The sequence below is a fragment of the Anopheles ziemanni genome, chromosome X (genome assembly GCF_943734765.1).
Source record: "Anopheles ziemanni chromosome X, idAnoZiCoDA_A2_x.2, whole genome shotgun sequence".
In the NCBI taxonomy this organism is placed as follows: Eukaryota; Metazoa; Arthropoda; class Insecta; order Diptera; family Culicidae; genus Anopheles; species Anopheles ziemanni.
This window is the reverse complement of record NC_080707.1, coordinates 10,709,165-10,781,253: the sequence shown is the minus strand read 5'-3', so window position 1 is coordinate 10,781,253 and position 72,089 is coordinate 10,709,165. Positions and strand designations below refer to the sequence as shown.

The 72,089-nt window shown below is 41.8% G+C and overlaps 3 protein-coding genes and 1 pseudogene across 3 annotated transcripts in view; 2 read left to right on the top strand and 2 right to left on the bottom strand.

Moving 5' to 3' along the window:
* Nucleotides 1-3,026: 3,026 nt before the first annotated feature.
* LOC131290924 (protein tailless) lies at nt 3,027-4,769 on the bottom strand. The gene is made up of 2 exons (XM_058320111.1): nt 4,649-4,769; nt 3,027-4,345 (listed from the first exon to the last, which is right to left on the bottom strand). The coding sequence occupies exons 1-2, from the start codon at nt 4,767-4,769 to the stop codon at nt 3,027-3,029; spliced, it is 1,440 nt and encodes a 479-aa protein (XP_058176094.1).
* A 26,657-nt stretch (nt 4,770-31,426) lies between these two features.
* Nucleotides 31,427-34,231, top strand: LOC131291040 (probable cytochrome P450 9f2). The gene is made up of 2 exons (XM_058320230.1): nt 31,427-32,366; nt 33,467-34,231. The coding sequence occupies exons 1-2, from the start codon at nt 31,427-31,429 to the stop codon at nt 34,123-34,125; spliced, it is 1,599 nt and encodes a 532-aa protein (XP_058176213.1). The 3' UTR covers nt 34,126-34,231.
* A 35,387-nt stretch (nt 34,232-69,618) lies between these two features.
* LOC131291039 (5'-AMP-activated protein kinase subunit beta-1-like) lies at nt 69,619-70,460 on the top strand (annotated as a pseudogene).
* Nucleotides 70,461-71,720: 1,260 nt separating this feature from the next.
* The window catches only part of LOC131291038 (basic proline-rich protein-like), a 3,331-nt gene continuing 2,962 nt past the window's right edge, over nt 71,721-72,089 (bottom strand). Inside the window, exon 4 of the mRNA XM_058320229.1 lies at nt 71,721-72,089. This exon is cut by the window's right edge and continues 2,508 nt beyond it. Within this exon, the coding sequence (XP_058176212.1) occupies nt 71,721-72,089 (369 nt within the window).

Here is a 72,089-nt window from a genome sequence, read left to right as displayed (position 1 = left end):
TTAACGTAGTACGTCTAGTGTACAAGAAAACAATAGCTTTGTTTTATATTCAGACTTTTACCCGTTGAAAAAAACTGCAAATAATTTGCGAGAAAGTATGAAACGGTACTGAAAAATACCGTTGTGTTTCCTATTGGAAACAGCCATCTTTATGCTTACATAGTTTTGAAGAAGCTGAAAGATTGATTGGAGTAAGGTAAATCTGCACACGACCACAAAAACAATAATAATTGTTGCTAAAAAAAGGACATCTTGGTAATTCAAAACACATTAAGAACATGTGCCAAATGTGTGGCACTTGTTTTACGAACCTAACGTGGGTTAAAAATGAAAAACAAATCTTTCAACAGACATAAAATATCTTTGCTTTGCTGGACATATTTGTTAAACACATGGAAAACAATCCGGAAGCAATCACTCGTTTTGCTTTGCATCCAACATAGCAACATTCATGGAATAAAACGTTGATGCGGAATGAAATAATGCTCGAAGTATACAAAACTTCACAAAGGATGGTGGTTTTAATCATTGAGAGTAAAAATAAGATACATTAAAAAAAAATAAGGAGGAGATAAATTTCAAGTATAATCAATTAAATTAATTAACAGTACAAGAAAACGAAATTTATTTGATGGAAAAGATCAAAATTTGACAAAAATAAGTAAGACAATGGTTGAAACAGTTAAAATTGATGATACTCCATTGAAAAGGAGTTTGTACTAATTTGGAAACATTTGAATAATCATTTAAGTGAAACAACTAAGAAAATCCGACTTAGTGTTACGAAATAACTGATGTTTGAATGTGTATTAGGATAAATTGGGCACCGTGCACAGTTGGGTTTGGTAAAATTATAGTGATTGCCCGTCTTTCCTACCCTACCGTGTTCTGCAAGCTCTTTGCATATCTCCGCCGTAGCTCAATGTCATAAACAAAAAAAAAAAAAACAACCAGTACTTAGGTACGGCTGTGTGTGAGCAATTATCCTTCCATTCTGCCCGACGCGAAAGCATTGTCTGGCAAAGGGGAATGGCCACCGTTGCTCCGTTGACTAGCTGATTTTGCGCCTGCACAGGATCTGCAGAGGATCTCCCTGGCCGTGACTTTGCCTGCGACTTCGTCGCATCCGCCGACTTCTTGTCGACATCTTCCCCCGGAATAGTGGGGGGAGGAGGGGGGGGGGGGGGGGGGTAGCTAGAGCGGTGCGAATGGGTGTAGCGGTGTAATACGAGCTGCGCGTCCTGCCGAAAACCGTGCGAACAATGGCCAACCGGATGCCTCAACAGCGATCGTCGAAGGAGATCGGAGGAAGCGCTCGCAAACGGATCCTTTTTCTCGCTTCATTGTGCGTCGGGCTGCCCCTCCACACCGAGCCAAAACAACAAAACACACACCCGAAATGAGGACAAGGGGCGGGGTGGGGAGGGGGAGGCTACTCACTTTACGTAAATCCGTTTCCATTCAAGCTATTCAGTGTCGGGAGCTGACGCTGCACGCTGCAAGGATCGGTTTTTATCCTTGCTTGGCGTACGGGTTTCCCGTGTCTTTTCGATGCTGTGTGTGTGTGTTTCCCACCACCTTCCAGATATAGAGAGCGAGACCCCGGGTGATCGGCAGCAGAAGATACGCGGGAGATGTTTGCCGATCGGATGCCAGGGGGTGGAACCAGAACCGAGGCAACCTGAGCCTCGGCTCACACAAAAAAGCCAACGCACAATACCCCGACGCTGGGAAACATCACTCTCCCTGTGTGTGCGTGTGTGTGTGTAAAGGTTGACTTGCGTTATAAGCATTCGCAGCGAAATGCGAGCAACTTGGCGATGGTGTGTAATAATACAAATAATAATCCACTTCTTTCATCCGACGACGCTCCGCTGGAAGCGTCTCCGATGGGCTGGCAGCGATATCCTTTTGCTTCTTTTCTTCTGAGCACACCGGCACAGAATCGACGGTGAAGTAAGGTACACATCCCTCCCGAACAGCCGTGGGAGCGGATCTGACGGAGTTCGCGGGCTCGGAACCGCTCCTCCCAGGGAGGGGGCAATACGAGCTCGCTGACTTCCAAAACGTTTGTTCAAAGTCTCGGAAGGCACCGCGGGAACGCAACAGCGATGGTTCCCATTGTCATACGAGCGGGTTTTCTGCGCTTCAGCGTCATCGTTTCCATAAGTACTCCCCCCTCTCCCCGGGAAAAAAGGACGGAAGAGGCGTGGCGGGCGCATCCTCAACGACTTCGCGACGATCGAGCCGCCAATAAAGCCAAGATCGTGCTCGGGGTTAGCGTCTCGTTAGAATACCTGCGCAAGAACCCAACGAATGAAAAGGCCAACGGTAAACGGTTTCCGTTTTTCCCCGAAGCAGAGAACTAAAAAAAAAAAAACAAAAAAGAAGAAGCCAACTCCGATCTGCTTGCGGGAAAGTGTGTCCCTTCCGGAACTCATACTTCCCAGAAATGCCAACCAACGGCCCCGAACGGTCTGGACCCTGGACCGGAGCGCACCGAGGGCATGGACGGACAAATCCGCGATGAGAGGATTACTCCCCACAAACACACGCACACGCACACACCAGGGTCGGAAAACCGTTGCGACGGAACCGGCTCGGAATGGAAAAGCTAGAAAAGCCTGAGTGGGCAATTACCGGTTCATTTGACGGCTTAGCTTGCTGATTCTGGTGCTGAATGGTTGTTTTGTTGGTCGCTCGGCCTATGTGTGTGTGTGTGTGTTCCTTTTGTATCCTGTTGTAAGCTTTTCTTTCACAACGCTCCCTGTCCCCGGTTTCCCACAGAAATAACCTTCGGGATGGTTTCTTTTACAACATTTGGCGTATTTATTAGACGTATTTAGTTAGAGGCAGGGATTCTGTACAGAGAGGGAGAGCTTTTTAGAGCAACTAGTTACAGGCTAGAGACGATCCGCGTAGGCTTAAGCGTAGGGTGAGAGGCGGTAGTTTAGGTCGGTAGTCCTATGTACAATCACAGATGGTTGGCGTGGTCGCCGGGCTGGCCGCGGAGTTGGAGGCTCGTTCTATTTCTGGCGATAGAAGTCGAGCAGCAGCTTGAGCAGCGGGGCCGGTCCGATGTTGCGCCGGAAGAACAGCTCCTCGATGGTGTAGCTGGAGACGCTGCGGAGGAGCGGCAGGAGCTGGAGCAGCGCCCGGTAGCGGTTGGAGGGCCCGGGGCGGCAGGTGCTGATGTAGGCGGCCAGTGCCTCCTTGGCGCTCTCCTCGAGCGCCCGCACCGTCGCCACCTCGCCGAGCGACTTGCCGGACGAGCCGGAGCCGGCGGTGGAGGAGGCGGTGGTGAGGTCGGAGCCGTCGGAGCTGACGCTCGAGATGCTGGTCTCGCCGAGCTCGAACTCGCTCTTGTACAGCACGATCGCGCGCAGATACACGTACTCGTTGGCGTCGACGCGCAGCGCCGCCAGCTGCGCCAGGATCTCCTGGAAGATGTCGACCTCCTTCAGCAGGCAGTCGGCGGCGAGCGGGACGGTGGCCGGATCGCCGCGGTGCAGGTACTCGTAGGCGAGCAGCAGCTGGCCAAAGTTCACCGGCGCCAGGTACTGCGCGACGGCGAGGATGAAGAACTCGCGCCACGACTCCTCGAACAGCACCAGCTGGTCGGCCATCGGGAGCTGCACGAACGGCGTCAGGTTCTTCAGGAAGTTCACGTTCATGAACAGCAGCTGGGCGGCCGACTCCCGGATCGCGTCGACCGCGACCAGCGGATGGGTGGCCGCTGCCGCCGCCGCCGCGAACAGCGACGGCACCGCGACCGGCGGCAGGTGATGGGCGAAGGGTGCGCCGCTCGAGCCGCTCGGGCCGGTCGACGGGGGCGGCGTCAGGAACGGATTGCGCCCGGGAACCGACAGGTCCAGACCGTGGCCGTGCGTCAGATGCTGGTGCTGCTGCTGGAGCTGATGGTGATGGTGCTGCTGCTGCGCCTGCTGCAGGTGATGGTGATGCTGGTGGTGATGGTGATGGTGGTGCGGCGGCAGCGGCAACCCGGGCGTCAGCATCATGTCGTGGCGCAGCGGCGAGTCCTTCGAGATGAACAGCGCCATCTGCTTGCGGAGCGTCGAGTTGCGCGGGCCGCGCTCGTGCTGCACCGCGTCCTTGTTCATGCCGACCTCGAAGCACTTCTTCAGCCGGCACGCCCGGCACTGGTTCCGGTGCGTCTTGTCCACCACGCACGGCCCGTCCGACTTCGACTTGCACACGTACTGGCGGCTGCGGCGGATCGACCGCTTGAAGAACCCGGCGCACCCGTCACACGCGTAGATACCGTAGTGCTTGCCCGAGCTGTGATCCCGGCATACCTTGCACGGCACGTCGTACAGTATGCGACCTGCGGGAGAGTCAGAGAGGGAGAAAACGGTGGTTACTAACCGGCATTCACATCAACTCCATTGTGGAGTAGCAAAGCACAGTCCACATCAGCCGCCGGCAAACACACACAATGGAACCGGCACACAATGGAACCGAGAGTTCAGGGGACGAACTAACGGGAGTTTGCTCATTTTGGTGCCGACGTCTAAAAACAGTACCGCTCGGTTGGTCTTTTTCTGTAATACTACACCGACCAAGCCTCCCGCAAACTTTGGCATTCTCCCCCCTTCAAAATTTCAGCAAATTACATTTTGACACTTACTTGAGGCGGCCGGAATCCGCATGTGGTTGTAGCGGGGATCGATGAGCTCCGGTGAGCTCACTGGCGACTGCATCTCCTGGCTGCGTTCCTGCGGCACCTGCGGCAGGCTGCTGAACATCATCTGGCCGGCAACAGAACGGGTGACGCCACTGGTTGACTGACGATTGGTTTGGCTTTTTGATGTGTTTGATGGACGCACTATCCTCGCTTGGAGCGAACACCCGCTATCCCAGCTCACTGGTACTTGGAAACTGAGGTTTGCCACTAAACACTCCACCACATACACCCAGGCACACAATCTTTGCTTCTCTGAACTCTGAACTCTGAACGCTCTGTTCAGTCACTGAAAATGCGACTCTTGGGCGAAGGATCACTGCACGCTCTCTAGGAAACGACTGCTGTTGTTCGCTCGGACGTTCGCCAACGATTGATGTCCTTTCGGCGCGGTGCGTACGGTTTTAAATGGTCGGCATTTGGGGTAGGGAAGCCGACACCGGCGCACCAACACAGGCGCACCGAGCAAGGGGGAAACAAAACAGGACCTCGCCGATCGCCCGAATCCTACCCGAGCGCCGAGCTGCCACGATTGTTCGAACCACACACACGGCCCGATTGGCCAGCCGAGCGCGACACACATACACAAACGGGGCGGTACCTGCGCAAGGATTCATTCGCGTTTTGGTTCTGCTCCGAACTCAATAGGGCTGCAACATGGCGAGCGAGACGTCTATAGGGGTTGAGCCCCCGGAGGGTACACCGGAGGTAGACGGCAGGCAGGTCCTTTCAATGAAAGTGCCATTAACTAACGCTGCAAGGTGGTGAGGCGCAAACGGTGCTGAACGGATGGGGTGGCGGGGCGCGGTTGCCCTCTTGCCATCAACAACAACAATGTACCCGAAGGATACACAACACTGAAGGCGAGCGCCTGAAGAGCCGGTTGCGGCTATATTGTCGGGCAGGGAGGCGGTAAGTTTTCCTCCAGCTCTCTATCTTGTTCTCTCTCTCTCACACACACACACACACAGACACACACGTGAAGTGTGTGGCAGAGGGGAATATAAGACGATATCAAACGCTCAAGGAGGGGGTACATCGATTGCAATAAGTTGGGTGCCCAGATACGGGTCTGCCAGATCACGGTTGAGTTTTATGGGCATCGTTTGGAAACTGACGGCACATGCACACACACACACAATCACCATCACTTTCAATCAATGGAACGGAAAGAAATCACCTGTTGCAATAAGAAATCATATCAAACGGAAAATGTTCCACAATCAGATCCAAGAGGAAACAGTAAGAACGACAGATACAAAGCCCATCGAACAGCTCAAACCAACATCCATCTCTGAACTCCTCTGGCTAAATGTCTCCAGAGCGTGCAGATGCAGCAACAACACTGTCGAACGACGCGAATTATGTATCAAATATTCGATGAAATGTTCAATACTTATAGAAGCCAATGGTTCACTGTAAGTAAAAAACATTCCACCAAACATCTAACCATACTTGTTTTCTTTGCTTTCGGTTTGCTTGCAGCTTCACTTTGTTATAAATTGTTCACTACCATCTCCTTTTCACTGAAATTGTGATTATGTAGGATCCGCAGAAATAACGCAGGTATTCTACAAACATTCTGCGTCATTTCGACGTTTCCAAAATAATCACACCGTCAATCAGAGCAACTAACTCCTTTCCTCTACCGGATATATCTTGATGATCACTGTATGCGCACACTTGCAACAAATTCGAAATATGAAGTAAACGTTCGGTTAAGTGATGGCAATCGATAGAAGCAAATGAATCACTATCGATAACCAACATTCAACCAAACATTTCCTCCATCCTGCTTCCCTCCACGAGTGGTTTGCGTTTTAATACAACTTGAAATAATATTGCACTTCTACAGCTGCTCTTTTAGCACTGCTGGATTCAGCTTATGGATCACTTTATACACATCACTAACATTAAAAGCGAAAAATAAATAAAATATTCGGTAGAACAGTGTGCTCAAACAAAAGTCAATGATTCACTGTATGAACACACCATTCCACCAAACATCTAATTATATTGTTTTCCTCTGCAAACCAAGTGCCTTGTGATACAACTAACTTTCAATATTTCAATAAAAAGTAGATTTAAACGAAGGTATGAAAACAAACATGAGAACTTTTAAAACATTGCTTGTAAGCATAACTGAACACGGTTTATCTTACCTTCCATCAGTTCGTTATCAGATTGCGCATTACACTTAGTATTACTGAGTTGATTCAATGGTAATCAAATGTACACATAATGAACAAACGTCTTAAACATTAATTGTAGCGTGGTCATTTCCTCCCAACTACCAATAACTGTAACCTTATCCCGGGCTAAGTCGGCTAATGAGTCTACATTGTGATCACTTTACACTAAGCACGAGCAAACATTGCGAAACATGAATGAAATGTTCCGAAAGCTGTACACACCAAAGAATCTCATTTTATCTTTGATTCGTTACAGTTCTCGAAACATATCTCCATTTTCATTTCGTATTTGGTTTCTTGCAAATACAACACGTATCTAAATATGCACTGCTTTGTTCGTTGAGTTGAAAGAGAGATAATTACTGGCACGATGCAAAGACGTAGCTATTTTTAAAAGTTCTAAGTCTTTTCAACGTGTCATAAATTGTCAATCCTTTTATCAAGTTGCAAACTCCTTTCATTTTATACTGCACCTTACAGATCACTTTATACACAGCACTGGTTCATCACGCGAAATCGGAATCTACAGAGAAACAACATTCTACCAAACATCTGATCATCTGTTATTTTTCTTTAAATTGAGTTGTTTGTCGGATGAAACTTTATTAAAAGTTTAAGTAATTAATTTTGTTCTGCTTTGTGCGTTGAATGGAAAGTAAAATAATTAACCTTACGATGAAACGACAAAGGTATTTTAAAAAGCACTCTGTCAAATCAACGTAAAATAAATTGTCATACTTTATAATGAAAAATATAAAACTAAATCCTTTACAATTACCAAACACATTTAAATTTAATATTCAGTTAACAAGAGTGTCGTTATAGTATACAATAAATCAGCATAAAGCTACAATACTAATACTGTGGTACTGGCACAGTTATCTTCACTTCTATTTTTATTCTTCATTATTTTTTTTGTTTTCATATAAATTCTGTAAGTATTTGTGCACTGCCATGTTCGTCGAATGGAAAGTGAGATACTTTACTGAACGATGGAAAGACAGAGGTATTTCTAAATCCAATCAGTCAATTCAACGTACAGCAATTATCCTACTTTTTACCTAACAACTTAATGTTTAACAGTTTTCAGATACGGTTATAATTTAATACTGCACTTCCCAAGATGGAGTTTTGAACGAGTTCATGAACTGAAAAACGACATAGGCATATAAACGAAAGCTCGAAGTCACTTGTACGTTCCACGACAATCATATTATCAACTCTTTTAGCAATGTTGGAAGTAGTTTATTGACCACGTTGTACACTATACTTGCATTGAAAGTGGAATTTGAATCAAATATTCGGAGAAATGTTGCTTACCTATAGAAGCCAATGGTTAACTACATGTAAGCTACATTCCACCAAACATTTGACTACACTATTTTTCTACACAATTGTTTTACTTTCTGGTCCAACTATTATTTGATTTTTATTACTGCACTCTTACAATTGTAGATTCGAATGAACTGATGAAATAGAAAATAACATAAATGTTTCACAGAGCTCTAAGTCATTGCCACATAATCATTATACCTTCTTCCTTTTTTCTAACTATTTAAAGGCTGGATACTGCTTACTTATCACTCTACACATAGCACAAGCATTGATAGCGAAATATGACTCAAATATTCGATGAAATGTTCAGATATTACAAAAGCCAATGGTTCACTATAATAACCAAACATTCCACCAAACATCTGACAATAGTTGCGTTCTTTGCAATGGATGTGATTTCAGATACAACAACAATTTTATACCGCACTCCAAAAGACGTTTTTTCGGGAACATTCCACAAATTATCAATTAAAAAACTCTTGTAGAACTGCTTGCTGCATCTTGTTGATCACGTTATACACAACACAATGGTTCATCACGTGAATAATATATCAAATGTTTGGTAGAATAATTGGCAACTATAGAATCTAATACTTCATTACACTTGCACAACATTCCACCAAACATCTAACTATACCATACCAAAATATGAAGTAAACATTCGGTTAAGTGTTAGCAATCGATAGAAGCAAATGAATCACTATCAATAACCAACATTCAACCAAACATTTCCTCCATCCTGCTTCCCTCCACGAGTGGTTTGCGTTTTAATACAACTTGAAATAATATTGCACTTCTACAGCTGTATCATGATGATCACACATTGTTTTGAATTTCTAACTCTTTTAGCACTGCTGGATGTAGCTTATGGATCTCTTTATACACATCACTAACATTAAAAGCGAAAAATAAATAAAATATTCGGTAGAACACTGTGCTCAAACAAAAGTCAATGATTCACTGTATGAACACACCATTCCACCAAACATCTAATTATATTGTTTTCCTCTGCAAACCAAGTGCCTTATGATACAACTAACTTTCAATATTTCAATAAAAAGTAGATTTAAGCGAAGTGATGAGATCAAGGCATGAAAACAAACATGCAAACTTTTAAAACATTACTTGTAAGCATAACTGAACACGGTTTATCTTACCTACCCTCGATTCGTTATCAGATTGCGAATTACACTATATTACTGAGTTGATTCAATGGTAATCAAATGTACACATAATTAACAAACGTCTTAAACATTAATTGTAGCGTGGGCATTTCCTCCCAACTACCAATAGCTGTAACCTTATCCCGGGCTAAGTCGGCTAATGAATCTACATTGTTGATCACTTTATACCAAGCACGAGCGAACATTGCGAAATATGAAGAAAATGTTCCGAAAATTGTACAAACCAAAGAATTTCACTTTATCTTTGATTCGTTACAGTTCTCGAAACATATCTCCATTTTCATTTCGTATTTGGTTTCTTGCAAATATCACACGTATCTAAATATGCACTGCTTTGTCCGTTGAGTTGAAAGAGAGATAATTACGGGCACGATGCAAAGACGTAGCTATTTTTAAAAGTTCTAAGTCGTTACAACGTGTCATAAATTGTCAATCCTTTCATCAAGTTGCAAACTCCTTTACATTTTATTCTGCTTCTTATTGATCACTTTATACACAGCACTGGTTCATCACGCGAAATCGGAATCTACAGAGACACAACATTCTACCAAACATCTAATCATCTTTAGTTTTTCTTTAAATTGGGTTGTTTGTCAGATGAAACTTTATTAAAAGCTTAAGTAATTAATTTTGTACTGCTTTGTGCGTTGAATGGAAAGTAAACTAATTAACCTTACGATGAAACGACAAAGGTATTTTAAAAAGCACTCTGTCAATTCAACGTAAGACAAATTGTCATACTTTATAATGAAAAATATAAAACTAAATCCTTTGCAACTACCAAACACATTTGAATTTAATATTCAGTTAACAAGAGTCTCGTTATAGTATACAATAAATCAGCATAAAGCTACAATACTAATACTGTGGTACTGGCACAGTTATCTTCACTTCTATTTTTATTCCTCGTTATTTTTTTTGTTTTCATATAAATTCTGTTAGTATTTGTGCACTGCCATGTTCGTCGAATGGAAAGTAAGATACTTTACTGAACGATGGAAAGACAGAGATATTTCTAAATGCAATCTGTCAATTCCACGTACTGTACATTAGCTAATAACGTAATGTTTCACAGTTTTCAGATACGGTTATAATTTAATACTGCTCTTCCCAACATGGGGTTTTGAACGAGTTCATGAACTGAAAAACGACATAGATATATTAAAGAATGTTCTAGGTCACTTCTACCTTCCACGGCAATCATAATATTAACTCTTTTACCAACGTTGGAAGTAGTTTATTGACCATTTTGTACACTATACTTGTATTGAAAGTGGAATTTGAATCAAATATTCGTTAAAACGCAGCCTACATATAGAAGCCAATGGTTCACTACATGTAAGCTGCATTCCACCAAACATTTGACTACAATATTTTTCCACGCAATTGTTTTACTTTCTGGTTAAACTTTTATTTGATTTTTATTACTGCACTCTTACAACTGTAGATTCGAATGAACTGATGAAATAGAAAATAACATAAATCTTTCACAGAGCTCTAAGTCATTGCCACATGATCATTACACCTTCTTAATTCTTTCTAACTATTTAAAGGCCTGATGGATTCAGCTTACTTATCACTCTATAATAGCACAAGCATTGATAGCGAAATATGAATCAAATATTCGATGAAATGTTCGGAGTTTATTGAAGCCAATGGTTCACTATAATAACTAAACATTTCACCTAATATCTGATTACGCTTTAAATCACTGACACATGATCATCATACCTGCTTTCTTATTGTTATCAATATTGGGCCTGCTGGATTCAGCTTATTTATCACTTTATACACATCACTAACATTAAAAGCGAAATATAAATAAAATATTTGGTAGAACGGTGTGCTCAAACAAAAGTCAATGATTCACTGTAAGAACATACTATTCCACCAAACATCTAATTATATTGTTTTCCTCTGCAAACCAAGTGCCTTGTGATACAACTAGGTTTTAACATTTCAATAGAAAGTAGATTTAAACGAAGTGACGAAATCAAGGTGTGAAAACAAACATGCAAACTTTTAAAACATTACTTGTAAGCATAACTGAACACGGTTTATCTTACCTACCCTCGATTCGTTATCAGATTGCGAATTACACTATATTACTGAGTTGATTCAATGGTAATCAAATGTACACATAATTAACAAACGTCTTAAACATTAATTGTAGCGTGGGCATTTCCTCCCAACTACCAATAGCTGTAACCTTATCCCGTGCTAAGTCGGCTAATGAGTCTACATTGTGATCACTTTACACTAAGCACGAGCAAACATTGCGAAATATGAAGAAAATGTTCCGAAAATTGTACAAACCAAAGAATCTCATTTTATCTTTGATTCGTAACAGTTCTCGAAACATATCTCCATTTTCATTTCGTATTTGGTTTCTTGCAAATACCACACGTATCTAAATATGCACTGCTTTGTCCGTTGAGTTGAAAGCGAGATAATTACTAGCACGATGCAAAGACGTAGCTATTTTTAAAAGATCTAAGTCGTTACAACGTGTCATAAATTGTCAATCCTTTTATCATATAACAAACTCCTTTACATTTTATACTGCTTCTTATTGATCACTGTATACACAGCACTGGTTCATCACGCGAAATCGGAATCTACAGAGACACAACATTCTACCAAACATCTAATCATCTTTAGTTTTTCTTTAAATTGGGCTGTTTGTTAGATGAAACTTTATTAAAAGCTTAAGTAATTAATTTTGTACTGCTTTGTGCGTTGAATGGAAAGTAAAATAATTAACCTTACGATGAAACGACAAAGGTATTTTTAAAAGCACTCTGTCAAATCAACGTAAAATAAATTGTCATACTTTATAATGAAAAATATAAAACTAAATCCTTTGCAACTACCAAACACATTTTAATTTAATATTCAGTGAACAAGAGTGTCGTTATAGTATACAATAAATCAGCATAAAGCTACAATACTGCCACAGTTATCTTCACTTCTATTTTTATTCTTCGTTATTTTTTTGTTTCAGATAAATTCTGTTAGTATTTGTGCACTGCCATGCTCGTCGAATGGAAAGTGAGATACTTTACTGAACGATCGAAAGACAGAGGTATTTCTAAATCCAATCAGTCAATTCAACAGCAATTATCCTACCTTTTACCTAACAACTTAATGTTTTACAGTTTTCAGATACGGTTACAATTTAATTCTGCACTTCCCAAGACGGACATGAACTGAAAAACGACACAGATATATAAACGAAAGCTCGAAGTCAATTGTACGTTCCACGATAAGCGTATTATTAACTTTTTTAGCAATGTTGGATGTTGTTAATTGACCATTTTGTATACTATACTTGCATTGAAAGTGGAATTTGAATCAAATATTCGCTGAAATGCAACATTCATATAGAAGCCAATGGTGAACTGATGAAATAGAAAATAACATAAATGTTTCACAGAGCTCTAAGTCACTGCCACATGATCATCATACCTTCTTCCATTGTTCTATCTATTTAGGGCCTGCTGGATACAGCTTACTTATCACTCTACACATAGCACAAGCATTGATAGCGAAATATGAATCAAATATTCGATGAAATGTTCAGGTATCATAAAAGCCAATGGTTCACTATAATAACCAAACATTCCACCAAACATCTGACAATAGTTACGTTCTTTGCAATGGATGTGATTTCAGATACAACAACAATTTTATACCGCACTCCAAAAGACGTTTTTTCGGGAACATTCCACAAATTATCAATTAAAAAACTCTTGTAGAACTGCTTGCTGCATCTTGTTGATCATTTCATACACAACACAATGGTTCATCACGTGAATAATGAATCAAATGTTTGGTAGAATAATTGGCAACTATAGAATCGAATACTTCATTACTACTTGCACAACATATAACCATACCATATCAAAATATGAAGTAAACATTCGGTTAAGTGATGGCAATCGATAGAAGCAAATGAATCACTATCGATAACCAACATTCAACCAAACATTTCCTCCATCCTGCTTCCCTCCACGAGTGGTTTGCGTTTTAATACAACTTGAAATAATATTGCACTTCTACAGCTGTATCATGATGATCACACATTGTTTTGAATTTCTAACTCTTTTAGCACTGCTGGATGTAGCTTATGGATCACTTTATACACATCACTAACATTAAAAGCGAAAAATAAATAAAATATTCGGTAGAACGGTGTGCTCAAACAAAAGTCAATGATTCACTGTATGAACACACCATTCCACCAAACATCTAATTATATTGTTTTCCTCTGCAAACCAAGTGCCTTGTGATACAACTAACTTTCAATATTTCAATAAAAAGTAGATTTAAGCGAAGTGATGAGATCAAGGCATGAAAACAAACATGCAAACTTTTAAAACATTACTTGTAAGCATAACTGAACACGGTTTATATTACCTTCCCTCGATTCGTTATCAGATTGCGAATTACACTATATTACTGAGTTGATTCAATGGTAATCAAATGTACACATAATTAACAAACGTCTTAAACATTAATTGTAGTGTGGGCATTTCCTCCCAACTACCAATAGCTGTAACCTTATCCCGGGCTAAGTCGGCTAATGAATCTACATTGTGAGCACTTTACACTAAGCACGAGCGAACATTGCGAAATATGAAGAAAATGTTCCGAAAATTGTACAAACCAAAGAATCTCATTTTACCTTTGATTCGTTACAGTTCTCGAAACATATCTCCATTTTCATTTCGTATTTGGTTTCTTGCAAATACAACACGTATCTTAATATGCACTGCTTTGCCGGTTGAGTTGAAAGAGAGATAATTACTGGCACGATGCAAAGACGTAGCTATTTTTAAAAGTTCTAAGTCTTTTCAACGTGTCATAAATTGTCAATCTTTTTATTATATAACGAACTCCTTTCATTTTTTGCTGCTTCTTATTGATCACTTTATACACAGCACTGGTTCATCACGCGAAATCGGAATCTACAGATACACAACATTCTACCAAACATCTAATCATCTTTAGTTTTTCTTTAAATTGGGTTGTTTGTTAGATGAAACTTTATTAAAAGCTTAAGTAATTAATTTTGTACTGCTTTGTGCGTTGAATGGAAAGTAAAATAATTAACCTTACGATGAAACGACAAAGGTATTTTAAAAAGCACTCTGTCAATTCAACGAAAGATAAATTGTAATACTTCATACTGTGAAAAATAAAACTAAATCCTTTACAACTACCAAACACATTTGAATTTAATATTCAGTTAACAAGAGTGTCGTTATAGTATACAATAAATCAGCATAAAGCTACAATACTAAAACTGTGGTACTGGCACAGTTATCTTCACTTCTAGTTTTATTCCTCGTATTTTTTTTGTTTTCAAATAACTTCTGTTAGTATTTGTGCATTGCCATGTTCGTCGAATGGAAAGTAAGATACTTTACTGAACGATGGAAAGACAGAGATATTTCTAAATGCAATCAGTCAATTCAACGTACAGCAATTATCCTACTTTTTACCTAATAACTTAATGTTTTGCAGTTTTCAGATACGGTTATAATTTAATAATGCACTTCCCAAGATGGAGTTTTGAACGAGTTCATGAACTGAAAAACGACGTAGGCATATAAACGAAAGCTCGAAGTCACTTGTACGTTCCACGATAATCATATTATCAACTCTTTTAGCAATGTTGGAAGTAGTTTATTGACCACGTTGTACACTATACTTGCATTGAAAGTGGAATTTGAATCAAATATTCGTTAAAACGCAGCCTATATATAGAAGCCAATGGTTCACTACATGTAAGCTGCATTCCACCAAACATTTGACTACACTATTTTTCCACGCAATTGTTTTACTTTCTGGTTAAACTTTTATTTGATTTTTATTACTGCACTCTTACAACTGTAGATTCGAATGAACTGATGAAATAGAAAATAACATAAATGTTTCACAGAGCTCTAAGTCATTGCCACATGATCATTACACCTTCTTAATTCTTTCTAACTATTTAAAGGCCTGATGGATACAGCTTACTTATCAGTCTATAATAGCACAAGCATTGATAGCGAAATATGAATCAAATATTCGATGAAATGTTCGGAGTTTATAGAAGCCAATGGTTCACTATAATAACTAAACATTTCACCTAATATCTGATTACGCTTTAAATCACTGACACATGATCATCATACCTGCTTTCTTATTGTTATCAATATTGGGCCTGCTGGATTCAGCTTATCTACCACTTTCTACAGTCAAAGCGAAATATGAATAAAATATTCGGTAGAACAGTGGGATCCTACAAAAGTCAATGATCACTGTAAGAACACACCATTCCACCAAACATCTAATTATATTGTTTTCCTCTGCAAACCAAGTGCCTTGTGATACAACTAGGTTTTAAAATTTAAATAGAAAGTAGATTTAAACGAAGTGACGAAATCAAGGTATGAAAACAAACATGCAAACTTTTAAAACATTACTTGTAAGCATAACTGAACACGGTTTATCTTACCTACCCTCGATTCGTTATCAGATTGCGAATTACACTACATTACTTAGTTGATTCAATGGTAATCAAATGTACACATAATTAACAAACGTCTTAAACATTAATTGTAGCGTGGGCATTTCCTCCCAACTACCAATAGCTGTAACCTTATCCCGGGCTAAGTCGGCTAATGAATCTACATTGTTGATCACTTTATACTAAGCACGAGCGAACATTGCGAAACATGAATTAAATGTTCCGAAAATTGTACAAACCAAAGAATTTCACTTTATCTTTGATTCGTTACAGTTCTCGAAACATATCTCCATTTTCATTTCGTATTTGGTTTCTTGCAAATACCACACGTATCTAAATATGCACTGCTTTTTCCGTTGAGTTGAAAGAGAGATAATTACAGGCACGATGCAAAGACGTAGCTAATTTTAAAAGATCTAAACCGTTTCATCGTGCCTTAAATCATCAATCCTTTTATTTTATAACAAACTGTTTTCATTTTATACTGCATCTTATTGTTCACTTTATACACAGCACTGGTTCATCACGCGAAATCGGAATCTACAGAGAAGCAACATTCTACCAAACATCTAATCATCTTTAGTTTTTCTTTAAATTGGGTTGTATGTCAGATGAAACTTTATTAAAAGCTTAAGTAATTAATTTTGTACTGCTTTGTGCGTTGGATGGAAAGTAAAATAATTAACCTTACGATGAAACGACAAAGGTATTTTTAAAAGCACTCTGTCAATTCAACGTAAGACAAATTGTCATACTTTATAATGAAAAATATAAAACTAAATCCTTTGCAACTACCAAACACATTTGAATTTAATATTCAGTTAACAAGAGTCTCGTTATAGTATACAATAAATCAGCATAAAGCTACAATACTAATACTGTGGTACTGGCACAGTTATCTTCACTTCTATTTTTATTCCTCGTTATTTTTTTTTTTGTTTTCAAATAACTTCTGTTAGTATTTGTGCATTGCCATGTTCGTCGAATGGAAAGTAAGATACTTTACTGAACGATGGAAAGACAGAGATATTTCTAAATGCAATCAGTCAATTCAACGTACAGCAATTATCCTACTTTTTACCTAATAACTTAATGTTTTGCAGTTTTCAGATACGGTTATAATTTAATAATGCACTTCCCAATATGGAGTTTTGAACGAGTTCATGAACTGAAAAACGACGTAGGCATATAAACGAAAGCTCGAAGTCACTTGTACCTTCCACGATAATCATATTATCAACTCTTTTAGCAATGTTGGAAGTAGTTTATTGACCACGTTGTACACTATACTTGCATTGAAAGTGAAATTTGAATCAAATATTCGTTAAAACGCAGCTTATATATAGAAGCCAATGGTTCACTACATGTAAGCTACATTCCACCAAACATTTGACTACACTATTTTTCCACGCAATTGTTTTACTTTCTGGTTAAACTTTTATTTGATTTTTATTACTGCACTCTTACAACTGTAGATTCGAATGAACTGATGAAATAGAAAATAACATAAATGTTTCACAGAGCTCTAAGTCATTGCCACATGATCATCATACCTTCTTCCATTGTTCTATCTATTTAGGGCCTGCTGGATACAGCTTACTTATCACTCTACACATAGCACAAGCATTGATAGCGAAATATGACTCAAATATTCGATGAAATGTTCAGATATTACAAAAGCCAATGGTTCACTATAATAACCAAACATTCCACCAAACATCTGACAATAGTTGCGTTCTTTGCAATGGATGTGATTTCAGATACAACAACAACTTTATACCGCTATCCAACAGACGTTTTTTCGGGAACATTCCACAAATTATCAATTAACAAACTCTTGTAGAACTGCTTGCTGCATCTTGTTGATCACGTTATACACAACACAATGGTTCATCACGTGTAAAATGAATCAAATGTTTGGTAGAATTATTGGCAACTATAGAATCTAATACTTCATTACACTTGCACAACATTCCACCAAACATCTAACTATACCATACCGAAATATGAAGTAAACATTCGGTTAAGTGATGGCAATCGATGTTATAGTAGACATAGGAATAAGTAATTCACGATTACTATGGCAACGATAATACTATATATAAGCAGTGCATCTGCTAATAAAGATCATTCGGTTAAGGAACCATTCTGCAATAGGTTATGGGCCCAGAAGAGTAAAAGCAAAAGTCGAAAATGAGTACTGGAAGTTCCGTTGAACAAAACGCTACGGAGGGAAGAGGAGCAGGATTGCCGACGGCTGGCGTAGGACGGCTCAACGGAATCAATCTTCCCATGGTAGAAAGGTTACGTGGACGTGAAAATTACTCAACATGGGCGTTTGCAATGCGGATGATCTTGATCCGCGAAGGAACTTGGAGTGCCGTGGAACCTGATGAAGGCGAAGTAGTGGACAAAGAGACAAAATTGCGTGCATTGGCAACAATCTGTCTGAGTCTGGAGAGTTACAACTACAGTCTGGTTCAGGACGCAACGGATGCAGCTTCAGCATGGAAGAAATTGGCCGCAGCATTTCAAGACACCGGATTGACCAGGAAGATCGGCTTGCTTCGGAAGTTGACGAACATAAGGTTAACCTCTAGCATGAGCGTAGAAGAGTATGTTAACGAGCTGATGTCGACTAGCCACAAGCTTGCTGCGATCGGATTTCAAGTAGACGATTCCTGGATGGTAGCATTGCTTTTAATGGGATTACCGGATCATTACGAACCAATGATCATGGGGCTGGAAGCATCAGGAGCGAAACTTACGTCGGATGCGGTAAAGGCAAAAATTCTGCAGGACGTGAAGTGTGATAGGAATCTTGATGGCAGCATGAATAACGAAGCATTGTACATAAGAAGAGAGTATAAACCAAAGGCGCAGTATAAGAAAAGGAGCGAAAAGACGTGCTATAATTGTAAAAAGCCTGGACATTTTGCAGCCAAGTGTCCAATGTCTGGAGAAAAAGGAAAATCAAGTTCACTATGGAGTTCGTTTGCTAGTGGCGATGCAAACAGTGAATCTTGGTATTTTGATTCCGGAGCAACTTGTCACATGGCAAAACCGAATCAACATTTTAGTGATGAGACAACGTTGCAGCAAGCGATATGGACAGCGAATAATGGCAGCATGATGGCTATAGCACGAGGTACAGTAAAATTAGAAGAGAATAACGCTAACGTATATGAAGTTCTGAAGGTACCTAATTTGGTTACGAATCTATTGTCTGTGAGTGCAATATGTAAAAAAGGGCACACTGTGATTTTTACAGCAGACAAATGTAAGGTTATAGATACAAATGGAAAAGTTATTGTATCTGGGAAAGAAGAAAAAGGCCTTTATAGATTGCTACAACCGAAACAGACCGGAACACCGCATGCTACAGGACAAAGCAAAGAAACTCAGCCAGTTTTGAGACGAAGTAGTCGCCAGCGTAATTGTCCAAATAGATACAATGAGTTTGTAAGTTACAACACCATTTCAAACCATCCACCGGAAGAAGATATTCCGCAGAGTTACGATGAAGCTATGAGGAGACCTGATCGTGAAAAATGGATCGAGGCAATGAAGCAGGAGATGGTATCCCTGAATGAGAACCAGACGTGGATGATCACCGATTTACCAAAGGGTCGAAAAACCATTCGAAACAAGTGGGTTTTCTCCATCAAGCGAGGATCTGATGGAAATGTGGACCGGTACAAGGCGAGACTAGTTGTTAAAGGATGTTCGCAGAAACCGGGAATCGACTATGAAGAAGTGTATGCTCCTGTAGTGCGATATTCAACTGTCCGATACCTGATGGCACTTGCTACGAAGTTTGATATGGATGTGGACCAGATGGATGTGGTTACCGCATTTTTGCATGGAGAACTAGGTGATGAGCAAATTTTCATGGAGCAACCCGAGGGGTTTGCAATTCCAAATGGAAAAGTATGTAAACTGAAGAAAGCGTTATACGGTTTGAAGCAATCGAGCCGGGTATGGAATGCAAAGTTGAATGAAGTACTGCTAGAATTTGGCCTACAACGATCGAAAGTTGATACTTGTTTATATTGGAAGATGAATGAAGATAAAATGCTGTTCGTAACAATATATGTTGACGATCTGTTAATTTTCACGAATGATAATCCTTTGAAGAAAAGACTAAAACAATTTCTAATGCAGAAATTCAAAATGAAGGATTTAGGCACAGCATCACATTGTCTTGGCATTCGAATCAAGAGAGATCGAAGTGCAGGAATATTATCACTAGATCAACAGTTATATATCGAAGAGATTGTTAGGCGATTTAGAATGGTCGACGCAAAACCTGCAACAACTCCCATGAATCCTGATCTTAAATTGGAAAAGTCAATGTCACCAAAGAATGACGCTGAAGTTGAGGAAATGAGAAGTGTACCGTTTAAAGAAGCAATTGGATGTTTATCCTTTGTAGCGCAAATAACTCGACCTGATATTGCCTTTGCTGTGAATACTGTTAGCCAATTTTCTTCAAATCCCGGAAGACAACATTGGGAGGCTGTGAAGAATATAATAAGATATCTGAAAGGTACAGCGAGCAGGAAATTGCAGTACAGAAAGGATGAAAGCGGAGAATTGGCAGGATATACCGATGCTGATTGGGGAGGAGAGAGTGGATACGTGTTTATGTTGCAAGGTGCAGCAATAGCATGGGGCGTAAAGAAGCAACCAACAGTAGCTCTTTCATCTTGCGAAGCAGAATACATGGCTCTCTCTCGAAGCATTCAAGAGGCAATATGGTGGAAAAACCTTTGTTCGGAATTCAGCGATGTAGGAACAGTTCTGATTTATTGCGACAATCAGTCTGCAATCATCATCGCTAAAAACGGATCGTATAACCCTCGGACGAAGCATATAAGCATACGCTACCATTTTGTGAATGAAAGCTTAGAAAATCAAGTGGTGAAACTCGAATATGTATCGAGTAAATTACAACTGGCCGATGGATTCACTAAGCCTTTGCAACGGATGAACCAGGCTAGGTTTTGTAATAGTATAGGAATCGTGAATTAGGGAGGAGTGTTATAGTAGACATAGGAATAAGTAATTCACGATTACTATGGCAACGATAATACTATATATAAGCAGTGCATCTGCTAATAAAGATCATTCGGTTAAGGAACCATTCTGCAATAATCGATAGAAGCAAATGAATCACTATCAATAACCAACATTCAACCAAACATTTCCTCCATCCTGCTTCCCTCCACGAGTGGTTTGCGTTTTAATACAACTTGAAATAATATTGCACTTCTACAGCTGTACCATGATGGTCACACGTTGTTTTAAATTCCTAACTCTTTCAGCACTGCTGGATGTAGCTTATTGATCACTTTATACACATCACTAACATTAAAAGCGAAAAATAAATAAAATATTCGGTAGAACACTGTGCTCAAACAAAAGTCAATGATTCACTGTATGAACACACCATTCCACCAAACATCTAATTATATTGTTTTCCTCTGCAAACCAAGTGCCTTGTGATACAACTAGATTTCAATATTTCAATAAAAAGTAGATTTAAACGAAGTGATGAGATCAAGGTATGAAAACAAACATGCAAACTTTTAAAACATTACTTGTAAGCATAACTGAACACGGTTTATCTTACCTTCCCTCGATTCGTTATCAGATTGCGCATTACACTACATTACTCAGTTGATTCAATGGTAATCAAATGTAAACATAATTAACAAACGTCTTAAACATTAATTGTAGCGTGGGCATTTCCTCCCAACTACCAATAGCTGTAACCTTATCCCGGGCTAAGTCGGCTAATGAATCTACATTGTTGATCACTTTATACTAAGCACGAGCGAACATTGCGAAACATGAATTAAATGTTCCGAAAACTGTAAAAATCGAGGAATCTCAATCTACCTTTGGTTCGTGTTTTGTTTCTTGCAAATACAACAAGTATCTAAATATGCACTGCTTTGTCCGTTGAGTTGAAAAAGAGATAATTACTGGCACGATGCAAAGACGTAGCTAATTTTAAAAGTTCTAAGTCTTTTCAACGTGTCATAAATTGTCAATCCTTTCATCAAGTTGCAAACTCCTTTGCATTTTATACTGCATCTTATTGATCACTTTATACACAGCACTGGTTCATCACGCGAAATCGGAATCTACAGATACACAACATTCTACCAAACATCTAATCATCTTTAGTTTTTCTTTAAATTTGGTTGTTTGTCAGATGAAAGATCAGATTTATTAAAAGTTTAAGTAATTAATTTTGTACTGCTTTGTGCGTTGGATGGAAAGTAAAATAATTAACCTTACGATGAAACGACAAAGGTATTTTTAAAAGCACTCTGTCAAATCAACGTAAAATAAATTGTCATACTTTATAATGAAAAATATAAAACTAAATCCTTTGCAACTACCAAACACATTTGAATTTAATATTCAGTTAACAAGAGTGTCGTTATAGTATACAATAAATCAGCATAAAGCTACAATACTAATACTGTGGTACTGGCACAGTTATCTTCACTTCTATTTTTATTCCTCGTTATTTGTTTTGTTTTCATATAAATTCTGTTAGTATTTGTGCACTGTTCGTCGAATGGAAAGTGAGATACTTTACTGAACGATGGAAAGACAGAGGTATTTCTAAATCCAATCAGTCAATTCAACGTACAGCAATTATCCTACTTTTTACCTAATAACTTAATGTTTTGCAGTTTTCAGATACGGTTATAATTTAATAATGCACTTCCCAAGATGGGGTTTTGAACGAGTTCATGAACTGAAAAACGACATAGGCATATAAACGAAAGCTCGAAGTCACTTGTACGTTCCACGACAATCATATTATCAACTCTTTTAGCAATGTTGGAAGTAGTTTATTGACCACGTTGTACACTATACTTGCATTGAAAGTGAAATTTGAATCAAATATTCGTTAAAACGCAGCCTATATATAGAAGCCAATGGTTCACTACATGTAAGCTGCATTCCACCAAACATTTGACTACACTATTTTTCCAAGCAATTGTTTTACTTTCTGGATCAACTTCTATTTGATTTTTAATACTGCACTCTTACAACTGTAGATTCGAATGAACTAATGAAATCGAAAATAACATAAATGTTTCACAGAGCTCTAAGTCATTGCCACATAATCATTATACCTTCTTCCTTTTTTCTAACTATTTAAAGGCCTGCTGGATACAGCTTACTTATCACTCTATAATAGCACAAGCATTGATAGCGAAATATGAATCAAATATTCGATGAAATGTTCGGAGTTTATAGAAGCCAATGGTTCACTATAATAACTAAACATTCCACCAAACATCTGACACTAGTTACGTTCTTTGCAATGGATGTGATTTCAGATACAACAACAATTTTATACCGCACTCCAAAAGACGTTTTTTCGGGAACATTCCACAAATTATCAATTAAAAAACTCTTGTAGAACTGCTTGCTGCATCTTGTTGATCATTTCATACACAACACAATGGTTCATCACGTGAATAATGAATCAAATGTTTGGTAGAATAATTGGCAACTATAGAATCTAATACTTCATTACACTTGCACAACATTCCACCAAACATCTAACTATACCATACCGAAATATGAAGTAAACATTCGGTTAAGTGATGGCAATCGATTGAAGCAAATGAATCACTATCGGTAAGCAACATTCAACCAAACATTTCCTCCATCCTGCTTCCCTCCACGAGTGGTTTGCGTTTTAATACAACTTGAAATAATATTGCACTTCTACAGCTGTATCATGATGATCACACATTGTTTTGAATTTCTAACTCTTTTAGCACTGCTGGATGTAGCTTATGGATCACTTTATACACATCACTAACATTAAAAGCGAAAAATAAATAAAATATTCGGTAGAACAGTGTGCTCCAACAAAAGTCAATGATTCACTGTATGAACACACCATTCCACCAAACATCTAATTATATTGTTTTCCTCTGCAAACCAAGTGCCTTGTGATACAACTAACTTTCAATATTTCAATACAAAGTAGATTTAAGCGAAGTGATGAGATCAAGGCATGAAAATAAACATGCAAACTTTTAAAACATTACTTGTAAGCATAACTGAACACGGTTTATCTTACCTACCCTCGATTCGTTATCAGATTGCGAATTACACTATATTACTGAGTTGATTCAATGGTAATCAAATGTACACATAATTAACAAACGTCTTAAACATTAATTGTAGCGTGGGCATTTCCTCCCAACTACCAATAGCTGTAACCTTATCCCGGGCTAAGTCGGCTAATGAATCTACATTGTTGATCACTTTATACTCACCACGAGCGAACATTGCGAAATATGAATAAAATGTTCCGAAAATTGTACAAACCAAAGAATCTCATTTTACCTTTGATTCGTTACAGTTCTCGAAACATATCTCCATTTTCATTTCGTATTTGGTTTCTTGCAAATACAACACGTATCTAAATATGCACTGCTTTGTCCGTTGAGTTGATAGAGAGATAATTACGGGCACGATGCAAAGACGTAGCTATTTTTAAAAGTTCTAAGTCGTTTCAACGTGCCTTAAATTGTCAATCTTTTTATTATATAACGAACTCCTTTCATTTTATACTGCATCTTATTGATCACTTTATACACAGCACTGGTTCATCACGCGAAATCGGAATCTACAGAGACACAACATTCTACCAAACATCTAGTCATCTGTTATTTTTCTTTAAATTGGGCTGTTTGTCAGATGAAACTTTATTAAAAGCTTAAGTTATTAATTTTGTACTGCTTTGTGCGTTGAATGGAAAGTAAAATAATTAACCTTACGATGAAACGACAAAGGTATTTTAAAAAGCACTCTGTCAATTCAACGTAAGGCAAATTGTCATACTTTATACTATAAAACTTAAGCCTTTACAACTACTAAATACATTTGAATTTAATATTCAGTTGACAAAAGTGTCGTTATATTATACAATAAATCAGCATAAAGCTACAATACTACCATAGTTATCTTCACTTCTATTTTTATTCCTCTTAATTTATATGCTTTCAGGTGAATTCTGTTAGTATTTGTGCACTACCATTGTTCGTCGAATGGAAAGTGAGATACTTTACTGTACGATGAAAAGACAGACTTGATAAGAAAAGCAATCTGTCAATTCAACGAGCAGAAAACTACCCTACTTTCTAGCAAATAACTGAATCTTTTACACATACTTCATTACAATGATCGCTGTGAATCAAATATTCCACCAAACATCTGACTACACTGACTTTTTTTGCAGTTGATATGTTTTGAGATACACCTAGAATTAAATATGGCTTCCCATATCCATAGAATACCAATTGATGAATGAATGGATTGTATCAAAGAGTGAAGATTTATATGATGATGATGATGATGAGTCCCACCGCTTACCCCTACATAGGTTTGAGAGGGACGAAAGCATCTTACGATATTGAATATATATCATCAAACGAGAGGGGGCATTGGGGCATTACTCTCCAGAACAACCGAAAAAGGGACCACTTTCCGGAGTAGGGCAGGTTTTTTGGCACAGTTTTCATTAATACCGCCAGCTATCAATGGTTGATAGTGTGGTGAAACCCACCGGTACTATTTAAGGGACCTGATCTTGTTCCTTGCATACAACGGTCTCGAGCAATCACCTCTAAAGGTAAATCGCCGAGTCCCCCAAGGTTAACGAGGCACCACCTTCCGGAGTGTATAAGGGTATTTCTGCTCTGTTTGTAGTTCACACCACCAATTACCATTGGTTGATAATTTGGTGCCACTATCAAGAACAGAAAGGGACCCAACTACAGCGAGATGTGTAGATACTATAAGTTCTTTTCGTACAGCCATGACCACCAATTGTCCTCATTTACGCGCGCGTGTCTCAAACCTATGTAGACTCATTCATTCTATTAAGTTAAATAAAAGTCCCTGTTCATTTTTTACTCATCATCATCATAATCAAAGACTATGTTAACAAATGCAATACTACGGGCTCAAAAACTACAACATTTACTAAATACTACACAGTTACATTACAAACACAGCGTCAGACTACCCGCTTCACGTATACGGCGCATAGACGTTTGAACTCCGTTAAATTTCGCGCTTGTTTAATGCTCTCTCGGCATCCTGTTGTACCATTGTACTCCTTTAAAAAAACAACGAATTTCGGGGGTTTAGATTAAACTTGTTATTAACGAAAGAAGTGTTTTAATGAAGTTCATGTACTTTGATCGCTACGAAACTATCATACCTTCTATCAAATTTCTATCTTTTGTATCGACTATCGGCCATAAAAAATCAACAAATCAACGTTAGTTTTTTACACTTCACACAAACATTCTCTTTTAACAATAGAACAGATTAAGTAAATAGAAAAAGTTATGTAGAAAAAAGAAAAGTGGAAAAGAATTAAATGAAAATAAGAAAAGAATTAAAATTAGTACTACTCAACAGAAAATGCCATGCCATCTCGGTTGAGGAATTAGAGACCATAATGAACAGCAAGATTCAGATAGTAGAGTAAGTTTATAATTTGTTTAGATTGCTTTGATGAATATGATGAACTGTTTATGTTTATGTATATTACTGTACTATACTGAATAGACATACGATCGTAAGTTATAATGCAAACCAAAGTGGCTTAAAACTATTCATAGCACTACTTAAAATTCTTCTCATGATCCACTAACATTCGTTATAATATTTGTAACCGAGAACTATGTGTAATGAACTACAACCTCTGCTAAACAAACAATTACAACTTTGGTCTTGGTTTAGAATCATTTAGAGTAGTGAACATATGTGGAGCGCCCCGATTAGGCTTGCGGTCCCGAAATAGATAGATCCACCTGTTAGTAAAGCACATGAAAAAGTGTTACTTGACCCAACACCGATCAATACTACTACGAAGTTCTGAAAGCAATTTCCAAATATGTTCTTTGAAGCTCTAGCATACTTGGGGATACACCTGTTAGTACAGCACATGAAAAAGTGTTACTTGACCCTACACCGATCAATACTACTACGAATGTTGACGTTTATTCATGTCAATTCGATAATCCCAAACCCAAAGATCCTTTAATCTGAAAGCAGGTTCCAAATATGTTCTTTGAAGCTCTAGCATACTTGGGGATACACCTGTTAGTACAGCACATGAAAAAGTGTTACTTGACCCAACACCGATCAATACTACTACGAATGTTACGTTTGTTCATGTCAATTCGATAATCCCAAACATATCTGGAGGGCCCCGATAACGCTTGCGGTCCCGAAATAGATAGATCCACCTGTTAGTAAAGCACATGAAAAAGTGTTACTTGACCCAACACCGATCAATACTACTACGAATGTTACGTTTATTCATGTCAATTCGATAATCCCAAACATATCTGGAGCGCCCCGATTACGCTTGCGGTGCCGAAATAGATAGATCCATCTGTTAGTAAAACACATACAAAAGTGTTACTTGACCCAACACCGATCAATACTACTACGAATGTTGACGTTTATTCATGTCAATTCGATAATCCCAAACCCAAAGATCCTTTAATCTGAAAGCAGGTTCCAAATATGTTCTTTGAACCTCTAGCATACTTGGGGATACACCTGTTAGTACAGCACATGAAAAAGTGTTACTTGACCCAACACCGATCAATACTACTACGAATGTTACGTTTGTTCATGTCAATTCGATAATCCCAAACATATCTGGAGGGCCCCGATTACGCTTGCGGTCCCGAAATAGATAGATCCACCTGTTAGTAAAGCACATGAAAAAGTGTTACGTGACCCAACACCGATCAATACTACTACGAATGTTGACGTTTATTCATGTCAATTCGATAATCCCAAACCCAAAGATCCTTTAATCTGAAAGCAATTTCCAAATATGTTCTTTGAAGCTCTAGCATACTTGGGGATACACCTGTTAGTACAGCACATGAAAAAGTGTTACTTGACCCTACACCGATCAATACTACTACGAATGTTGACGTTTATTCATGTCAATTCGATAATCCCAAACCCAAAGATCCTTTAATCTGAAAGCAGGTTCCAAATATGTTCTTTGAACCTCTAGCATACTTGGGGATACACCTGTTAGTACAGCACATGAAAAAGTGTTACTTGACCCAACACCGATCAATACTACTACGAATGTTACGTTTGTTCATGTCAATTCGATAATCCCAAACATATCTGGAGGGCCCCGATTACGCTTGCGGTCCCGAAATAGATAGATCCACCTGTTAGTAAAGCACATGAAAAAGTGTTACTTGACCCAACACCGATCAATACTACTACGAATGTTACGTTTGTTCATGTCAATTCGATAATCCGAAACATATCTGGAGGGCCCCGATTACGCTTGCGGTCCCGAAATAGATAGATCCACCTGTTAGTAAAGCACATGAAAAAGTGTTACTTGACCCTACACCGATCAATACTACTACGAATGTTGACGTTTATCCATGTCAATTCGATAATCCCAAACCCAAAGATCCTTTAATCTGAAAGAAGGTTCCAAATATATTCTTTGAAGCTCTAGCATACTTGGGGATACACCTGTTAGTACAGCACATGAAAAAGTGTTACTTGACCCAACACCGATCAATGCTACTACGAATGTTGACGTTTATTCATGTCAATTCGATAATCCCAAACATATCTGGAGGGCCCCGATTACGCTTGAGGTGCCGAAATAGATAGATCCACCTGTTAGTAAAGCACACGAAAAAGTGTTACTTGACCCAACACTGATCAATACTACTACGAATGTTGACGTTTATTCATGTCAATTCGATAATCCCAAACCCACAGATCCTTTAATCTGAAAGCAGGTTCCAAATATGTTCTTTGAACCTCTAGCATACTTGGGGATACACCTGTTAGTACAGCACATGAAAAAGTGTTACTTGACCCAACACCGATCAATACTACTACGAATGTTACGTTTGTTCATGTCAATTCGATAATCCCAAACATATCTGGAGGGCCCCGATTACGCTTGCGGTCCCGAAATAGATAGATCCACCTGTTAGTAAAGCACATGAAAAAGTGTTACTTGACCCTACACCGATCAATACTACTACGAATGTTGACGTTTATCCATGTCAATTCGATAATCCCAAACCCAAAGATCCTTTAATCTGAAAGAAGGTTCCAAATATATTCTTTGAAGCTCTAGCATACTTGGGGATACACCTGTTAGTACAGCACATGAAAAAGTGTTACTTGACCCAACACCGATCAATGCTACTACGAATGTTGACGTTTATTCATGTCAATTCGATAATCCCAAACATATCTGGAGGGCCCCGATTACGCTTGAGGTGCCGAAATAGATAGATCCACCTGTTAGTAAAGCACACGAAAAAGTGTTACTTGACCCAACACTGATCAATACTACTACGAATGTTGACGTTTATCCATGTCAATTCGATAATCCCAAACCCAAAGATCCTTTAATCTGAAAGAAGGTTCCAAATATATTCTTTGAAGCTCTAGCATACTTGGGGATACACCTGTTAGTACAGCACATGAAAAAGTGTTACTTGACCCAACACCGATCAATGCTACTACGAATGTTGACGTTTATTCATGTCAATTCGATAATCCCAAACATATCTGGAGGGCCCCGATTACGCTTGCGGTCCCGAAATAGATAGATCCACCTGTTAGTAAAGCACATGAAAAAGTGTTACTTGACCCTACACCGATCAATACTACTACGAATGTTGACGTTTATCCATGTCAATTCGATAATCCCAAACCCAAAGATCCTTTAATCTGAAAGAAGGTTCCAAATATATTCTTTGAAGCTCTAGCATACTTGGGGATACACCTGTTAGTACAGCACATGAAAAAGTGTTACTTGACCCAACACCGATCAATGCTACTACGAATGTTGACGTTTATTCATGTCAATTCGATAATCCCAAACATATCTGGAGGGCCCCGATTACGCTTGAGGTGCCGAAATAGATAGATCCACCTGTTAGTAAAGCACACGAAAAAGTGTTACTTGACCCAACACTGATCAATACTACTACGAATGTTGACGTTTATTCATGTCAATTCGATAATCCCAAACCCACAGATCCTTTAATCTGAAAGCAGGTTCCAAATATGTTCTTTGAACCTCTAGCATACTTGGGGATACACCTGTTAGTACAGCACATGAAAAAGTGTTACTTGACCCAACACCGATCAATACTACTACGAATGTTACGTTTATCCATGTCAATTCGATAATCCCAAACCCAAAGATCCTTTAATCTGAAAGCAGGTTCCAAATATGTTCTTTGAAGCTCTCGTAGTGGGGATACAAGCTCTTGCAAAACAAACAATTACAACTGTGGTCTTGGTTTAGAATCATTTAAGGTAGTGAACATATGTGGAGGGCCCCGATTACGCTTGCGGTCCCGAAATAGATAGATCCACCTGTTAGTAAAGCACATGAAAAAGTGTTACTTGACCCAACACCGATCAATACTACTACGAATGTTGACGTTTATTCATGTCAATTCGATAATCCCAAACATATCTGGAGGGCCCCGATTACGCTAGAGGTGCCGAAATAGATAGATACACCTGTTAGTAAAGCACATGAAAAAGTGTTACTTGACCCAACACCGATCAATACTACTACGAATGTTACGTTTGTTCATGTCAATTCGATAATCCCAAACATATCTGGAGGGCCCCGATTACGCTTGGGGTCCCGAAATAGATAGATACTCTAGCATACCCTCAAGAGGTCCTCTGGCTACTGCTCAGAGTGCAGAGCGACACTTAAGCGGGCTGCCACGCGCTGTTTCGGATGTATTTGCATGATAAACGATCTGCGTTATCGTGTCAAACAGATGACGGTGCACTCGAGACGCGACACTGCCAACAGTGCGCCAGTGCCAAGTGCACCTTATCTTCTCGCCAAGACTAGGGCCCGTCAACGTGACATCTTTGCTTTGTTTGGAGTTGGATTTTAAGGCGCTGAGATCGGTGTGCATCCCAAACAAAAGAACAAACAAACCGAGTTCGTCCCGGCAACTTTGGCCACGGCTAATTGTACTAATTGAAATTTGGAGACACGGTGGCCATGACCCAACTCCCCGCTCCCGAAGATGGTTGGGGAACCAACTATTTTATTAACGCGTAGAGTTCAGTTCTACGTTACGAACGTGGTGATGACGGCGGGTGGAAGAGGTGACCATGACCGTGACTTGCAACTTTCATGGTTGAGGAGCAATCTCTTGGCAATTGATATCAATTCCAAACACTTACCGATGGTCGCACCTTGCCCTGAACCAGTGCGTCGTCGAGAGAGCTGTCTTGATGGGAACGTCGCGGTCGAGGCGAGTCAGTAGCTCGGAGGCCGCCTAGACGACCGGACCACGGAACCGAGGCGTTTGTTAGTTTGTTTCACTTTGCAGAGCTTGTACCGGAGAGAGTAGACACTGGTGTTGTGGAGATGGCACTGCAGCTGTTGGGTGCGCTGATGGGCGCGATGTTCTCGGCGGGAGGTGCCCTCGCGCTTGGGATGGTCGCCCTGTTGTACTACTACTACGTGGTGCGGGGGGCGCGGTACTTCGCCGAGCGGGGCGTGCCGTATCAGCCGCCGACGCCGCTCCTCGGCAACGGGGCCGACTTCCTGCTGCGCCGGCGCACGATGATAGAGGTCCTGTCGGAGCTGTACGGGCGGTTCGCGCGCCACCGGTTCTTCGGCTACTTCGACTTCCTCTCGCCGATCTACGTGCTGCGCGACCTGGAGCTGGTGAAGCAGGTGTGCATCAAGGACTTCGACCACTTCCTCAACCACCGGATCGATCTGGACGAGAACCACGATCCGCTGTTCGGGCGGGCGCTGTTCGCGATGCGCGACAGCCGCTGGCGGAACATGCGCACCGTGCTCAGCCCGGCGTTCACCGGCAGCAAGATGCGGCTCATGTTCGGCCTGATCACGACCTACTGCGAGACGGCGGTGCGGACGATCCGGTCGGAGACGCAGGGCGGGCGGGCCGACCTCGAGATGAAGGAGCTGTTCCGGCGCTTCGGCAACGACATCGTGGCGACGTGCGCGTTCGGCATCGAGATCAACTCGTTCGCCGATCGCACCAACGCGTTCTACACGCTCGGCAAGGAGCTGACCAACCTGGAGGGCCTGCAGGGGCTCAAGTTTCTCGCCTTCTCCTCCTTTCCGCGCCTGATGCGCCTGCTGCGGCTGAAGCTGTTCAGCGACCGGATGACCACCTTCTTCCGGCACGTGGTGATGGACACGATCGCGCAGCGGGAACGTCGGAACGTCGTGCGCCACGACATGATCAACCTGCTGATGGAGGCGCGCAAGCAGGAGCTCAAGTTCGACGAGAACGACAACGTCACCGTCAACGGGGGTCAGAAGCGTCTCATGGGTGAGTCGTAGTTGTGGCATTCTTTAGCACCTCACTCAATGAGGGGAGTCACCTAGCTCAGGTCAAAGTGCCTCGCCAAACTTTTTTATTCTCTCCCAACGATTTGTTTCACTCAGAAGGATGCTTGAGGAACTGATTGAGCTGACTCCGAATTATTCTTCTCATTCAGACACGGCTTTGACACGCATTTGAATCTCTCGATGTCCACCATGGTATATATAAGAAGTATGGTTCTATTAGCGACTAGAATAACAACCTTTGTAAGAAATGTGAGTCAAACTAAACAATCATCAGGATGGTTCGAATCTTTTCATTGCTCTTACGTGATCTGAAACGTGAAAAAGGAGTTGTTAGCCGCGTTAGGATTCGAATTCCCAACGAGTGAATGAGGGTGTAAAATAGTTGCTAGTGTGTACAGCGAGCCAAATCACCAATCAAGCCGACAATCAATCTCAATAGTTTCTACTCACTCGCACAATCTTACTCCAATCATTCCAAATGAGCCAAATCATTGTGAGTGAGCCAAATCATCTTGTTCAATTGAATCAAATCACTTATCACTCACTCACTCTGACTCAGTATAACCCACACTTAGCCAAACGAAGCTTCAGATTGATTCATGAATCGTTGATGATTCGAATCGCTAAATAGTGATGGATCTTTCGTGACTTAATGAATCTTTAATCGATCTTTATGATGCAACAAAAACAAATGGGGAGTCTACCCCCTTCCAGTTTCCATCACTTTTCGGGTATCAACGATCTGTTTTTTTTTTTTTAAATGCGAATGTTTGGAAACTATTGGATCTTTCATTCAGAGAATCATGAATCTCAAAACCAGAGTAAAGAGTGTTAAATATAAATCTGTTCTAATCAGCTTTAGTAAACACAGGTTATGTAAGGTGGTTCTGTAAACTTCTTTTAGATGCTGATGAGTTTGGTGAGCCATGAGAGCAAGTGAGTCCACCAATTACGTTTGCTGAGCTACCACATTTTTTGGTTTGAGCTAGGTTGCTCAGTGCTCAGTGAGTGAGGGTTCAACTGTTCACTACCCAACACTAGAGTCGAGTTTTGTGTGTGTTTCTGTTTCCCTATCCGCAGACTGGACCGATGACGATCTGACCGCCCAGTGCACGGTGTTCTTCTTCGGCGGGTACGACACCGTCTCCACGCTGTCCTCCTTCATGGCCCACGAGCTGGCGGTCAACCCGGACGTGCAGCAGCGGCTGCGGGAGGAGTGCGACGCGGTGCGGGCCAGCCTGGGCGACGGCGAGAAGCTCTCCTACGAGACGCTGCAGTCGATGAAGTACCTCGACATGGTGGCGACGGAAACGATGCGCCTCTGGACGCCCGCCCCCTTCCTCGATCGGATCTGCACGAAGCCGTACGTGCTGGAGGACTACGACGGGCACAAGGTGCAGCTGCACAAGGGCGACGGTGTGTGGGTGCCGGCGGCCGCCATCATGCGCGACCCGGAGCTCTTCCCCGACCCGGACCGCTTCTGGCCGGATCGGTTCGCGCCGGAGCACCGGGGCAACATGGACACCAACGCCCTGCTCGGGTTCGGTCTCGGGCCGAGGAACTGCATCGGCTCGCGCTTCGCCCTGATGGAGGCGAAGGCCATTTTCTACTACCTGCTGACGAACTTCTACCTGGAGAAGGGACCCGACACGCAGCACCCGATCCGCATGAAGCTGGCCAGCATCGCGCCGTCCGCCGAAAAGGGCTTCTGGATACGGTTCCGCGTCCGCGAACCCTGAGTCCCGGGACCAGGCCACCGATCAACCACTCTATCCGACTAATCAATCGATCAACTTCAACCCGCACGCACCGCAGCAGTTGGTTCACGGGCATGTGTTGCAAAACAATAACATGAATAAACATGAATTAGATAAACGCCTACCGCAGCTCCTACTTTGCCAGCGAAATCAGCTTAAGCAACTGCAACGCAACCAGATCAAACAGCATAAGGCTCAATTTATCTGCCTCGATTAAATGCGCCGCTTCAAAACGCAGCCGTCAAATTCAAAAGAGCGGTGTATAGCATGTTGCATAAGCTGCAGGCGTTCGCACGTCGCGAACAAGGAAGCGGAAAGCTCCGAAAGCACCGGACAAGTCTGGTTTTCCTCGTGCATCTCCAACTGCATCGAATATTTTGTTTGTATCGGTTCAGTTTTATTTACAACTCGGTCAAAATACACATCGAAAAAAAGGAACACAACTTTACAACACAACGGTATACTGAAAATTAACTGATTAAAATTCATACGCGAAAGTATTCAATATATGTACATGTATTTGGTATGCTTATATTTACATACCTCCGGTGTCGTCTTGGAGCACACCAGCAGCTCCTTAAAGAAAAAAAGTGAAAGACATAAGAAAATTAGACACAGGCTTTAATATCGCTTGAGGAAAATTATGATCTAATAAACTATCTCCTTTAGGTTTAAATTCGCCTAAAGGTAAACATAAAGTTAAGGATTACAAAACTAGAAAAACAACATTTAGAAGGAATGATTTTAAGGATCAATTAAAATTTAGGACTTTACTTTCCCTTTGTACAAATTTGTATTCAATATATGAAATAAAAATATATACTGCCGCCAACATTCAAATACAACGCTCATGTTCAAATGTCGCGTTGTACGCAATCAAAGTTCACGTTCCAATGTCGAGTTGTACGCAATCAAAGTGCTCTGTATTGCCTACCTTTAGGCGCATGCGCTCTGATTATGGCGTGCTAACGTTAGCAAAGCTAAAAGGACCTTGCCTGTTGCCTACCTTCAGGCAAACTAAAGCAAGTTCGTCCGGGCAGGCCATGACAGTAACCATGTTATTTGCGTTGCATACTTCCAGGCACTAGAAAGGGCGTGGTGGCCCGAGCAAAAAAAAATCAACTTATCGATCGGGCGTTACGTCATCGGTACTGCAAAAATCTGAAAATTTCAATTGCTGAAGGCGCTCACACAAAAGTTCGTACACAACTAATCAAACAGTGCGAAATCATACACGAAATGCATTGAATAAAAGTGCGTTTTACCTGTTGACGCCAATTGCACCGCAAGAACATCCACCTCTCTAAGAATGAGTCACGGATGGAAAATTCCGATCTTTGCTGCAGAAGCTCACACTAAACTTCGCTCACCAAATAGGAAACTGTACTGGAACACCACCTCGAAATTATACACGAAATGCAAAAAGTTGACTTTAACCTTTTTTACACAAACTGTAACTCAAGAACATCCAACTCTATAAGAATAAGTCACTGATGAAATGTCACACTAAACTTCGCTCACTAAATAGAAAACTGTACTAGAACACCACCTCGAAATTGTACACGAAATGCGAACAATTTGCCTTTAACCTTTTTTTCACAAACTGTAACGCAAGAATATCCAACTATATAAGAATAAGTCACTGATTGAAAATTCCGATCTTTGCTGCAGGAGCTCACACTAAACTTCGCTCACCAAATAGGAAACTGTAATGGAACACCACGAACACTCGAAATTGTACACGAAATGCAAACAAATTGTCTTTAACCTTTTTATCACAAACTGTAACGCAAGAACATCCAACTATATAAGAATAAGTCACTGAAGGAAAATTCCGATCTTTGCTGTAGGAGCTCACACTAAACATCGCTCACCAAATAGAAATTTGTACTGGAACACCACCTCGAAATTGTACACGAAATGCAAACAAATTGTCTTTAACTTTTTTTTCACAAACTGTAACGCAAGAACATCCAACTCTATAAGAAAAAGTCACTGAAAGAAAATTCCGATCTTTGCTGTAGGAGCTCACACTAAACTTCGCTCACCAAATAGAAATTTGTACTGGAACACCACCTCGAAATTGTACACGAAATGCAAACAAATTGTCTTTAACCTTTTTTTCACAAATTGTAACGTAAGAACATCCAACTCTATGAGAAAAAGTCACTGGTCGAAAATTCCGATCTTTGCTGCAGGAGCCCACACTAAACGTCGCTCACCACCTCGAAATTGTACACGAAATGCGAACAAATTGTCTTTAACCGTATTTTTCACAAACTGTAACGCAAGAATATCCAACTATAGAAGAATAAATGACTAAAGGAAAATTCCGATCTTTGCTGCAGGAGCTCACACTAAACTTCGCTCACCAAATAGGAGACACTACGAAATTATACACGAAATGCAAAAAGTTGACTTTAACCTTTTTTACACAAACTGTAACGCAAGAACTTCCAACTCTATAAGAATAAGTAACTGATGAAAAATTCCGATCTTTGCTGCAGGGGCTCACACTAAACTTCGCTCACCAAATAGAAAACTGTACTGGAACACCACCTCGAAATTGTACACGAAATGCGAACAAATTGTCTTTAACCGTTTTTTCACAAACTGTAACGCAAGAACTTCCAACTCTATAAGAATGACTCACTGATTGAAAATTCCGATCTTTGTTGAAGGCTTTGCTGAACTTCACTCTCAAAATAAAGCAAACATTACGAAATTATATACGAAATGCAAAAAATGTTCGGTTTTACGACTCCCTTTTGGAACAAACTGTACAAAAAAAAAACTTCCACCTCTCTTTTGCAAAAAAACTTCCACCTCTCTTTCGTAAATTAACCCCTCATAGCCTTGTCGTGATCTCACTGATTATTTCTCTATTTCTCTAGCTCGGCTCAATCCCTACAAGCCTCTCTTTTTCCTATTTGTTTCTGATTTAGCATCGCATAAATTAAGAAAAATGTTCGAACATGTAAAAACGAGTTTTCCAAGCTGGCGCACTGCAACTCAGCGTCGCACAACTAAAATAGAAACAAACTGGCGACTAAAACTGCCCGAGTCAGGCACGGGTAAAACTGTGGAGGGGTTAATAGAAAAGTTAACCAGGTTAAGTTAAACATTTCAAGGCACTTTGGTTGTATTTTGTATTCTGCACAAGAAGCAAGTACAAGCACAAAATTACTAACTTAAGAGTTTTGAATGCTAGCACAAATCGGAAGGAATTCGAGTTTTGCGCGAACTAACCAAAACCTAAATGGCGTCTAATTTTAACACACTAACCGCCACGCCTTTGTTGCGACACTTTTCGTTTCCAACGTTTCTTGCACTTCTAGTAATTGTTACTTTTCACTATAGAGCACTGTAAGTTCCTACCAAATGAGGCAAAAAGAAGGTCCATCTTTCCCTTTAGCACTTCTGCTGATCGTTCACTGGCATTTCTTTCGATGCCTTTCCATTGTAGTCGCACCAAGCACCTATTTTAAACTTCCCGGCACACGTCCGTTCGAACCGAAGCACAAAACCTGTCTGGAGCCAGAGGATCCAAAGACTATAGATTTTATAGGTCGTCCGCAGCCGTTACCATACACGTTGTGGTATTGGTGACAGCGAGTGGCTTGCATTCCATTGCACAAACTGCGCGATCCTCTTACGATCGTGCACAACCAGGGGTCGGCAAACGATGGATGCAACGGTGAAACACCAAAACAAAAAACACTATAATACTAAACCCCGTAGTGGCGATTTCGGTCGTGGCTGCACCTTCTTACAGCGTGGCCTAAAAGTATGCAACGGGCGGTATAGATACCCTGTGTTTATCCAAATTCGACTACGCAATCAATTAAAGGGTGTGATATGGGGGGGCCTGAACCAAATTCATGAGTCAACAGTTGCTTACCTTCAGGTGCCAATTTTGGAGAAATATGGCGACGATGATTTACGAAGTGTTGATCCTCATTTTTGAATGTGCCGTTTAATTTTTTGGTGTTACACCCGTTAAATTTTGACCTCGCCCCAATTGCCGACCCCTGGTTCCAGCCGGCTAGCGGATGGTAATTTTAAACCCATAAAAATCCGTGACGGAAGGGGGTAGCCCTGAAACGAGTATTTTGCAACATCCGCAGCTATGCGCAAGCGCGAGAGTGTATTGGTGTGTGTGTTGACGAATGCCATTATTTTTATTTTTTTTAATGTTTTGCAAATGCTGCATCTGCCTTTTCTAGAAACGAAATGAGTCATCCGATGCACCGATCGTCGTGACGTGAAGCAGAAATAAACCGATAAATATTACAAGGGCGAACGGTTCGAGTCTGCTCTCTCTTTCATAAGCGTTGTGTGTGTTTTTTTCTTATTTTTCTTTCACATTTTCCCCCCCGGTGTGTTTTTTCAACCCCCCGAGGTGTGTGTTTTTTTTTTCAACCCTCTTTTTATGCTTGATCGCGCCGCCAGCGACGGTCGAATCACGTTGCATTCACGCTCGATTATTCAATCAACAGAGGGAGAAAAAAGCTTGTTTTATATCGTCGTTTCTTTGTCCCTCCTTTTGTGGGAGGTGCGTGCCACCAATGTACGCATAGGTGAGGCGCCGAATACGCCAAGCGTAACGATAAATACCGGTTTAGGGTGGCGGACACAAAGCATAACACGGATAAAGGTAGGGAGAACAACGCAGCAGCCGATTTGTCAATGGAAGGAGAAAATAAGAATGGTTTCCGTCCCCAGGCGGTCCGACAATAGCCGGGCTAGCTGTGGGTAATAAAATCATTAAGTTTCACAGAGTGTTCCATTACTTTGTCGCACCAATCAAGTGTACTAATATTTGCACCGATATATGACATTCCGATGTTTATGAAGGGAACTGCTAATAAACCAGGTAACATGTAGTGGTTTATTTTACTGAAGAAATACCTAGCATTACGGCACACTTCTTCTCTTTCAATCTAGATCTTTCAGAGATGTGAATAACATCGCTGTGTAAATCCCTTTATGACGTTGTAATAAACCCTAAGCAATTAATACTAGCCATGGCGTAGCGGTAGCGCGAGGAAACACCACGCCATAGGTGTGGGATCGAAACTCGTGTCTGGCACCCTTCCGGTATTTTACCACCGATCATCTATAGACAATATCCCGCTAGGTTATTTCGAGGAAATTCGTCCTTAAAAAACGTCCTACGTGACACAAACATCGAGCAGTTTTGTATGGTGAGTAGGACGAAGTAGGACGACTGCTCGAAAAATGTCGTTTTTAGGACGATATTTCGAGCGGTCTAGCGGGATATACCCGTCTTTCGGTCACACAGGAAAACTCTCGTCAGGGAGAGACCTTGTTCCCAAAAAGCGGATGTCGTACCACATTATAATAATAATTATTAGAAATTTTCGATGCTTTTTAGCGGTCAATTTGATCACCCTTTTAACAAACGAAAACCGACGGTTTTCGAAGGCCAAGCAAAGAGTTAGCTGCCCAAAGAACTTGTTATTTATCTTACTACAAGCTGACCCAACGAACTTCGCCTCGTCCAATTTTAATAACACCATTTTTAATAATATCAATAACAAATCCATCTTTACGATACGGAATATCAGACAAATCTAAAGAATTTTATAAAATCCTGCTAAACGGTTCATGACTTTTTTCATTCACTTACAACACGATCACACAATTTATATGAGTGCAATGGTCCAACGGCATCAGTTTTTTAAAGGCAGCTAAAACTGCATGCACACTCAAAGATTTGGAATGAGTTCAATTTTCGATGAAGCGTATTGCAAAATAGCAGGGGGAATTTGTTCATTTCTAATTCCTAGGTGTCCTTGTGCAGGAACACTCACGTTACAATTCACGATCCAGTAAAAATTTAACTCGACAATTCTGATTTTCATTTGTAATTTTTGAACTTTCCGTTTTCCCTAAATTATGTTGTTCCAAAAGGAACAATCGATCTCACAACATCGTTAAGGTTGAGTTTCTTAGCTTTAGTTGTGAATTGTTTATTTGATGTTACTATATGGAAAAAAGCCGTTTTTACAATTCCTCCCATTTTCTGGATTTTCCTTGGGGTTTTTTTTTTTCTAACTATTCCGTGGTTAAAAAGGAACATCATCCCAAGACATTTTCAAGATTAGCTCAGCCGATTTTAAATATTAGCGTTACAAACCAACAAACATTAACTTTTATATGATTTTCCTTCCTTTTTCTTCGAAATTTTTTAAAATATTCATTCTCACAAATCCTTAATTGACTCAAATGAAACCAACCACCAGAAGACTTCGCACGAATTAGTTCAGTCGTTTTTCAGTATTCGTTGTAGATAGTAAATTATTTTTTATATTGAAAAAGCCGTTTTTACAAATTTTCAATTTTTCCGGCTTTTCAATTGGATTTTTCAAATTTTCTTTTTTTCTAAACCTTTCTAAGGTTAAAAGGAACAAATCATACAAAGATTAGTTGTACCAATCGTCAAGATTGCAGCCGAATTTGAGTTTTATCATTCATTTTTATATACATAGATAATTACTTGTATGGAAAAAAGCCTTTTATCGAGTTTTTTTTATTTTTTAGCTTTGCCTTGAAAATTTTCAAACTTTTCATTTTTATTAATTGAACGACCAGAAGGAATTAACCATAAGAAGACTTCGTTGTGATTAGTCCAACCGTTTTCTAGTTTTCGTTAGGGAAGGTAAATTTTTGTTTTTGTATATGGAAAAAAGCCGTTTTTACTAAATTTTCCCATTTTCCGGCTTTTCCTTGGGAATTTTCAAATTCTCTTTTTTCTTAAACCTTCCTTGAGTAAAACGGAACAAATCATACGAAGACATCGTCAAGATTGGTCCAGTCGATTTTGAGTTTTAGCATCACGAACATACAAACATTCATTTTTATAGATATAGAGAGAAGAGAAGAGAAGAAGAAGAAAAAGAGAAGAAGAAGAGAAGAAGAAGAGAAGAAGAGAAGAGAAGAGAAGAGATAGAGAAGAGATGGTAATTATTTTGTATTTTCATTTATTTATGGGTCAAAAACTTGTTAGAACTGATATCTGCTGTCACCCAGAAGTGGGTGAATAGCAGAAAAGCTAAAGTAATATTAAAAACAAATTATTTGGGAAACTTAGTATTTTCTTGGCTCTCGAAAACCGCCAGTTTTACAAAAGTTATGAACAAATTATATTAAATACGATTGTACTAAAACGTGTGCTCAACACGCTTGGCAGTCACATATTAACGAGCACAGTTTTCTGCCCCAAAAAAATATATACAATACAGAAAACGGAAGGTATGCTGTGAAAAGTACCCTACATTTTCACAGATCATTTCTCTTACGTCTCTACTACTACCAACAAATAATGAAAAGAACACGAAGATTTTTGAGAGCATACTTTTCCAATCGTCATTTACAGCTTTGAGGAAAACTAGTGCAGATAGTGGAGCAGAACGATACCTGCGAATAGTTATTAAATTGGAGCTAATTATCTATCATAGCTTGATATATTTTGAGAATCTGCAATTCAAATGCATACAGACTTGTCAAAAACATCAAGCCAACCCGCTAGGCCGCTAGGCGATTTCGAGCAATCGTCCTAAAAACCGTCCTAAAATGAAACATCGAGCAGTTTTGTATGTTATTTATTTCAATAGTAATAACTGAGATAAATTTATTGTACAAGGAACGAACGGTTATTTTGAAACAGTAACCAGTCAAACTTGAAATTTTTAATTTAAAACGTTTCGTCACCCTGACTCGAAGGTACCTTTTGTGGAACCCCGTCCTCTGACCGAAGTGAGAGCCCCGTCGGTGTGAGATGTACTAAAAATTCGGGTCGCCTGGGCGACCGCAGGGCAGCCAACTGTCAACCTGTGGTCGCAGCTTTGTTTCGGTGATATAATTTAGTTTTTCTTTCTTTTCTTTTTAATTGATTGTTCGCTGAAATTTGCTTAATGTTGGGTATTTTAATAAACTATGATAATAATATATGACACCATAAAAGGACTTCAATATAGTTTCAAATCTGATTGTTAGCATTTTTGATCATAAGAAACACTATAGATTTTAGTTTTGTGGATTTTGAAAGTAACCGTTTTTATTTTCCACTTCTTTGTACAATTTAAGTGTGAAAATCGCAATGGATTTTAGTTTATGATCTTGGAAAATAACTATTATTATACATATTGTATCACATGTAACTGAAATCCACTAAGAAATTAATTTTTTTTTTCAAGGAACAATAGACGGAATGGAAAAATTAAATTTAAGAAGAGTTCTTAGAGTCGTCAGTGTCCATCTTATGCCGTGTTTCCGAGCTTTCATCAGTGGACTCGCTTTGATTTTCGTGTGCGGAAGCTGTAACAAGTAAAAGAAATGGAGGAACTAAGTAACAGAAAAGGCGTGCTACGATTTGTCAGGTGTACTTACTAACAAAGTAGCCTTCCGAACATTCATCTTGGGTAAGGTTGTTATTCTCTGCGTCCATCTCATCGTCCGAATCGTATTTGGCTGTAACAAGTAAGAGGATGGGGAATGTATACTGCTGGACACAGTAAGTTGCCGGGAACAACTTACCATCAGCATCGTTCCGCTTGCGACGTTTTGGGTCAACGTTTAACGAAGCAGTAGCATGCCCGATTTTACGTTTTCGTACCGGTTGTGAGTTGGAGGTGCTGGCTCCGGGTTCTGCAACAAGGAAAAACAAATGGAGCAGTGACGATGCAAGTAGGCTGCGCGCTACGATGCTACGGCGATACGTACCAAGAAAATCGGACGGGTCGTAGTAGTGACGTGGCATGTACATATCATCATCCTGGCGTTGGAGGGATGTGCCCAACTCCGTACCAGCACTTCTGTAATCGGATTCGTCATTCGCTATATCGGACATTGGGGTGTCACTATCCGAGTCACACTGCATGGCTTCCTGTTCCCGTGGGAAGATATTTATGGGGTGCTGATGCTGTACGATGAGCCGCGGTGGCTTGTTGTCTTGTGTCGTATCCGTCAAGTCTTCCATTGTAGGCCATTTATCAAGCGGGTTCATTGTTTCTTTGCTGGAAGCTATGTAAATGCTGTGAAAATGGAGCGTTTGTTTGTAGAAGATTTCACCACCACTCAACACAGGCAAAACTTAAAAGTGGACTCACCTACCTTACAAGTAGGAAAAGTTGGTGTTGATCCTGAAAGTCACAACCGAACTGACTCGCAGACTCGCAGACGGACGTAACAATTGAATTCCTTTATCCTCTTTTTCCCCCTTCACGTTCGCCTAACGGTCGGCCTAGCAACGTGTACCTGTGTGTGTGCCGGTACGCACGCTGCCAATTACATGGCTGGGGTGCGTTACAAAGGGTTTCGCATCTGCATTTTGTCTCTCTGTCTGGTCTTTACTAAAAGACCACGAGTTTCACAGCATATGTAGGTCTCACTCTTCACAAGGGTTTTTTCTTCAAATGCCCTTATATGGATGTATGGATATGGAAGATTTTTTAAATGCCCTTTTATGGATGTGTGTGTGTGTGTGTTTCCAGGAGCGTGTGGCACGGCTGTTACAAAGGGGTTTCGCAAATGTTTGATATTTTGTCTCTCTGTCTAGTCTTTTTTGTAGCCTTGCGTCTGGTTTTCTTTTAGACCATGATTTTCCCAGAATACGTAGGTGAATTACCTCACCCAGCCATAGGATTCGTTTTACCGGCCCTCTCCAGCATCCCGACACACTATTACATCCTTGCGTTTTGTTTCTTTCTCTATACATCAATTTCGGATAAACTAAAACAAAACTAGTCGTAACTAAAAGAGCATGATTTTTCCAGAATACGTACAGTACCAGGCATTCAAAGTCGGACGCTTGAAAATCGAACAATCTTTTCACTTTGAGCTAAGTTATCTTCTTCTTCTCCAACCTTTGTTCTTTGCGAATATGCAAAATAAAGAAACAAAAAACACCAATTGCGGAAAAAATGGGGCACGAATGAAAAACGGCTTGTTTTCGAGCCAGGCACTAAAAGTCGGACACCTCATTTTATCATGAATTTCTCGGTGATATGAATAAAATAGTCATGAATCAATATGGCACAAGTAAATTAAGTTGGAGGCTAGTAGGTGAGCATCAAGTGTAGAGGAAATTTTAATCACTGAAAATGCCTATGATAGGTTTTAGAAAAATCGACATACACAACATGACTCAGGGCAAAAGCGTCCGAGAAATTAATGAATTAACGAATATAAGTCGGCCAACAGTGCCTGATATTATTAAGATATATAAAGCTAACCGTAGAGTTCAAAATGAAACTAATATTAGAGAAAAAATATGTAAAATTAGCGATCAAGACGGACGGAACATTATTAGACAAGTTCGATCAAACCCATTTACGAGTGCTGTTGAACTTCAAAAAAGACTGCGTGACATGCGTGGATTACATTTTGATGTTTTAACTGTACGGCGTTTTCTAAGAAAGCCCCATTTGTTCGGAAGAATGGCTATGTTGTAGCTAGATTTAATTATTTTGACAGGGTTTGTTTAGAAACGAAATGAAATCTTTATGCATCAGATGACTGTCAATATGTAAGGAGGAAAGCTGGTGAATCTTACGATGAAAAGTTCACCATGAAGTCTGCGAATCAAGAAGGGTGGATACATAATGATTTGAGGCTGTATGGCTGCCCAGGGGTTAGGAAAACTGCATGTCATTTGTGGAAACATGTATGCAATTTATTACATCAACATTCTTAACGAAAATGTGCATGCGAGTGTTGAAGAACTAGGCATCACGAACAACTTTGGATTTTATCTGGACAACGATCCTAACATACAGCTTTTATGACGAAGATGTGGTTGCTCTACAACTGGCCATTTGTTTTCTTAACCTCCTACAGTCTGGAGACTTGAATGTAATTAAACATGTTTGACATTCGTTAAAGAAAAATGTTGCTAAACATTAGCCATCCAACTTATCAATATTGGAATCATTAGTGAAAGAAGAATTGGAAAATAATTGACCAAAAAATTTGTCTGAAGTTAGTTGAAAGTGTACCCAAAAGATAACAAGCAATAATAACTGCCAATGGTAATGCTACCAAAGATTAAAACAATAATTTCTGTGTGATGTGTAAGGCAGGGGCGGATCAAGCGGTACGCAAAGTAAGCGGCCGCGGGGGGCCTCGAACTGATAGGGGGCCTCGAAGCAGCGATTGTGCCTAATTTTTTTTTTCAAGCTGCTCTCACAAACAAAACATATCACATATTATGTAAGTAATTGTAAATTCAGAAGACGAAAACAATGTTACAAAAACAGAAGCAAAATCATTAATATCAAAAATTGAAAAAAATATGAAACAATCCTAATGATCATTCTCTGGAACAATATTTTGCAGCGATTCAATGCTACTAGCAAAGCGCTACAATCTGTAGAATGTAAATTATTTAAAGGTTCGATGTAACTTAAATCGCTAGATCAATTTTTACAGACATTTCAGGATGAAGACAAGAACTATTCATGCGTGCGCAAAGATACAAGGAAGCTTTAGAACCTTTTAGAACTTTTTTTGATCGTTAGAATACTTAAAAAACATGTATAAAAATGATATTGATGGCCCTACATTAGAGGCAGAATTAAAACACTTTACTCAAATAATACGAGAAGATGAGAGTAGAACTAATTATAACAAAAATGTAAATACAATGGACATAAATAAAATAGCTAGGAATATGTCATGTACTTTTCCAAACGTAGAAATATTGATTAAGATATTTTTAACATTACCTATGTCCAACGCATCAGATGAACGTTCATTTTCAGTTTTAAAGAGAGTGAAAAATTATTTGCGAAGCACAATTGGAGAAGAAAAGCTTAATAATTTGACCATTATTTACATAGAGCAAGAACTAATGGATTCTATTGATTCTTCAACTATAATGGATGACTTGGCAAGAAAAAGGTAAAAAAAAACATATTTCATAAAGAAATTTTAAATATAAAGTTTATTATTAAACTTTCCTGTATCGCTTAGGATTATTTGTAATACTGAAATATACCATTGTAAGTGGTATAAATTTGCTTTGAGATGATGTGATATTGAGAAATTACGAATATACATAGAATCTTCTTCTTCTTCTTGAATGGCCCGCTCGCAGTTGAGCACGTCGTGCTGACATGGCCTGGTCACCAATCGCTTTCCAGGTCGCTCGGTCCATGGCTGCAGCCCTCCAACCCCGGTCGCATCCGATGTCTCGCAGGTTCTGCTCCACTTGGTCCATCCACCGAGCTCGCTGAGCTCCTCGTCGTCTCGTGCCGGGCGGGTCGCTGGTGAGCTCCTTCTTGGTGGGGCATGAGTCCGGCATCCTCATGACATGCCCCAACCACCGAATCCTGCCGGCCTTTGCCACTGTCAGGATGGCTCGCCATACAGCTCAGCTAACTCGTGGTTCATTCTTCTCCTCCACACGCCCTGCTCACACACACCGCCAAAGATAGACCGGAGCACGCGCCTCTCGAAGACTGCGAGAGCGTTGGCGTCCTCCGTGAGCAGAGTCCAGGATTCATGCCCATAGAGAACGACCGGTCTTATCAGCGTGCGGTATATGACACATTTCGTGTGTGGGAGAAGCCATCTGGACCTCAGGAGTTTGTGGAGCCCATAGTAGACACGATTCCCCTGAACAATGCGCCTCCGGATTTCACAGCTCACGTTGTTGTCCGGAGTTACGACAGTGCCGAGGTAGCAAAACTCCTCTACTACCTCAAGTTCGTCACCGTCCACTGATACACTGCTCCCCAGCCTGTCTCTGTCACTGTCAGAGCCCCCGACAAGCAGGTACTTCGTTTTCGTCGCATTGATCATCAATCCAATCCTTGCGGCCTCACGTTTCAGTCGGGTGTACGCCTCGCACACCGTCCTTGTGTTCCGCCCGATGATGTCGATGTCATCCGCGAAGCCGAGGAATTGGAGAGAGCGGGTGAAAATCGTGCCACGGATGTCGAAGCCCGCGCTCCTCATGACACCTTCCAGAGCGATGTTGAATAGAAGGCAGGAGAGTCCATCACCTTGCCTCAGACCCCGATGAGATTCGAACGGATCCGACAGCATGTTCGAAATGCTCATCTTACACTGCACCCCCTCCATTGTGGCCTCTAGCAGTCGAACCAACTTCCCGGGGAAGCTGTACTGCCGCATGGTCTTCCATAGCTCCTTCCTATCTATGGTATCGTAGGCCGCCTTGAAGTCGATGAAGAGGTGGTGCGCCGGGATCTGGTGCTCCCGGCACTTCTGGAGGATCTGCCATAGAGTGAAGATCTGGTCGGTGGTGGATTTGCCTCCAACAAACCCAGCTTGGTAGCTTCCGACGAAATCTGTAGCAAGGGGCGCGAGTCTGCAGAAGAGTATCTGGGATAGGATTTTTTAGGCGGCATTGAGGACTGTGATGGCTCGAAAGTTGGCACAGTCCATTCTGTCACCCTTCTTGTACACTGGGTGGATGACACCCAGCTTCCAGTCCTCCGGTATCCTTTCCTGCTCCCAGATTTTCACAATCAGCTGGTGCATACTGACGGCAAGCTCTACCGAACCCATCTTGAATAGTTCTGCCACCAGCCCATCGCTGCCAGCTGCTTTGTTCTGTTTCAGCTGCTTGATGGCACTAGTGACTTCGTCCAAGGATGGTGGAAGCACATTGTCATCTACCTCCTGGCTAATGTGCTGCTCAATTCTGCCTGTGCCGCTGCTAGACTCCCCTAATTCCGCTCCGTTCAGGTGTCCGTTGAAGTAGCACTTCCACCTTTCGATCACCTCTCACTCGTCCGTAAGAATGTTGCCCTCCTCGTCTCGACACATTGCGACGTTTGGCGTGTAGCCGCCTCGTGTCTTCTGCAACACCCTGTAGAACTGGTGAGTTTCCTCCGACTGAGTTAGCTGCTGCATCAGTTGTTCATCCGACTCCTCGAAGCGACGCTTCTTGCTCTCGAAGAGCCGGGTTTGCTGTGTCCTCAGTCGTTTGTAGTGTTCCACGTTCTGACGGGTTTCGCGCTGCAGCATTCGGGCGCGCGCTGCGTTCTTCTCGAATAGTACCCGCCTGCACTCGTCATCGAACCACTCTTTCCTCTGGTTACGTGGCTTATGGCCCAGTGTCTGCTCGGCTGTGCTGCTGATGACTCGCTCCACCATACGCCAGTGGTCATCGAGGGCCATTGTGGCGGTCGCGATGTTGTCCGGAAGCGCTTCCCCAAGCGCTGACGCGTAGCCCTCGGCAACAGCAGGTGTTCGCAGCCGATCCGTGTTTAGGCGTGGGGTAGGCCGGTGACGCAGTGAGTTGACAGCGCAGAGCTTCTGCCGTAGCTTCACCATAACCAGGAAGTGGTCCGAGTCGACGTTTGCGCCCCTGTACGTACGTACGTCGATGATGTCCGAGAAGTGCCTTACGTCTATGAGAACGTGGTCTATTTGGGAATATGTCTGCTGTGGTGATCTCCAGGTGTAGCTGAAACGAGGTTTGTGCTGGAAGAAGGTGCTACGGATGTTCATGTGCCTCGAGGATGCGAAGTTGATGTGCCGGAGGCCGTTATCGTTGGTTAGCTGGTGGGCACTAAAGCTTCCACTCGTAGGTTTATAGGCCTCCTCTCGCCCGATCTGAGCGTTTAGGTCTCCGATGACGATCTTCACATCATGTTGTGGGCAGTGGTCGTACTCCCTCTCGAGCTGCGTATAAAACGCGTCTTTGTCGTCATCGCTGCTCCCAAGGTGCGGGCTGTGCACATTAATAATGCTCAGGTTAAAAAAGCGTCCGCGTATCCTCAACCTGCACATCCTGTCATTGATCGGCCACCATCCGATCACACGCTTCTTCATGGCACCCATAACAAGGAACGCCGTACCGAGCTCGTGCTTGTCTCCACCACTCTGGTAGATCATGCAATCGCTAAGGTAGGGGCGCACCGAGACTCCTTTCCAGCGAACCTCTTGAAGTTAGCGATTTCGAAGCCGCTAGCGATTTCGAAGCCGCGGGCTCTCACTTCCTCTGCGAGTATTCTGGTACTCCCGGGTGAGGTAAGAGACCTGCAGTTCCATGTACCGAGTTTCCAATCGTAGTCCTTTTTTCCGTCGCGTAGGTCTGGCATGATTGGTCCAAATCGGTTCTTCATTATGGTAACTTTTCGTTGCAATGATACAGAGGGTGGCTTGCAAGGCCTCTCCCCCCGCCGGTCGGTGGAACAACGCATCCTAGCTGTTTAACGTCCCGTAGCATGCCAGGACAGGGTGTGCAGCCGCCCCTAACATGGGGAACAGACGCTGGTTCGAGCCGCTCCTAACATGGAGAACAGACGCTCGGGGATGAACTACTAGCAAGTAGCAGTCCATTCCCCCTCTCAATTCAGCCTTGCCGCCCATCCGCCCAAGGGGGTGGGTTTTCCCGTGTACCCAAGCTTGGATATTTAGGCGACAAGTTACCGTTCTGTACGTCGCGGACGTATTGAGTAGGAGTTGGGAAGGAGAGCCTATAGTAGCCTTCAGGAGGCGTCGGATCCAACTCTTTACAGAACTTATACATAGAATATGTGGTAGTAATAAAAAAAGCTCTTCGCGCTCCAAGTTTGATTGATCCCAAAAAACACATACATATTTTTTTTTTTATTTGGGGGCCTCAAAATTCCTACCGCTTAGGGCCTCCAATATCTTGATCCGCCACTGGTGTAAGGTGGCCGACTTTTAGTGCCTGGCTCGAAAACAAGCCGTTTTTCATTCGTGTCCCATTCTTTCCGCAATTGGTGTTTTTTTCTCTGTTTTTTGCATATTCGCAAAGAACAAAGGTTGGAGAAGTCCCCTATGAAGTTGCGTGTCGCTAGCTGCTTCGAAGAAGAAGATAACTTAGCTCAAAGTGAAAAGATTGTTCAATTTTCAAGTGTCCGACTTTGAATGCCTGGTACTGTAGGTGTTTATTATTACCTCACCCTCCATAGGGTTTTTTTTACCGACCCTCTCCCGCATCCCGACACACTATTACATCCTTGCGTTTTGTTTCTTTCTCTATACATCAATTCCGGATAAACGAAAACAATTCCACCACGCGAAACGAACTAGCTTTGATTGATTATCTAGATTGATGATCATCATTTTTATTGATCATTCCATTATTTTTTATCATTCCATTATTATATATTATATTAAGTCGGCGATAACACGCGCAAGGCAATCGAGGTGCACCAGCCAAACAACGTCCCGGGACTAAAAACGAAAATGATATGGTATTTTTACAAGTCAGCATTATTTATTTTTATTCATTCAGTACTTACCGGATCGTGTACGAAAAAAATCCCACAATATGGGAATCCGTCCCGATTGCAAGCAGCGCATGGCTGATGGAGAGGAGCTCTGCAAGCATCGCATAAGGTCGACATACTCAGAATCCTGCGTTGTAAAGCTGAGGGGTTGGATCCGCGGGGGCGAATGTTGCGTGGTCGCCTGTTTACTGCGGAAGGAATAAAAAAGCAAAAGTATGAATTCACAAGAGGGTTTTCTATAAAATCCACCACGTACTACACACCTCGACGAGGAGGCATTTTCAATACAGTTAACAATACACTACACGTCTTGTTCCGTTGAAGTCTGTGCTTCGAATGAACGAGAACAGGAAGAGAGAGAAAAATGGAACGGGAGAGGAGAACGTCACGCAGGTAAAACTATTTCACGGTTAAAAAACCAACTCCAGGTTACACAGGCTGGGTCGAGAGTTGGTGTCCAGTAGCACAGTCGGTATGACAGTTGTCAGACTATTGCACCAGTTTTAAAGTAGCTGTTATGCAATACCCCGATAATTTAAAACAGTGCGTAATAAAATAAAATTCTTTCGCTACATGAACTTATTAAATTAAACATCTAATTTCAACTTGTTTCCTCTTTAGCAATTGCAACAAGACGGAATCTTTTTATGGAACGAATTTTGTAAATGGCAAGTGTAGGACATATTTGACTAATGCAAATAAATTTCACTCTTTACTTGGTTTTGGAAAACCAATGGTTTCATAAATTGTCCAAACATATTTTATCGAAACCAATGTACTAAAAAGTGTACAAATCCTAAGTCTCGTTTCTGGATAACTAATCAATCGCCTAAGGTGAGGATGATTTTCGTAATTACTGTAACATATCACTGTAGAACGGGACTATTCTATTAGTATCGGAACTCAATGGGGGTGGGTGATAAACGAGATAATATGTTAATCTAAATAAAAATACCTTTTTATAATCAAAAGCAGACTCATCAAAGAAGAAAAATAATTGCTGTGCGGAATTATTTATAATAATTAAATATGAGACAAGGTGACTAATTTATATTCGAAAAGCCAGATGTAATTTGGTTACATCCAATCATGCGCTTCATACCATTTTCCATCTCCCCAGTGCTTATGACATCGAAGCATATGTCTTAGGGGAATTTCTTTCACAGCGATAATCAATATTGATTATTTATCATCGGACTCGTAACTCAAAATAAGGTGGCGAGGTGTTCAATCTTTTTTAATGTTTATTTTTATAGACACCTTTCGAAAATGGCCTTGCGGCACGTGAAACACTCCGTTGCACAACACGGAGCAGCATCATGCAATCACCGGATCGGGAATTGCATCCGTCGTTTCCCGTTGACCTTTCACCGTTCGCAAGCGAGTGCATTTGCATCATTTTCGCGTCGATAATTATTTGATGGAAAATAGATGAGCTGTGGTACGTTGCGGTTGGCGCGCCTCAATTAGGTCAAGTTGTCCGACCTGCCGGACGACTCTGGACAGCCTGTGGAGTTTGACGGCATCTATTAGGAACAGGTGTATGGCAATTTGTTCGAACTGAACTTACTCGCTGGCTCGTTATCAACAGATGAACCAGTGCCTTCGTCGCTTGTGTGAGCTGTGTTGCTCTCGCTGAGCTCCAACATGTCGAAATATGACGTTGGTTCTGGCGGATCCTCGTCTGGGAGCGGGATAAAGTGTGACTGCGAGGCAGGTGTAGACACTTCATCCAGAATATCGAAGTCTACCAGATGTTGCACTTTTTCAATCTGAGTTTCATCGAACGGATTCTGTTCGAAGGGATCCGGGTAGGCTGCGCCACCGGTCGCGTCTTCTGGTACCATGTGGACTACCTCCCCCGGACTATCCGCGTAATAGTACGACGATAGAATCAGATCACCAACATACGAACCGTCCGGGGGAGGATCTCGCGGACCGGCAATGGGCCACTCGCAGTACCGACTGCTATCTTCCACCAGAAACTCGAAGCTGTCCATCGGATCCGACACGCCACTTCCTTCGTCTCCCATAACGAGCGGTGGCTGAAATTGGAGAAAACTTCACTCGAGGAAGCGATTCACTCGCAACGTTGTGCGCACGAGACGACCGCCACATCAATACTGGCGATTAACGGAGTCGTGAGGTAATGCTTGAGCGCAACATGTGTTGGTTTACTTTCTCCAAGCAATTCGAGACGGGACTGCGTCACACAAGCCCTTCATTTCCCTGCTGGATATCTCAGGACGCCGTTAGGAGATCCTCCAACCTCCTCGGCTCGAGACGCTAACGGAGGGGTGGAAGGACAGGAAGCCGTTGTTCAAATCAAATCAAATTTCTGTTTTGCAAGCTGCGACCGACCTCCGGAGAGCATTCCAAAGAAGGAAACTATCAAAGAAACCAAAACGGGAAGGGAAATGTTTTATTTGTGAACATGTTTTATCTTGTCGCTTGGGGAATTTTTTCCAGATTTTCTGAGACATTTGTTATTCATGAGATCGGAATGGCCATTTCCAACCGACGTTCTCTCACATGGCTGAAACAAGAGTACCCTCTTTTAGGATCATTTTCTACAATTATTATGCCTGACGATCAACGATCTTCGCCCTCAGGTCGTCCGACCAGCATCGAGCTGGTGAATGGGTGGACCATTTTATGACTTCACTTGAAAATCGGAGAACACAAATCGAGTATGAGGAAGAGTGCAAGGGGAGAAGGGGAGTATTTTCCCTTACCTAGGAAAATACTGAACGGCTTCCACTGGTGTTTCGTCACACCTTTCATGTTCTTCGCGGGTTCTACGTTCTTTCCAGCGTCCGGACCTTGGTCGGTACTTTCATCTCGCATACCGGAGATCGGCAGCTTGTTTAATCGCTCGAGGAGGTCACCGAAGGCCCCTTCTGTTTTGCACTTCGTGGTTGAATGGAGCAATATTGCATCGATGATGGAACGACCATGGGGTTTTTCTAGAAGAGAAATATGTTGCGATTAAAATGCACTCACTCTGCAGCCTTGAATTGACATCTGCCAGTTCATTTCTATCTTACCTGTTCTGCACCTACCGCTAACCTGACCCTCTCCCTGCCGGTAGTCTTTGCAATTGGATCGGAAGGAGACCCTTGAGCATCGGATCCTCAACCCTCGCTATTTTGTTACGGTTTCTTTCGCATAATTTCCTCGCAGGTCGAAAGAACCCATCCACTTCGCTCCTCCTAGTTTTCATAGGGAACAACGGTCCTCACGCATGACCGAAGATTTTCCTTTTTCCTCAGCACTATTTTTCTTCGGAGTGGAAATTTGGTGATTGCTTCCGGTGAAACCGAATGGAAATAGAATGTATTTAAATGCGCAGGTGCCAATGCAGGGTTAAACGTAGGAATTGTTTAATTAGTGTGAAAGAGTCAGCAGCTCGCTTCAAGTTCCCATTCTACCTTCAGTTGAAAGTTAAATATCAGTATCAGTTGTTGGTGATAATAGAAACTGTTCTGATTGGTCAGACACTCGGCGTGGCTTCGCTTCTACTGAACTTTTAATACCGTTAGCACTGCCCAGCAATGCTGGCCTACTACTACCTACTACTACCTACTACTAACTACTACTACTGCTTAGTATTTGATTAAGTTCGCTTACCCGTCTGTCATTGTCCATTTCTCCATGCTATGTTCGGATTGGTCACAAACTTTCATCAAAATAGAAATTAAAATACTTACATTTTTCGTATAATTTGACGATTTTCTAAATGGTGTAATTTATTGATTGAATTAAACAACAAGTGAATCAGAGCAGACGTTGGAGAAGTTGTTTGTCCGAGCCCTTATGAGGACCATCCAAGTGCACCTGGCCATCACCTGTTGGTCGCATTCGCTTACGGATGCATTGGCTCGCTTGGCATCCAGGGACGGACCACGTCCCTCACAGTGACGCAGTGCGTATGAACACCTACCTGAAAGAGCAAAAGATGCGTTAGAATTCAAGTTGCTGTAAATTGCTCCGGACTTACCATGGTGTCGCAGAGAATGATTGGACAGAAATCTGAAAGGACGAGACTATCTCTGAAGAACAGTTGATCCCAGTAGCAGCTTGGACACTCACGCAACAGCGGCCAAGAGCATACAAAGCAAAGAAAGCAGAGGAGTCCTGTGGAAAAAAGAGAACGCTGTGTCAAACCTTGTTGTAATCCCTACGCAGGAAGCTGCACACCTACCTGGACCACGTATTATTGATTCCTGCAAATAGATCAAAAAGATCTAACGTTAATACCGGGAAACTTTTTGCGAAAAGTTGCTCAGCTTACCATTTCTCCTGAGTCGTTGGCGTAGCCGCAAAGTAACGACGCATGGATTCCATTCGAAGACATGTTGCTCGAGAGTTGAGGCCTTCCGACGTCTGATTTCACTGAACGACGGCGACGAAATGATGCCAAATCTGAACCCGACTCCTTGTACTCAGCACCAATCGGTGGAAACGACCGACATGTGCTCCCCTTCGCACGCACACATCCGGTCCAACCGCGAACGGAAAATTCCACTTCCGCAATCAAAACACCAGATTTCCGGAGCAAGAAATCGCTTACCAACTCTTTATACAAACAATGTGCGTCGCTTGTCTATCGCACCAGATGTTTGTGGGCAAACAAATCGAGCCGGAAGGTTCTACTTCAAACGTGTGCACGGTACTGATGCTGACCAGGCATTTTTGCACACGCGTAGTTTTAGAACTTCGAAGTCGAAGAGACGAAGAGGTAATCGCAGAGAAAAGCGTCGAACAAAGAGTGAGACATTGAGATCAAACGTCGGAGTCATATGTTTTTGGGGCGAGCATAATGAAGTGTGTGTGTATCAGTATTCTGAACGCAAGAATTCGATGAGATCATTAGTAATACATCATTTGATCCTCTAGAGACACAATCATGTATTTTAGACTTAGAGGCACATTGAGAGCTCAAAAGGGAAAGCTGGGAGTTCTCCGGAATTTGACTATGAAGGATGTTTAAACATCCTATTTTTCGGGTGTGTTATCATCCAAGAAGTACCGAAATTACTGCTTATAGTAGAATTGGTTGGGACCACATAATCGACCTCTGATGAGCCAGCCTTCCAAGGAAAGAAGAATTATGTAGACAAGGTTCGTTCAGCTCCACTCTGATGACTTGCATTTTTTTCTAGGGATTTTTGAAAATCAGAAATGTTCCTCGGTCGTTTCTTATGTTACTTGCGTTCGGCGGAGAAGCTGGCAAAGATCGAACATAGATGATTTATGTTTTCCGTGCAGAAAATGCAGATTAAGTTGTAAATGCTACCGACCCGACTGTGATCCTTTTATTGCACACCGACACCATGGAACTCCTGGAGATGGATATTGGTGTTTTTATTGCGAAACCCAACCCCCACTCCCCACCAACCCCCATCATCCTCAAACACTTGCGGTGCCTCGGATGTTTTACTCGATCGTTCTGCCTTCTCCCGTCGTTCGCCGGAGTTGCAGCAACCACCCGTGAGTTTTACGACCGTCTTGGACGCGTTTCGCTCAAACATTTACGCGGCTTAAGAGAAATTAACTCTTCCCCCTTCCCCTTCTCGAGGTCTGCGTCTTCGTCAAAACCCTCAAATTCCCGACAGAAGATTTGTTTCCAGATCAGAATTGTGTCCACGGACGGTGTTCATGCGAGAATTAGTTCAAGTGCGACCAACACTCGAGTTTCCGGCGCCGAAAACAATCGGGTTCGTTGACGAGCGATCACTTTCTTCCAAATAAAATAAACAACCAGGGAACGGAGTCTGTGGAGGGTTCCCATGGGGTTCCGAAGCAAATCGTTAATTTACGACTTCTACGCATCGTCGTCGAAACGGTGAACCTTTAGGAAAACTCATAGGAATGACGAAGGCGGTTTCATGCGTCATTCCACCAAATTTGGACTTCATTCCTGCGCCAAGTTTCTCCGAAAGGTTCGACCTGCTATCGGTTATGCGAGAATAATTCCGATCATTAAAGTAAACCAGTTAAGTGGAAATATTTTCCTGACCCTGGCCCATTTTCCATAAGTCTCATTGATTATTGTTCATCCACACTCCAGTTTGGAACGATCAACACCGAAAGTGGAGACACAGGCGACAACGACACATGTTGTGTGAGTACCTCCAGTCCATTGCCCTTTTGCGTCTCCCTTTCTTCCTCGCATGCAGTTTAACGACTTTTCCTCCGAGGAGCGAGTTTTACGACTTTCCTATCCTTTGCGTTGGTTTGCCTCATCGACGGCCGCTTCGCGAAGTTCAAAGGACCAAACATATGCCATACTCGTCCTCTCCTTTGTTGGCAGTTTCTTCGTTGGTGTTATCGGCGAGTTTTTCTCCGTCCGTTCGTGTGTAACGTTTTTCTTTTCCTTCGGGCCGTTTTTTCCGATCTTTCTGCACACATTTTCTTTCGCAAAACACAGCAAGCCGCGTTGCCCGTGCGCAGTTTGTGTGTTTTTCCACCCTTTTTGGGGGTAGAAGATGGAAGAATTGCACACCGGACTGGAAAAACGGTAAATGGCAGATGTTGGAGCGTTGGATGGCACTTTCCATAAGCGGAAAACTGGTTTTTATTACCTCGTCTCAAACGGTTCCCAACTCAACGCTTGCTAGCTTTCAAGTGATCGGGTTTGTTTTCACAACCACATTTAACGAATCGTAAAATATCCCAAGCGGATGTGTCGCTTTTCCTCCTCAACACTTTGTTGGCTTGTTCTCCAAAACTTGCCGGTGTCGTCGCGGTCAGCCATGCTGGGCTTTTAACTTTAAACCATCGTTTTCGCTACGTTTTTTTTTAAATTTTCCTTGGGCTCCTTCCTACAAAGCATGTGGAAAAACAGAATGAAAAAATCGTTCATCCGGCTGGTTGAATTTTCTTTTCATGTTTTTCTGAATCACTTGAAAAAAGTGAAGTACCGAAAGCGGCACATTTCTAACAAGAGCTCGTTACACCGAGTCACCTCCAGTAATTGCAAATAATATGCCACACGACCATTACTAGGAAAACTATAGTCAACAACAATAGGTAATTAGGTGACGAAATAATCTAATGAAGGAAATTGCTAAATGAAACAATCAAAAACAGTAAATGGCCTATTATGTAATAGTATGCGCGTATCGGATATGTCCCTCTGCCCAACATCGTGCAATCAAATACAGACGAAGATATTCGTCTCCCGTCAACAAAGTGTTAACACTTTGACGTTCGCAAAATTCATGGTGTTACAACGCTTTACGACCGGCGTGTTTTGCAGCAGCTCCTCTGCATCTGGCCGCCCTGTTTATGCCCTTTATTGTTTTTCCTTATTTGAATATACGTACTTACAGCAAAGCGCCCTGTGAAGTTTGTTTACATTCTGTTTGATGTTTGTTTACATCCAGTAGGATGTGACGCGTGTCAGATGACAGCGTTGACTGCGCACCAAAATGATGTGAGCGGATGAAAACAGATACGGCTGTTGGACCCCGTATGGGGTCTCCGGACGGTAAGGTGTTAAGAAAGGGCTGAACACCACACCACAGGTGTGGGATCGAATCTTGAGTCTGGCACCCTCCGGTATTACGAACGGCTGACCACCGATCTATAATATACCGTCTTTCCGTCACACAAACTCTCTTCGGAGAGAGGCCTTGTCGCACGCAAAGCGTTTTTTGCGAATCTTCCTATTTTTCGTCATTTCCTAAGGAACTTTTCAATTTTTCCTATTTCTCTATATCTTCCTTGGATCAAAAGGAACAAATCACATGAAGATATCTTCAATATTGGCTCAGCCGATTTTAATTTTTGGTGCTACTCACAAACAAACATTATTTGCTTTACATTTTTTTCTTCTATTGTGGAAAACTCGTTTTTAGTGTTTTCTGGTTTTCTGACCTTTTTTTTGAACATTTTCTAACCATTTATTGTTTTCAATCCGTAATTTGGGCAAAAGGAACAAGAAGCCTTTGTTGGGATAAGTTTAGTCGTTTTTAAATTTTCGTTCTTCTTCTTGGCGTAAACGACCTCTTGGTCATGCCTGCCCGTTAAGGGCTTACGAGACCTGTTTCCCTGTTGTACGTGGATAGTCAGTCCTCTCGTACAGGAGAGGGTCCGGTCTCGGTTGGGATTCGAACCCACGCCGTCGAGGTGGTGAGCCCCGGCGCTCATGGGCCGATTTTCTAACCGGCGCTACCCCTCGGCTGTCGCGGACCCCCAATTTTCGTTATTGATGGTAAATTTTTTTTTATATGAAAAACAGCAATTTTTCACGAGTTTTCAATTTATTTTCTATTTTATAAACCTTCCTTAGGAAAAAATCTTACGAAAGCATCTTCAAGATTGACCCAATCGGTTTTGAGTTTTCGCTGCACAAACAGACATTCATTTTTATAGATATCTAGAAGATGTTCCGAATGCAAGAGTAATAGGAAAATTATTCATGCACGAGCTGTTTGTGTTTTCCTCTTCCCTATTTGTTTTGTGGCCACTTGGTTTACGTTAAGTTTAAAAACATTTCAATTTAAATTTTAGTTACTTTTACCTGTAACTCTTTGCATGTGATATTCCATATTCCAAATACAGTAGCATGGCATTTTTATTTATTTTACAAATTTTATTTCGATAGACAAGATTTGCAAATCATTGAAATTTCCCGGGACTCGGACTGCCTCATCCACTTCCCGTTGGCCTTAGTGATCATCATATTTGCAGCGTTAAATATTTGGTAAAAAGCTGTGATGTGAGGATGTCAAGTTATCTGAACTGATGGAAGACCGATGCCACAGCCTGAAAAACGAAGTTTGGAACATGTTAGCATGACAATTAGCTTGAAGATGCTATCCATCGCAGAGAACCTACCCGCTGAAACATTTCTTTGAAGAACGCGACGTTCATTTCGCCGTAATTACGCGCGGAGCTGCCCTCATCCGCTTCCGGTTCGATGGGAGTCGGTGTGGCGTCCATGTGGAAACTTGGTGATGGTTCTGCCGAGGCCTGATCCGTCAATGGGTAGACCTGAGGCTCAGCCGAGGAATTGGATGCTGACTCAGCCGAGGAATTGAAGTGGAGACTTGAAGATGGTTCTGCCGGAGCCTGATCCGGCAATTGGTAGACCTGAGGCTCAGCCGAGGAATTGGATGCTGACTCAGCCGAGGAATTGAAGTGGAGACCTGGAGATGGTTCTGACGGAGCCTGATCCGGCAATTGGTAGACCTGAGGCTCAGCCGAGGAATTGGATGCTGACTCAGCCGAGGAATTGAAGTGGAGACTTGGTGATGGTTCTGTCGGAGCCTGATCCGGCAATGGGTAGACCTGAGGCTCAGCCGAGGAATTGGATGCTGACTCAGCCGAGGAATTGAAGTGGAGACTTGGTGATGGTTCTGTCGGAGCCTGATCCGGCAATGGGTAGACCTGAGGCTCAGCCGAGGAATTGGATGCTGACTCAGCCGAGGAATTGAAGTGGAGACTTGAAGATGGTTCTGCCGGAGCCTGATCCGGCAATGGGAAGAACTGAGGCACAGCCGAGGAATTGGATAAAGGCGATGACGCGCCGTCCAGAAGGTCGAAGTCAATTAGATGCTGATGTTCCCCATACAGAGTCACCACATCGCCATCGAACAGATTCTGGTCCCACGGCTCCGGGTCGGCCGCGTCACCGGTCCAGGCCGCTGCTGGAAGCTCCAGATCTTCCGGACAATCCGCGTAGAAGTACGACGATAGAAACACATCACTTCTATCGTCCAGCAGGAACTCGAGGCTATCCATTGGATCCGGCACGTCACTTCCTTCGTCACCCATAATAATCGATGCGTAAACTGGAGAAACAACACTTCACGATTCGTTACGTTGTACGCACGAGACGAACGCCTCCTCAACACCGGCGATTATCGGTGTTGTGATGGTTCTGTTCCGGACGACACACACGCAAAACACTGAAAAATCACTAGAAGGGCACCCGCACCGGCACGCAAGTTAATTGTTTTCAGTTGGCGACAGCCTTTTCTTTTCAGTTTCCGCTTTTTTCCTTCCGCGAATCTAGTTGGCTATTCCTGTCATAGTGATTGCTCTCCGGGTTGCAGGTTCGTCCCGATTGCCTTGACTGTATTAGAAAAATGAAGGAAATGTTTGACAATCTTTCCTAGCTTTGTTTACGTATTCAATTCGACGGTTATCGTTCTTTTAGAAAGTTGTTGTTATGTTCAATAGTGAGAAATATGCTGTTTATACCCAAATGTATGCCCAAATAAAGCGTACAATGTGGGGAAAAATCCCGTGGTAAATGTTATTTTACATCAATTCCCAGAAGTTCAATTGCATTGAAGTTCGTTCCACGAACGAACCCTGAATACTAAGAGTAATCGTGTTTACTAATTTCGTTACCTTGCTTACGCATCTTTGTTGTGTGCTTTTCTTGGAAAACAAAATTAGGCACGATTGTCCGAAATTGAGCACTCCTCTCTTGGAACACACCTTGGATCTTTTATTCTTCTTCTTACGCATGCTCTCGAGTTGCAGACGATACTTTTCTGTTATTGCGGCATTTCGTCGTAAACTTGCTGCGGAAGCTTATGGTAAGACGTTTCTTTGTGACTTCTTGGAGGTTAGTGGAGGGGGGGGGGAAGTGGAGCTGGTGAATTTGTCTGGAGCTTGACAGTAATATGTTCGTCTTGGAGCATATGGAAAATTTATTATGTTTCGTTCATCCCCGCAGGGATTTTTTTTAATTCCCCACAGCGAGACGCAATCCTTGTGCGTGGTGTGCGTTTTCAGCAGACGATCGTAAAGCAATAACTCTCATCACCCGTCCACGGAAAGCTGAAGGAATATTGCCAGACACGATGATTGATCTCCGAGCGGACAATGAATACCGGAGTCCAACGTGAGACAAATTTCGAACCGGCACGCTAAGACGTTAACTAAATTAAAATAAACCATCAAAACCATGGCTTCGTTGGTTTTTATTAGGTTCATATTTTAAATTATTTTCTGTTTAACGACCACCCATTAACCTTCCGACGGATCTCCGAACAGCTTCGCGCGAGGCGCGTAAATCCAAACGGTTGCTGGAATGGAAAAAATACTGGACCAGAGGATCCGCTTCAGGGGAAGAACCGTGGGGGAAGAAGGTGCCGGGGGATGGGGCATACATCCGACCAGTCAGTCCGGATGGTCTCAAACAGCTTCCTTTATTCAAAATTTCCGCTACACGAATTTGCTCCGTCTGCGGGATCATGTTTGGAGCTGATGTCATTGAGAACGACAACCCTCAACCACTGTTTACTTCTTGCAAGTTGTTTGTCGCTTGGTCTCCAATGACCTCCTTACGTGCTATCCGATACGTGCCAGACTATTCTAGCCTAGGGTAATATGAGGCACAATGTGCACCTTCTCGATTTGAAGATATTAAATCTTTTTCTATTTCCCCCAAAACAAGATATTGCATCCGTAATTCATAGAAAATTGGTTAGGAGTGGGGGGTGAGGAGGGCAGAGGAGACTAAGCACATATTTTTACCAAATTTCATTGCTGGAATTATTTTGCCAAACAGTTGCTTGCCGTATCAAATGCGTGGCGACTCTGTGGATTATTTACTTCCGAGTGAAAGTAAAAAACAAGAATACGAAAATGCGAATACGATCAATGCGCTAACGTACATTTAGTTAGAGTATAATAGTTTGAGTATAATGAACATGTATGGATTATGAAATAAATAAATTAGCAACAGAAATATAAATAATAGAAAAAAGAAATGCTTTAAATTGTATAAGTCGTTTACAAGGATTCTTACAAAAACCGGTTTAAGTTTTAAAACGACTATTTAGGTAGGAGGGTAATTTAAATAACTTGTCATTTTCATAATCGAAAATGATATCATGAATTCTTTTCGACAGTTGTTGATGATATTGCATTAAATACACCAATTATAAAATATTGAATTGAGTAACATTGAGGAATAATGTAGTTAAATCTAATTTTTTATTTGGAATACCGCGCATGATTCGAGGAGGTTTTTGATTTTGATTCACCAAAGTAAGGAAGGTTTGTTTTGAAATCATGTATTTTACTTATGCTTGATTCTATGGTGCTTAGTTGGGGTTTTGTGACATTAGTTTTGATCGTTTTAATCAATTGAACTGTGGTTGATGAGTAATTTACTACTTTTTCCTCTCGGAAAAGCTCTTTGTCAACATTTTATTATTGTGGGTTAGTTGTACTGTTTATTAATTCCATTAATTGTACCTGAATTAATCCTTCAATCAAATTATGATACTTTAATATCTTCTAAGGTTTTACTGGAGTACTCTCAGTAAATAAAATAACTCAGCAACGAAATTAAAAGTTGAAAGCTGGAACATGCTTCAGACTGCTTTCATGGCATTTTTTCTTGTTTATTTTACCAGTTAGAGTGCTGGCATTCGATTTGAACCGAAATCTATAAATTAACCTCTATTATCTTATTTGAAAGGACCATGTCTGAAATGTTATAATTTGAATTAAGTTTTTTAGATAATTAACTTAGTAAGGAGCATGTAAGTGTCTCTTTTCCATCAAGATGACCTATAGCAGTGAAATTATCTTTAAACAAGATAGGAAGACAGAAGGGGATGAGTGTTTGCTAGATGAGACGCTTTCAAAGGAGGGGTCACTGGCTCTGAACATGCGCAAGTGTGCTGGATGATATAAATAGATAAACATAGGATGAACCATGAAACACCAGAAAACCAATGGCGGACCGTTTTCGACCTAATCAAAGCGACTTCAAGCTACGAGAACGGAAGGAGAAAGGTTGTCGGGCTTTCACACAGGTTCAGGTTAGGGAAAGCAGCTCGGAAAAGAAGCGACTGATTTCCGTCATCAAAAATTCAAGTCGGTAGAAATTCTCTCCATCGTTTCTTCATCAACTGGCGGCGAAAGAAAAGCGATAAAAGAATTATCATTACTGCATTTGCAAATCCCTGAAGCCACGTTGAGGCACGTTCGAGAAGCGGTAAGCCCTTGGATCGGGAAATGTTTATTGATTGCAGTCACCAGCCCTCCAGGCTTCGACTGCCGGATAATTCCAACGACTTGAACGATCCTCCACAGGTAATCCGTCACACCTTTCATGTTCTTCGCGGGTTCTACGTTCTTTGCAGCGTCCGGACCTTGGTCGGTACTTTCATCTCGCATACCGGAGATCGGCAGCTTGTCTAATCGCTCGAAGAGGTCACCGAAGGCCCCTTCTGTTTTGCACTTCGTGGTTGAATGGAGCAATATTGCATCGATGATGGAACAATCGTGGGGTTTTTCTAGAAGAGAAATATGTTGCGATTAAAATGCACTCACTCTGCAACCTTGGATGGACATCTTCCAGCTCATTTCTATCTTACCTGTTCTGCACCTACCGCTGACCTGACTCCCTCCCTGCCGGTAGTCTTTGCAATTGGATCGGAAGGAGACCCTTGAGCATCGGATCCTCAACCCTCGGTATTTTATTACGGTTTCTTTCGCATAATTTTCACGCAGGTCGAAAGAACCCATCCACTTCGCTCCTCCTAGTTTTCATAGGGAACAACGGTCCTCACGCATGCCCGAAGATTTTCCTTTTTCCTCAGCACTATTTTTCTTCGGTGTGGAAATTTGGTGATTGCTTCCGGTGAAACCGAATGGAAATAGATTGTATTTAAATGCTCAGGTGTTACTCACTGTTAAATGTAGGAATTGTTTAATTAGTGTGAAAGAGTCAGCAGCACGCTTCAAGTTCCCATTCCACCTTCAGTTGCAAGTTAAATATCAGGATCAGTTGTCGGTGATAATAGAAACTGTTCTGATTGGTCAGACACTCGGCGTGGCTTCGCTTCTACTGAACTTTTGATACCGTTAGCACTGCCCGGCAATGCTGGCCTACTACTACCTACTACTACCTACTACTACTGCTACTACTGCTACTATTTTGTAAGTAAGTAAGTACTTCCATTCTATGTTCGGATTGGTGGAAACTTTCATAGAAAAAGAAATGAAAATACTTGCAAAGAAGCATTTCATATATTTATATTATTATTTTCTAAATAGTATCTGTTACTGATTGAATTGAAATCAACCAATAATTAGTGATGCAACGTGAGGGAAGTTGATTGTGCTCCCTGCTCGCCTGTAGTTCCTTGAATAGTTATCCTAAGCGGCGTCCAGGTACGGCAGACATTGTCCGAATAATAACAGTGCCAATGACAACCAAACTGAAAGATCAAAGAATATGTTAAAATGCTGCTGCAAACCAATGTTTGGAGCTACGAACTTACCTTGGTGTCGCTTAGGATGATTGGGCATACTCCCGACAAGTCGGGTGTATTCCTGAAGTACTGTTGCTGCTGGTAGCAGGTCGGGCATTCGTGCATCAAAGTCCACGAACAAACTTCGCACAGATAATTATAAAGGCCTGATGGAAACGGAAAGAAAGTTCAAATAAGTATTTTAAACACCGCTTACAATTTAGAAACCCCAATCGTTGGTAAGAAAACACTTACCGGAACAGCGCATTATGGAAGACTGCAATTAGAGGTAAGACAAGATAAAAACATTTCGTTAGTACCGTTGGATAAGAGTGGGGAAAGTAACTGAGCTTACCATTTGCTCTGTTCCGTTGCCGTAGGCTCGCAGCAAAACTGCAAAATTATTGTCCGACATCTTGAGGAAGGCTGCTCGAGAGCTGTTGTTGGCACGTCTGACTTCACTGACCGATGGCGAAGAAATGATACACCGCAGCCAAAGCGAGGAACCAAGTGACTGCACTGAACACTGAAATGTGCAAACGAACCATATATGCCGCTCTCTTCTCGCAAACAGCAGAACCAACCGTGGACGGAAAAATCCTTCGAAGCGGACGTACAATTTTATTACTTCATTTAAACTTTTATGAAACGAAGCCGACTGTGAGGAAGAGGGAGAAGGGGTGGGTATTATATTTATTGATGCCAGTCGAATGAGCTTCCGTCACACCTTCGGCGCTTCGTCACACCTTTCATGTTCTTCGCGGCTTCTACGTTCGTCTCAGCGCAATTTTTAATCCATACCAGAATGGTCGGTACTTTCATCTCTCATACCGGAGATCGGCAGCTTGTCTAATCGCTCGAAGAGGTCAACAAAGATCCCTTCTTTTTCGAAAAGGGCCATCCTGTACCGATGTTCGACCGATGACGAGTCTTGAGAAAGAAAAGATGAATGAAGGAAAATGTAATGAAGTAAAAATGGCGTTCTCTCTTCCTGCATCTTTGAATGGACGTCTACCAACTTAAGCTGACCTGACGCCCTCCCTACCGACAGCCTGTACGATTGGATCGGGCGGAGGGCAAAAGGCACGCTATCCGACCCTCGACCCTCGAAGCTTGGGTTTATGGCCGTTTGTCACCCCTCCATCCGGAAAACCCTCCGGTATTTTGTTATGTTTCCTTTCCGCTTCATTGCCACGCGCGCCGAAGGAACCCATCCTGTCTGCTCCTCCTAGTTTTCATATGCAACATAGACAGGCTGAAACGATGCTCACGCATGGTCGGAGATTTCCCTTTTCTCTAACCCTTTTTAATATGGCTGGTAATGTACTCTCGATTTCATCTCGAAATCTCCACATTTCGATTTCCACATTCCCCATTACACGGGCCTATATTTAGTGCATGATATGCATACATTTCCGTTCTTCAAATTCCTCTACTCCTGCTTTACTCTAACTATGTCTTCTTTCTGCTAACGGTTTAACAGCATCCTTCTTGGTCCCCGCATGTCCTTTATTTAAAGCCTGAGTTAGGGTTTACGTTCTTCAACCCTTGTTTTTTTGTAATCTTATTTTAAGTTTTGTTTAGTCCTCATGTTCAGACAAAATAGAATAAATAAATATTAATATTAACAATAATACTAAAAATAACACGAAAACTTAAAATTAAATTATTATATTAATATTAATATAGAAATAAGAATCTAGTTAAGCGAACGAAGTAGATTCGGTAGATAAAAAGCTGCATCTACACAAAACCTCATTCCGGTTGGAAGAGCATTAGCTCAATAGGTATCCATAGGTCAAGAGAAAAACCTGGTAATTGCCTGAAATGAATTGAAAAGACGAACAGATGAGAAATATTTCGTAAGTTAATGTGTTTAACCCTTTCACGACCAAGGAAAATATTTTCCCATCTACAAAACTCGTTACTGTTTGTTCAACTATTATCAAAACGATACTTTTGAAACGAAACATCATAGAAAACATTATGTCAAAGGCGGCAAATGTCTTTCTGAACGAATAAACAAAACAGAACTATCAAACTAAATTGCTCCTAAACCAAACCATTCGTGTGTTCAACCAACAACAACAACTTAGTATTTGGAAAGTTCATTAGACTTGATGAGTTCATTATTTTCTCCAAGATTCTTCATTTCTTCCAAGATCTTTTTTAACACGTAATTTGTAAGAGAAATTCCGATATCAGAACTATACTCGTCATTCATTTACTTTTTTGGATCATGGGGAAAAATATTTCCCATGAAATTATAAAAAAAAAACCTACACAGACTGCTAGGTTTTTCTGTTTCGTTTTCCCCGTAAACCTATTTAACTACCGGCGAACTGATGTTGCACCAATTTCTAAAGCACTGGGTTTTTGAAACTCACTTTTTTCCACGTATCGTTTTCTTCTGTTGTTCGCTTGTAGTTCTCCGTTTGCTCCATGTGTGTGCGATATGCGAAAGAAGCAGCAGCCTTTCCAAGATCGGCACACTCTACCGCTTGCCATCCCCCCTGTCAAGGTTTCTTCGTTTCGTGGAAGGATCTATTCCCCATGCCTCACCTCCTTCGCTCCGCGCGAAGGGAAAATCTACCTGCTCGCAACGTTGTTTTACGCAGACGTTTTGCGCGCGTCCTCTCTCTCCGACCGCACACTCTGCCCCTCGCTTTCCTTTCGTCTTACACTCTTCTTTTTTTTCCTCTCACTCTCACACGAACGCAGAGTCAGCTTTGCGGTTTGAGCTGTTTCAGGCGCGACAAACGAAAATCGAGTCAAACCAAAAAAAAACACACACACACAAAATTAACATATCTTTTTGACCAAAACTCTCGATTGTTCCTCCGGATGGGAGACCAATACGCACGTGCTCCGGGCAGTTTTCCTTTGGAACGGAAGACCATCAGAGCGTAACATGAAACCGCATCAAGTTTTCATTTCTGTATCTCCAAGAGGGAACACAGGCTCGGAACATGCGTATGAGTGCTGGATGATAAAAAGAGATAAACAAAGATTGAATCACGAAACACCACAAAACAAATGGCGGACCGTTTTCGACCCCATCAGAGCGACTTCAAGCAACGAGAAGGAAAGGAGAAAGGCTGGGAAAAGAAGCACCACTTCGTCATCAACCGGCGGCGAAAAACCAATCTTCTCCAATTATTATGCATTTTATCTCCTTTATTCACTAATCCGCGTCGCATTCATGCGGAAAACGATTCTTATACTTTTCGCCTATACGATGAGGAATAACCAAGGTTGGCGGCACACTGGACACGTTCGAAACTCGTAAAGCCACTTCATTATGCAGTGCATATGAAAATAATGGGAACAAGCACCTAAAGCAGGACGACAGGCTTTACCGGGAGTAGCACAAGAACCGCAACTATCCTCGAGCCTTTCGCGACAGACTCCACAGATATCCTCATTTATGTCCCGTCGCGAGCCAAAGATTCCTTGAGTCGAAAAGAAAACACGTATTAGGTATTTGAAATAAACAACAAGCCATTTTCATGGCGCACTTCAGTAAACGCTACCACCAACGTGCAATCGGGTTTTATACTTACTTTTAATGCTTCCTTCCATCCTTCCAATTTTCCGAGAACCCAACCGATGAAAAAACCGAGCGCACCTGTGTCACGTCCGCACGCCACTGGCAACAAGCAGCGAATGAGGTGTGCAAGTATTTGCAATACTGGTTGACCTCGTTTTCCGTCGGCCTTGGTTTTCGTCGTTCGCAATTACTGCGAAATTAGTTTATAGTGACGTGCTTTCTTCTTGACTCATACGATGTAATGCCGTTTGTACGGCAGAAGATTGGAACGAGGTGAGGCAGGTTGCCCGCTTCCGACTGCTTTGTACAATCAGTTCGGTATTGATTCTTCGTAACAGTGGCGGATTTAAAGGGGCCGTAACATAAATGATAGACAGACTGGAGCGGGGTTAGTTTGACAGTAATGGGTAATTTTACCGTATTAAATAGAAATTAATCAGTGGCGTCTCGTGAGAAAATGAGATGGTTGTGCACCTTCAAAAAAAGTAATACCAAACCATATAACGTGGTTTATTAGAACCAAAACGACACGACACACGACGACGACTTTGGTCAGGATGTTAAGTGAAAGAATAGCTTAAGGAACAATCAATGGTCAATTGAGTTCTGCAATCTTGAATTGCTACTAAATGAATCTACTTAAAAAACGAGTTTAACAGTTCATTTAAGATGTTCTGCTCAATGTCGATGCAATTGCATGAAAAATCTTTCGAATGAAAGTGTGTGCACCAGCAGTATTGCCCCGTCCAGCGTGAATGCTTAGACATTTTTTTACAAGCTTTAAATTGTTGGCTATATTTGCGTGTTTGTTTCCTCGATTTTATTCCAAAATTTTTTTCATTCAAATTTACGTCACGAACGTCAATATCTACTCGATTAATATATCTCGATTAATAAATCTCCGAGGAGCCGTTAGTTCGGAGCCGTCCGGAGCCGACTCCGACTGCCGACTAGCGGTTCCGGATGGCTCAATATAAACTGCTACGACTGCGTTATAAAATCAACTTATGCTGGTATAATATTATGTGCTACAGTTAGAATAAGTACTGCTACTGTTATGATATCATCTGAAAAACCCTGAATTATAATTATTTTTATAGGTATCATGAAAGTCCGGTATATAGTAAGATTTGAGGAGTAGATAATAATTATTATTAGAAGGTTTTGGAACACATCAAGTAGAGGAGTAATAGAATGGGTTTTTTTTAATTTGCGGAAGAATCACCGTAAGCGTTGAACGCATCTCACTGAGCGTTCCGGAACGAGTCAGATCCTTGTAAGGATCAGCTTACCCACCTCTAGTCATGACACAATGTGCCACCTATCGCCATCAAGTCCTTTATCAGACGGTGCTGCAGCTTTCCGTCAAACCTTACAAGAGTGTTTCGTTTCGTAAACGATCAGAACTAATCTCACAACAGCATGTTCAATGCAGCGAGTATTCATCCAAGTAAGATACATAGATCCGGACTAAACGAGCCCATACCGGTGTTTATGTTCGACGGAAAACAGCTTCTGGAGAAGGAAGGAGGTCCATACGCGCACTTCAAGCCGGTTCCAGAACCTGAGGCGGACGTGACATACGCAGCAGGAGGACGCTGTTCAATCGGTAATGGTACCCACCGTGTTCCAGTGGTGTGGTGGTGGTAAGCTAGTCTACGTTGGCGGAACATTCGCACGGTTCATTCGTCACCATCGTTAGCATACCGGAGGGAGATCACCACTATAAGTTTCTTGTCGATGGCGAATGGATGCACGATCCAAAGCTGGTACGTTGTTGAACACAGGTGTCTTGGTGTTGTGCTATGACTCACGCTATCACTGTTTATTATATTCTGTAGAAGTGCGTTGTAAGAGACAAGGGCATTACGAACAACCTGGGTACCGTGCGTCAAAATGAATTCGGAGTATTCCAAGCGCTCCTCAAGAACAGCGAAGATACGTGCAAGGTTGAATCGAAGGAGCGGGGCCAAGATATTCCAACGGCAACACCATGGGACGAGGACCAGCTGTTGCAGGATCCTCTCAACCAAGACACCCTACTATCGGTAAGGAATCAACGTTTGCTCTCAGTTCTTCTCCGATTGAATGTTCATTTATCTCTTTTAATGCAATATTCGTAGTGTGAACCAACGCTTCTGCCGGAACCGAACAACGTCATGTTGAACCATCTATACGTGATCTTCGATCGAGAATGGCGTAACGGTGCTGAGTACGAACCATCGTTACCGGAAAAAGCACCTCACCACAGAGTTCTACAAACCCATCTAGAGATCTGACCACATGCCGTGAAGTGAGGCGAACAATACGTAGACTACAGCACAGGCAAGATTTCATATGAGACCTAATATAGAAGACTAAATAACCAAAAACTAACATCTTAAAGTTTCGTTCGGCCTACTAATCAACTAATGTAGCAGAGATTTCGATTTTCATCCACGTATACTCACCTACTATCTTTTCTCAGCCGAGAATGCACTTGATCCTATGATTCGTGGCTTTGGAAGGAACTGCACATTTGTCCTAAATCTTCACTGTTGACCAATTATGCATTTAGTAGATTGTAGTGAAGACGTGTTGGTTCAAACACAAGCGCGCATAAAGATTGTACATCGAGAGTCACGAAGATGTGTTAGAGGTAGATGTTACAGGACAGAAAGGCAGGGATTCCGTCAACAATGAACACCACTCGGTACTTTCATCTCGCATACCGGAGATCGGCAGCTTGTATAATCGTTCTAAGAGGCCAACGAAGGCCTCTTCTGTTTTGCACTTCGTGTTCGAAAAGAGCAATGTTGCATCGATGTTGGAACGATCATGAGGCAACACCTTCATATATATTTTACCTGTTCTGCCCCTACCGCTGACCTGACTCTCTCCCTGCCGGCAGTCTTTGCAATTGGATCGGAAGGTGGGTGAAGCCAACATTTTCGACCCTTGGGCTTCGGATCCTCAACCCTCGGTATTTTGTTACGGCTTCTTTCGCATGATTTCCACGCAGGTCGAAAGAACCCATCCACTTCGCTCCTCCTAGTTTTCATAGGTAACAACGGTCCTCACGCATGCCCGAAGATTTTCATTTTTCCTCATCACTGTTTTCCTCCCCTTCCACTTCGGTGTGAAAACATGCTTCCTGTGGAAACGTGTCTCTAAATGCGCAGGTGCTATGGCACTGTTGTCAGTGTTGTCAGAGCGCAGGTGCCATGGCAAATTGTCAAATTAGTGTGAAAGAGCCAGCTTCAAGATACTATTGGCATCTCCACTACCATAGAAATGAAAATAGTTGCGTTTCAAGAAGCATATCATATATTTATAAATAGTCATATGTGGTACAAATTACATCATAAATACTATTGGAACTTGCGCTCTATGTACAGATCAAGATAGTATTAATCTTCGGTGCAAAATTCGAATCTGTATGCCTCTCGGAATTACTCCAGACTGCATGCTTGGAGATTGCATGGGTGGAAGCATCCTCACTGGTGGAATGACTCCGTCCTGGATAATTTGGCCCTGCCTTGCACCTGGTTGCTAAGATCGAGGATGGTTGACTCCTGGATTGACTCCATACGGTACACTTGAAGACTGGATGGATAGAGGCATCCACCCTGGTGGAATGCCTCCAGACTGCATGCTTTGAGGCAGCATTGGTGGAGGCATCGTCACTGGTGGAATGACTCCGGATGGCATGTTTTGAGGCTGCAGTGGTGGTGGCTGCGTGGGTGGAGGTATCCACCCTGGTGGAATGACTCCAGACTGTATTCCTGGATCCCGCCTTACACCTCTTTGTTCGAACTGACGATGTTTGACTTTCGGAATGACTCCAGACTGAATGCTTGTATGCTGCATGTTTGAAGGCTGCGTTGGCGGAGGCACCCAAACTGGTGGCATGACTCCGGA

Bases quoted from the DNA above. Each gene is read 5' to 3' on its own strand.
- LOC131290924 (XM_058320111.1), bottom strand. From the start codon at position 4,769: ATGATGTTCAGCAGCCTGCCGCAGGTGCCGCAGGAACGCAGCCAGGAG. The intron at 4,346-4,648 runs GTAAGTGTCAAA...ACTCTCCCGCAG, and splicing joins GCGGATTCCGGCCGCCTCAA to GTCGCATACTGTACGACGTG.
- LOC131291040 (XM_058320230.1), top strand. From the start codon at position 31,427: ATGGCACTGCAGCTGTTGGGTGCGCTGATGGGCGCGATGTTCTCGGCG. The intron at 32,367-33,466 runs GTGAGTCGTAGT...CCCTATCCGCAG, and splicing joins GGGTCAGAAGCGTCTCATGG to ACTGGACCGATGACGATCTG.